Source organism: Acartia tonsa, chromosome 12, assembly GCF_053477335.1.
Source record: "Acartia tonsa isolate MP-2025a chromosome 12, ASM5347733v1, whole genome shotgun sequence".
Classification (NCBI taxonomy): domain Eukaryota; kingdom Metazoa; phylum Arthropoda; class Copepoda; order Calanoida; family Acartiidae; genus Acartia; species Acartia tonsa.
The window spans coordinates 34,530,784-34,602,872 of record NC_137271.1 but is presented as its reverse complement, the minus strand read 5'-3'; the positions used below and the strand labels follow the sequence as shown (position 1 = coordinate 34,602,872).

General features: G+C 32.8%; 4 protein-coding genes across 4 annotated transcripts; 3 read left to right on the top strand and 1 right to left on the bottom strand.

Moving 5' to 3' along the window:
• The first annotated feature begins 25,431 nt into the window (after positions 1-25,431).
• On the top strand, positions 25,432-30,108 carry LOC145333655 (uncharacterized). Its single transcript, XM_080178825.1, has 14 exons — positions 25,432-25,588; positions 25,986-26,056; positions 26,451-26,558; positions 26,893-26,964; positions 27,100-27,193; positions 27,317-27,375; positions 27,454-27,598; positions 27,676-27,761; positions 27,834-27,977; positions 28,054-28,347; positions 28,419-28,585; positions 28,702-28,792; positions 29,511-29,600; positions 29,935-30,108. The coding sequence occupies exons 1-14, from the start codon at positions 25,532-25,534 to the stop codon at positions 29,999-30,001; spliced, it is 1,545 nt and encodes a 514-aa protein (XP_080034951.1). The 5' UTR covers positions 25,432-25,531; the 3' UTR covers positions 30,002-30,108.
• On the bottom strand, positions 30,027-61,548 carry LOC145333656 (uncharacterized). The gene is made up of 16 exons (XM_080178826.1): positions 61,511-61,548; positions 60,680-60,753; positions 55,071-55,148; positions 54,392-54,476; positions 53,292-53,355; positions 52,789-52,828; positions 52,253-52,284; positions 42,055-42,125; positions 41,327-41,400; positions 40,684-40,746; positions 40,212-40,324; positions 39,338-39,391; positions 35,749-35,852; positions 31,895-31,959; positions 30,892-30,945; positions 30,027-30,522 (listed from the first exon to the last, which is right to left on the bottom strand). The coding sequence occupies exons 2-16, from the start codon at positions 60,704-60,706 to the stop codon at positions 30,373-30,375; spliced, it is 1,074 nt and encodes a 357-aa protein (XP_080034952.1). The 5' UTR covers positions 60,707-60,753; positions 61,511-61,548; the 3' UTR covers positions 30,027-30,372.
• Positions 43,577-46,486, top strand: LOC145334392 (uncharacterized). The gene is made up of 6 exons (XM_080179846.1): positions 43,577-43,750; positions 44,288-44,347; positions 44,921-44,957; positions 45,153-45,818; positions 46,010-46,072; positions 46,416-46,486. Exons 1-6 carry the CDS (start codon positions 43,583-43,585, stop codon positions 46,484-46,486), a joined length of 1,065 nt encoding a protein of 354 aa, XP_080035972.1. The 5' UTR covers positions 43,577-43,582.
• LOC145334795 (uncharacterized) lies at positions 48,622-52,012 on the top strand. Its single transcript, XM_080180403.1, has 5 exons — positions 48,622-48,808; positions 48,891-49,018; positions 49,681-49,757; positions 51,244-51,348; positions 51,706-52,012. Exons 1-5 carry the CDS (start codon positions 48,709-48,711, stop codon positions 51,809-51,811), a joined length of 516 nt encoding a protein of 171 aa, XP_080036529.1. The 5' UTR covers positions 48,622-48,708; the 3' UTR covers positions 51,812-52,012.
• Positions 61,549-72,089: the final 10,541 nt, after the last annotated feature.

Sequence of the window (72,089 nt, the reverse complement as noted above, 5' to 3'; positions counted from 1 at the left end):
TATTTAATCTTGATTTAATAAACAAAAAATATACATTCATAATGTAGAAAATCTAAGAAAACTCTGTTTGAAAAGAATTCGATTGTGGCGACACTTCCATAGTGTTCAAATATTAAAACTAAAATTTCAATCATGTTTCGGAACGCAATGCCTAGCCGTTCTCGAAATCTTATCTCGAAGCCTCCCGAATGATCAACATAGTGAAGTTTACGAATGTGTATTTATTACCATGAAAACAGTAAGTCTAAAACAAAAATATAAGAATTAATTACATAAAATTAATTGTTATTATTTTTTTAGCATCAAGGTTGCGTGATTTTAATTTAATAAAAAATATGAATTTTCTAAAAAACTTAAAATTGGCACAAATCATATTAAATCGCATCAGAAATTGATAATTTTAGAATAAAATAATCAACATTATAAAAGTAAATATTCGTATATCAAAACTTAGGAGTTAAATGGTCTATTTGTTGAAAAATTAACGATTTAAATTTCTTCATAAAATTGTACCATTCTATGCTTATTTTCAAGAATTAAAAGATAAATTCTTACCACATATGATGTCAAACTAAGCAGGAAGGCTTATTTGAGATCTTCCACATATCAGAGCGCATGTATATTCAAGCAATACATTATTTTCATTCACGTAGCTCCTCACATGGGAAATATCAAAGGAAAAGTGCGCGTCTCTTTTGTTTGTTTACAAGCCACGCGCGGAGATAGTCAGGAATGCCACGTAACACACTCATTCTCTGGGGAATTCTGGTGTAAGGAAAAAGGGATTAATGGGTTCGAACTTGCCGGGGAATACAAGAAATACATACCGACACACACCCGTCTATTCACTGGGAATCAAACACAATACCTCATCTTTGCAACATGCGTGCAGATAGTGTCCACGAAATCACAATCTCATGACGCATAAATCACAAGAGTTTGAAATGTCATGGCCATAAGGCCTAAAATTGGTTATGGAAACTTACGTATACCACACCGACTCAAACTGCCTCAGTTACCACATAAGGACAGGAATAAGGGAATGGAAAAAGCATTCAACATTCATGAATTGCACATTTACCACTCACACATCTCATTATATCATGGCCTCATAATCTCAATAAAATTAGAATTACAGACCATGTAATTGCGAATACATGAATTAATATCATTAGTACCTAAACTTCAATTAGGTACCTACATAATAAAATAGGTAAATGATTTTTATACTAAAAATCGCATCGATAATTAAATAATCAACTCAAACTTTTTTCATCAAAAGAAAGAAAGATTAAATAATAACATTTCTTCTACTAAATCTTTTTGCTAGAAAAGAAAAGTAAAATTGCATAAAAACTTCTCAATAATTAGAATTTTTCTCCGACAGAAAAATATTTATGCTTACATCTAAACATTCTTCAGATAAGATAAGTAAGATCCTTAAATCTAAACATGTTTTAATAAAATAGATACTTAAATCTAAATAAAATATGACTGTAAAAAAATCATCAAACATCGGAAAATTAAAATTTCATAATTTTAAATCTTCGTGAATCAAAATTGCGTAAAATTAAAATTGCAATTGAAATATGCAAATTAAATTTACTAAAATAAAACAAAAGCTCAATGTAAGAAAAGAACTTTTCTAAAATGCTGAATCTTCAATTTCTCTCTGTTTTAAGAAGAAAGCAACATATACATATTCATACAGTCATAATTAAAGGCAATCTGGGCCTCAGTTAGAATGAATCCCTCAAGATACAAACTAACAATGTCCATTAAATAATAATAAATGCCTTGTGCCAGCTATCCTGTTGGACGTTATGACTTTCCATCACATCTTTTGATACTGCATAATTTCTAACAGGATTTCTGGCGCAGGGCTGCATCAACTGAAACAAACATAATTAGTGATGTTTAATTCAACACAAAAATAAAAAGAATCATGAAATAATTCTAAGAAACTTTTAAATTCATCAATCAAAGCAAATCAAATCAAAAATAAAATATTTTAAGCTTTAGTTTTGCCGTTTTGCGTCGGGCCTGGCCGAGGAAACAGAGCTTAGGTACATCGTAAAGCGGTCTTATTAAGCTAAATTCTACGAAAATCAAAGAATCTACTTAATTCATCGCAAAAAAAATCTGCATTTTTTCTTTAGGTACATCAGTTCAAAGGTAAATGGTAATAATTTTAATATGCATGTAATATTAAATTATTTATGTGATTGTAATAAAATTCATAAAGAAATATTTAAATGATGTATAAACTCTCATTTTGTTAATTTCTTATCATATCAAATTTCAATCCAACAAGGATAAAAATGTTTATATCTGCATAGGTACCTAGGAAATTTTCCTCGAAAAAAATCCCAGGTCTCGGAAAGACTTAAATCATTGAAAGAACTTGCGAAAATGTATAAAAACTTAAGTTTGCATTTCAAATGAAAAAAAATCTTGCATCGATTTGAAAGTTTAAACGAAATTGTATCAAAAATTGCGTTTTTTGTCTTTCGAAAAAAATCTGATAAATCTACCGAAAAAATAGAAATCAAAGTTAAACAAGAACGATACTTATACTAAACTTTGGGTAGATTGATCTTCAGTAGTCGTCTTGCGGAAATCTCGTTATCTGTGGCGGCGGCGTCGTCTGATAACTTGTATCTGGCAACCACGGTCCTTCCACCTGGGCGCACTTCTTGAACTCGTCCCAATTTAAATTTCTTCATCAAACTTGTGCTGTCATCAACAAGCACCACATCTCCTGGCTCAAGCAGCACCTCGTTGCGACGCCACTTGATGGACTTCAACAGCTCGGGCATGAGCTGCTCCTTGTACACCTGATGGAACTGCCTGGTCAACTCCTCCAAGTTCTCCAACCTCTTGGTAATCTTGTCCTTGCAATCGGTTTCAAACATACAGATTGCATCATTTGTCCTGCCTCCAAGCAAATCAGCAGGTGAAATAATTCTCCAGGTGTTGACATCTTCGTCAGCAGTGGCATAAGTCAACGGTTTAGAATTCAGCACTCTAGCTGTCTCAGCACACAACAACAGTAAATCATTGAAGGTTACAGTGGCTCCGGCCAACTTCTTGTTCAACACTCGCTTGACCAGCCCAACCTGTCTCTCCACAGTGCCAACAAATGAATGTGCAGCTGTGGGCACAAGATGCCACTCAAAATGCATCCTTGTATCCTTCAAAAGTTCATCCAGAATGCGTTTAGTACCTGCGAAATTGGTACCACGATCAGTTGTGACTCTTCTTGGCATGTTGTAAAACGCCTGAAGTTTTCTCAAGCCGACCAGCACGGCTTCAGTTGAATAATCTGTCAAAACATCAATAAACACAGCCTGTGTAAATCTACAAGCTACTATCAACAACCAGACTTTGTACTTTGTCTTGGTTTTCCTGGTGCCAACGCCAGGTTTCACAACTTCTATGGGTCCAGCAAGATCCATATGGACATGGTGAAAAGGCACCGACGGCTCCACACGATCAGGCAGGATATTAGCCATTGCGGGACTCGAACGCTTGGCATACTCAATGGAACATGCAGCACAATTCTTGACCACTTTCATAGCCTCCATGCGGCCATGTGTGATCCAAGCATACCTTCGGCTTTGAGCCAAAGTCTTCCTGTGGCCTCCATGGCCCAGCTCATCATGAGCTTGTTGTAGTATCAGCTTGGCCAGCCTGTTGTGGCGGCTAAGCAAGACAACACCTGGGCTGTCCTTCATAACTTTCCTTGGGCCTCCAGCTGCGGCCTCAAGAGCTTCGTCACCTCTGGCGGCCATTTTAAGTATTGTAAATGTCCGAAGAGGAAAACATCCATCGTGACCCACTATGGGCCAACAAACCTGGACTTTGTGATGATACGGCTGAAGAGAATCGAACTTCCCCTCGGCGTCCATGGTCATTTCCTTCTCTTGGTTGAAGGATGTCAAAAACAGGTCACAAACAGAATCCAAATAAGTGTTTGTGAAAGTATAGTTCTCATAATACCTAGAACTATCATTGTTGCTACCACCATCCTCATTTGTTGCAACACCACGTTTCTTGACAAGTAACAATTTGAATAGGTTAGCAGCCTTAAGAACTGCGGCTACAGTCCTTCTTGCCTGCTTGTAGGTCCTCCTTGCCAGCGACCTCCAGAAATCATTGTCCACCATTTGTGTGAACATGCACTTGAGCTTCGCCATCTTTGGATTAAGCTCACTCTCAGGAATAGATGCGTTAACCTCACCCGCCGTTTTAACGGGCCACTGGTCCTGTTCCAGGCGCAACCAGCTTGGACCTTCCTGGTAAGTAGATCCAGGTTGTACATCCTCAATTGTACACAAACCTCGCGTAGCTAAATCCGCGATGTTGTGTTGGGTAGGTACCCATCTCCAATCTTCAGGGCTCGTCAACTGTTGTATTTCAGAAACACGATGACTGTTGAAGACATTTAGCATAACACTGTCACTAGATAATTGTGCTAGGGCGCAGCTGCTATCACTAAAAAATACTTTGCCAGAGATGTCAAATGGTAGGGCTCTGACAACTGTATCCACAAGCCTTGCCAAGATTAGACAAGACAACATTTCTAACCTCGGTATAGACTTCATCTTAACTGGTGCGACACGTGACTTGGCGCAACACAAAACTACATCAAATCCTCCAGCAGTTGGCCACCTCAGGTAAATAATGGCTGCATAGGCTGAGCTTGATGCATCACAGAAACCAATTACCATTGGAAGCCCCAATGGCTTATCAGGAACCATCGAACGTCTGAACGACACATTTCCAAGTGCCGCCCTGTCCTGGAGGCTGCTCACAAACTCAGACCTCAACTCTCCAGGTATGGAATCATCCCAGTCACATCCATGTATGCAAACTGAGCGTAGACATAGCTTGGATTTAAGCAACAATGGTGAAGCTAAACCCAACGGGTCGTACAATTGTTGTACAATTCTCCAAACTTCTCGTTTAGTTATCGTTTCAGGTAGACTTCTCCAGAGATCCTCCAAGTCCAGGTCCTCCAGCAACTTTCTACCTTTAATCTTCGCGCCGTGGTTGGCTCTAACAGGCAAAAACAATACATCCTGTTTTGGGTCCCAAACAATGCCCAAAACTTTTGCTCTGTCAACATCATCTCCAGAATAAATAACAGATTTAAATCTGAAATTTCCAGGTTCAATCATCTGCTCCAGCTCTCGGACCAGCTGAACAGCTTCAGGTTTACTGTTATGACCGCTTAAGTGGTCATCTACGTAAGTACAAGTCTCCAATTTTACAGAAGGAGGATCTTGATACAACACAAATTCAGATCTGAGCGGCTGCTGAACATCTCTCCACACATCTTGATTGGCTACAACATCAGAACCTTTAATCTTCTCAGATCCATAAACATCATGAACATCCTGCAGGGATCTTCCACCAAAAATACGACCAGTGAGTCTGAGGGCGGTCACGGCCATATCGCCTGCGAGGGCCTCACCAAAATAAACAGTTTTGGTGAGGTAAACCTCCGGCTCTCCATCAACTGTATCAGCAAAAAATACGCGTTTCAGCTGAGAATCTTCATAGGTAGCTAACAAACTATTATAAAACTTCTGGATATCAGCCACAAGCGCACACTTGTAGCTTCTGAACCGAATAAGATTATGCATCAGGGAATATAATGGAATTGGCCCATCCATCATAATACTGTTGAGACTCATCCCCTTGCAACAGAGGCTGCTGTTGGCGCATATCCTCAACGGCGTAGAAATACTTTCTTTATAAGCACACACCAGGCTCGAATAATAAACAGGCCCAGTATAAGACAGATCTTCTGGCGATGCTTTAATGTAAACACCACGAGAAACAGCTTCATTAAACACTTGGCAGAAAGTATTGTATTCACCTTTCTTGACCATTCGCTGCCGGTCACGCAGCGCAATCTTGTACGCCTGCTCCGAATTATCAAACAACACACTTGGCGGCGTCTTATAAGAGTATGAAGCCGTCCAGATACGGCTCTCAAGATCCAGCGTCAAACCTTCTTCAATCAGCTGCCGCTTGCGCACGTCCAAGGCGGACTGCCCGGCGGCAATAGCAGCGCAATGGCGGCAGTTCCTACAGCCGCTGCACATTGATGGCGGCTGTATCCCCAAACTCTCCGTGGAAAGGAACTCCATCTTGCTGACCTCTAGCTTAGTAGCTTTACAAGCGACAGGATTAGCAACAGTCCTGCCGTCTGCAGACACAACTAGATAACCTGTACCAAATAAGCTTCTGTACAGTCTAGAATCACCAACCATTTTATCTGCACACGGGAACATAGCTGGTGTCAGGTGCCCAATAAGAACATCTATCTTACCATCAACCATAGAGAAATTATCAGGCTTCATATCGAAAATTTCGGCGGCGGCTGCAGGATCAATAGAACGTAACCCTTCGTTAGTACCAATGCTGGGCACTACCGCCGCCTCCAGAATATGGCAATTCCGGTTGCGGTCAACCAAGCAGATTTTAATCGTAGGACATGCTTGGCTCTTTCCATCCGCCAAAGAAATAGTAGCTGTGCGACCAGTTGATGGCAACTCTAACTTCTTGGCGATATTTCTAGAAATTAGTGTGAGATTTGCTCCAGAATCCCACATCGCGTTGACGGTGACTTGGCGTTTGTCAGCCGCCACGGCTGGGAGCTGCTGCAACATCAGCATATAATTGTTCTTGCTGAACAACTGTGATTCATAAACTGCCGCAACTTGTCCACCAGCAACAGATTCGTGTAACAATGAATTATGAGGCTGGTTGCAGCTGTCTATGGTACAGCTGCCAAGTCTTTTGGCCTTAGGACAATCAGCAACCCTGTGTCCCCTTTGAAGGCAAAGCAGACAGGCGCCGATCTTCTTGATAAAGTTTTTACGTTCAGGAACAGACAGATCCCTAAACTTAGAACACTTAAACAACAAGTGTTCAGAACTGCAACCTTCCAACGGGCAAGGCTGTTTCTTCTTGGTCTTTGCTGGAGACCCAGGTTTACCTACGGCTGTAGCTGCTGCCGCAGGATTACCCTTCTTCTTAGAGGGGGTGTCCATATCAGTCGAGCACCGCATTAAAATAGCGCCCCTCTGCTCTTCGATAATCTGCATCAACTTTGGCACATTTGGGGTGTCCATGGAGCCCAATGCCAAATTAAGCTTGTCTTGAAAGTCTCGAGGAAGTTTCTTGGATAACATCTCCAGGAGGATCACGGTCAACCACTGGCTGGTGGTAACCTCATCATCTTCATCATCTTTAGTCAGCTGCTCCAGCTGGCTAACTGCACCACCGAACTCTGCTAACACAGTCACAATCTGGTTGGAGTCCGACGGCTTAGACTTTTTCTCCCATTGGTTGAAAAGGCAGAGCATTTGACGTGTCTTAGACTTGAAACGCGAGTCAAGGTAAGCCCACTGAGATTCATGCGATTGAATCTGAGTTAATTGGAGTCTCAGCTCTTTATTTTTACAGACCTTCTCACTGCTCAACAATAACTGCAAATACGACGGGTCCTGTCCTACAGTAAGCTTTTTAAAATTGTCCTTAAAACTTACGTAAGATGCTTCCTGGCCGTCGAATGAGGGGAGAAGCCGCTCGTCAACACGATTCATATATCCTGGCGTGAACATAGAACCGGTGGCGAACTGTGGTGTGCCAAACGGTGACACAAATGGCGATGCTGCTGGGGCACCCGCCGTCGTCGTGGGTGGCTTCACAGGTTCAAGCTTAACCTCAGCCAATTGTTTCATCAATGCAGACAAAGTGTTTATAATTGGATCGGGCAAGGGAAAATATGACCCTTTAATAACTTTCACGATCTTCAAGCATCGATCATATAGTTCAGCCTGATGGTTAGGCAAATTATCACCAACTAAATCAACAACACTTTGAATGTCATTAACCTCTTCTATAGCATCAAGAGCATCCTTCAAGGCACTATAGTCTTTTTGCACAGTAACTATATCAGAATAAATGTCACTAAACTCATCAAGCTCTTGGATTCTCAAACCAAGCTTGCTAAAACCGTCCATGATGCTGTCGAACGTTTCGAACTTGTAGTGGACAAGGATTGATTCCTTAGTGAGATGTCTAACATCAAGTTCTGAAGTATCACTGACCAACTTCATCACTCTACTTAGCTCACTGGTTAGGGCATCAACGGCTGGGCGCAGCCGCTTTCTCAATTGATCACCTTTATTCTTTTTAGGACCCATGATTGTCACTAAAGTTAACTGTACTGATTATGACTATAATAATGTGTGGTAAGGTATCACAACCAACACATTCACAAAACTTCACAGATTCTTCTTAGCTGCATCTGTTCTGTCTTGTTTTCATTGTTTCGGAACGCAATGCCTAGCCGTTCTTGAAATCTTATCTCGAAGCCTCCCGAATGATCAACATAGTGAAGTTTACGAATGTGTATTTATTACCATGAAAACAGTAAGTCTAAAACAAAAATATAAGAATTAATTACATAAAATTAATTGTTATTATTTTTTTAGCATCAAGGTTGCGTGATTTTAATTTAATAAAAAATATGAATTTTCTAAAAAACTTCAAATTGGCACGAATCATATTAAATCGCATCAGAAATTGATAATTTTAGAATAAAATAATCAACATTATAAAAGTAAATATTCGTATATCAAAACTTAGCAGTTAAATGGTCTATTTGTTGAAAAATTAACGATTTAAATTTCTTCATAAAATTGTACCATTCTATGCTTATTTTCAAGAATTAAAAGATAAATTCTTACCACATATGATGTCAAACTAAGCAGGAAGGCTTATTTGAGATCTTCCACATATCAGAGCGCATGTATATTCAAGCAATACATTATTTTCATTCACGTAGCTCCTCACATGGGAAATATCAAAGGAAAAGTGCGCGTCTCTTTTGTTTGTTTACAAGCCACGCGCGGAGATAGTTAGGAATGCCACGTAACACACTCATTCTCTGGGGAATTCTGGTGTAAGGAAAAAGGGATTAATGGGTTCGAACTTGCCGGGGAATACAAGAAATACATACCGACACAAATCATATTAACCCTTTGGTGATGGTAATTTAAATCAAAAATATAATTGAAGAAATCTTTTTAAAATCATTTAAAATATTAAATATTTATATTTTTCTTTTAGATAGTAATGGCAAGGGAGGAAACTTGAGATAGATAAATAGATATGTACTCATAGAAAACTAGCCAATAGTGAGTTATATCGAGCCAACTCTAGTGCAATATATTTGTGAAAATGAACCTACACCAAAATCAATAAATATGTTCACCAATTATCTATTAAAATCTTTTTATAGATAATCATATAGTAATAATATTAGATCATCAAAATCGTGTTAAAGGATAAGTTGTTATTATATCAACATTAAACCCTTTCTGTTGCGTCATTGGTTACTAACTCAGTAATCAGGAAGGAAGAAGACATTGGAATGTAAATTATACTGGTGCCCAAAGTTTTATAACTCAATCTCTCATTCGTTGGCTTACAAACTTGTTTTTGTACTTGTGTGGCTTTGAAACTGATTAATATCCTCTGGATTAGAACTTTTGCTGGCCTAAAAACTGTTGTTATTTTTATGAATTTTTGATGGGGTTGAGCAACCTTTAGTGACCAAAATTTCCACAGTGATTATCGCAATTATCGCAAAAATGTATTTAACGTCTATAGTCTTATCCATTGAATACAGGAAATAGTTTTCCTGCGCTATTAATTAATACATTTATCCTCGTTGATTCTAAATTAGTATAATTAAACCAATTAATATTTAATTGTAGGTCGACGATTTTTTATTTGTAAAAAGTAAAATTTATGTATTCTGAGGTAAATTCTTAAAAAAACTTTTTCCCCACTAAAATTTTAGTGAGGCAAAATTATCCCCTCTAAATTTTTAGTTTGCCTCACTGATTTTAGTGGGGCAAACTGATTTTAGTGGGGCAAAAGTTTTTTAAGAATTCACCTCTGTTATGTGACGAAGCTTTCTTAAAATCAGGGGTTCACCATACGATCGTGGGTGTGGAGGTATGTTATCCTATCATAAAAATAGCAAGGTTATTCTAATGTTGGTTAAGATATCGCCAACCACTAAACCCGCATTATAAGAAAGCTTCATAAAAGTACCGGGATTGTTTTCGGCTTAGGTAAAATTAGGTCTTAGGATGGTTTTAGGCTATTTCACTGCCTTCCTTACCCTAGTTGCTACAGATATTCTACAAAGTCAGTCGCTTTTCTCTTAAATGTAAACAAATAAAGATTTTCTTAAAAGAAATTAATTGCGACGAAGCTATAATTTGATAAAGTTATATACATGCGGAAATAAATTCACACCCACATATATTTTATTTTATGTTTGTTCTTTTTTATGGTAAATGTGGTATAATCAGGGAGGGGGTGGACAATGGACGGTAAATTATTCTGTCCCAAAGTTTTTTTTGCACAATATTGATTATTTTTTAACTTAAAAACTTTAAGGACTTTTATTGAATTTAATTTGGATTGTATAAACCAGCATTGCACCTGCAGGTATTTTTACCTATGATTTTATCCTACAGAATATTACATTTGGAAGTTATTTTTATTTTAGTACATAGATTTAACGTCAATAGCACTACCCCTAGATCCTTGGGCTTAATTGATCAATTAATTTTGGTTTTATATATGCGGTTTCAGGGACATAGGGGTGGGTGGAAATTAGTTTTTCATTGAATGAAAGGAATAATGAAACTTTCTTTTAAAACTGTTGGACTCGGATGCAATAACCTGAGAATCAGTTGGCTTGGGCTTATTTATATGTAGACAGCTGAGGGTAGCCAAGGCTGATTGGGGCTTCCGCTGATTGCAGCTGAATGTGACATCAGCTAAGGGTGGTTTATTCTGATTCTAAGCTGTTCAGCTTTCCTTAATCCTTGAAGTTATTTGCTGCCCATACTTCAGACTTGTCTAGACTGTTTTATTGAGTATTTCAGCGGGTAAAGCAGCTTCGAACAGCTGAGTCTTCGAGTGGCTAAATTTGGTGTGTGAAGTTTCCAGTGGCTGATGGTTCGAGTGGCTTACTATTTATGATTCTAATCAAAACCAAATCAACATCCATTAACATTAACATTAGACAGACAGACAGTCAAAAGGAAAGAAAGACACAAAAAGTAAAGAGTTGGGTTAGGGACTGCCCAGTCACTAACCCCTATAACCCTTATTTTTTAGATTTATTGAAAAAATGGAGAAGAGCTGTTTTTTTGTTTATTCATAACTTTAGTTCATGTTAGGTAGTTATATTTGATTTTAGATAGTCCCACTTTATAAGGCACTTCAGGTACAGGTTCCATAGGGGTTGAGTATAGGAAAAAAATCTCCCTTCCCTAACTTTAATCTATTTCAAATAAAAGGTAAAGAAAGGTAGGTTTAGTGCACGAAAGGCACTTTGAGGTTTAAGCATTTAATTAATCATTACCCAAACTTTGGTTCACTTGCTTATTAATTAATTAACAATATTTTAATTATTTTTTATTCTGCGCTATTCATGGACAAAATAAAACATGTAACCAAATAATCATTAATAATTTTGATAATATAGGCATTACGAAAAGCAAATACAAAATTAGAGCAAAAATACAATTAATTATTATCAGGGTGAAAGGTCTTAAAAACTTAAACTAAATCTTGATTGGTTAATTCAAATTTTCAGTATCTAAACTTTATCAATAACAATAAGATGGTCATTTTTATGGACAAGGTTTATTCCTTTTTAGATAATCTAATTAATGTATTACATTTACATTTCACCTTTATGTTCAATGTTTAGACCGTAAGCTGTCGAATTTTAAGTTTCCATACATGATAAATATGTTTGGGGTAATTATACTTTATTTGCAAATCCTTTAAACTAAAAGAAACACCCTAAATGTATAAAAGCTTTTCTTTAAGATAAATAAGCAAAATACCAAATTAATAATAAAGGATTAAATGAAATATTTTCCCATGCCCATATCTCCATATCTCGTGCGACATTTACATTTTTTATATTTAGAAGAACATGAATAATTATTCTATTAAACAATTCTGAAATAAATTTATGTAAGCCTGTCGCAAAGTTGCTTCAAAACAAAGATAGTTTTTAATTTTTGTTAAAATTAAAAGGAATAAGTTACAATTATATCCAGAGTTACATTTTTATAGAATTATTAATATGATTAGATTTTGATTCTTTTCAAATCCATGAATAAAAATGAAGTTTTCTTTCAATCATACTTTTCAAAAATCTTAACATTATATTAAATAATACAGTTTTCGTTTAATTGGGTGAGGATGTGTTTCACAGGGATAAAGCCCCATACATGTCTCTTATCCGTGTGAAATACTTACAATATTTTGACAAATTATTCCAGCGGTCATCTTATACAAACAGATTAAATAATTGATATAGATTTTATGTCCCAATCTATTCTATCCCTGTAAAACATTATAGTTGTAATTATATCGACACATTCTTAACAGGGGGGAAAGGAAATTGGCTTGTAAATTATACTGGTACCCAAAATTTAAAACCACTTTAATTGATTTGTGATTGGTTGGTTCCAAACTACCATGTTCAAACATTTTAATCAACCGTTTTAATCTAAGAAGACTACAGGGATCTTAAACCAAAGGGATAAGTCAATAAATGATGAATTAATGTACATACCCAATGGTTTTTACCCCTTCTAAAAATTAAAAGTTACAAACCATTAAGATTTTTAAAAAATACTCAAAGTTTTAAGCCAACAAATAATTTGACTACAGGGGTGATGCATCGGGGATATCCATTATCTTTTCCCCTTAGTTTCCTGTAATGATTATGTACGTCAATGTTTTACTTACCTGTCTAGCAGGGAATATTGTGTAACACGATGACAAATTATTTGAGCGGTCATCTTAAACAAATAGATTATCCAAATGATACAAAATCACCTGCTGGGCGAGTACCATTAAGCGACAGGGATACAGGGATATGATAATGGAAGAAAAAATTCTCCCTTTACAAAGTAAAGTAATTGATATTTAAAATACGAGGATATATTCATAAAATTTGTCGTCTTGCTTACATGAACCTAATTTATTGGTAAGTTTGTTTAACCAGTAGAAGGAAAGGAGGTGGATGGTCTGTATCGTTATTTCAGCCTGCTTCGATTATACTTCAATATACTGTATGAAAATCTGGTGAAACATCCAAGTAAAAATATATCGATTTTACTAGCAGCTGTGCCCCTAACATCTATGGAAGGAAGGACAGTAAAAAGCCTTTAGTAATAATACTTTTTATAGACAGAATAGCTTAAAACCATCAAGGGGCCTAGCTAAGTAAAGTTCCCCAAATAGAGACATAACCGGTTCAAAGGTTAACTAGTTTTAAGTTTGGTTAGTTTGGACAAACTAACGAAAACCCTACTACATTATATAATAGGATACAAGTTTAGATATTCTTTCTCAGAATGTATAATATTTTGTCAACAATTTACTTATCCGCTTTTCCGTGAAAAAAATCGTACAATTCGCGCATAGGATTAAGATTGCATTCGTGTAATTCAAAGGTTTTAAAGAGATACTCTTTCTTGCTGCGCCACTTATGGCCATAATTGTCCATAATAGTTTAATTTGAAATATATTTCAACTTCTATTTCTTGATGGATCTTTTTTAGGATAAGACATTGAACGATAAATCCATAACTACAAATAAAAATTGCTCGTTATGAAGATAAAATCATTGATTGAAAAGTTAGGACATGGCTAGTTTAATAAAAGTAACCATAATTTATAAGAAGAGCATGTTCAATTTATAAAACTTTGGATACCAGTTTAATTTACAGTCAAATATCCCCTTTCATCCTGTTATCATTTAGCCTAAAAACCATAAGGTAGCGTCCCTTTAAATCCCATATTCAATTTGAAACCATTTTATGAATATTTGTGCTTAAGTCTTTTGACAGTAAGGATTAGTTGATCATAAGAAATGCAAATATTTTTTTTAAAACTTTCTTTCCCACGGCAAATTTTAATAGTTTTGGATGCTTGGGATGCTTTGAATTATCTAACTGATCCCCTGTAATAAAATATTTATGAAAATCTTATAAATCTGGTCAAGGGGGGGGGGGGGGGTTGAGAATAACCCGCAAGTCTACAATTTTAAAAAAATCTTTTTATATCATACATGAAATTACAATAGCTTCTCTTGCAATGGAGGGCTTTTTAACTACGTTTGTTTTCTTATAGCTTTTTAAAAAATTTGGGTACTTTAATTAAACTTTTATTGTTTGGTTCCAAATAAGTAGTTCACAAACTTTTCAACAAATAATTTAATCAATAGAAGGGGTTGTTTTTTTATCATCATCGGGGATTATAACAATTTATAATACATTATCTTATCCCTTAAGATCCCTTGAATGGGGAGGTAACCCACCACATAACAACGCCCTCTGGTTCAATTAATAAGGAGGGTCAAAATGAATTAGCTAACAATTACATTTTCTATTGTATTTGTATCAGAATGAAAGAAAAATTTTAGATACTCAATAGGATTCTTTAAGGGATAAGACAATGGACAATAAATTAAATATAATGGTTGAAAAGTTTGGACACTGACGACTTTTACAACCTAATAAAGATTTACTAGAAGTTGTCAAAGTTTTTCAGTTAACAAATAAGAGATCGTATTTATAAAATTTTGGTACTCTTGGTACTCAAACATTTATATTTGTTAGATTATATGAACATTGTATTCCTATTATTATTCTATTAATAGAGTGAAATTTGAACACCTAAATGGACATTCATAGTTAGGATACAATATTCTTTTACAGAGTGAGCTCAAAAAAAGGGGAAAAAAAGGAAAAATGTTTTGAAATCCTATTTTTTGGTAGGTTCCCTCAAAGCTACTATTAAAACACAGAACCCTCTCTCTTATTCTAAATAGATTGAAAATAAGGGTGGGGTGGGGTGGGGGGTTAAGCCTGGAGTTTGTGTTATTGGTCTACCTCAGGCTTGATTTGGTTAGGTCATATTTGGTAATTGGTAGCTCCGCAGGGTTAGAGCAGTTCGCAAGGGTATGGCAAATAATAGTTATTTCTTTCATCGTATTATTAACCGCTTTCCGCGGATATAGAATGTACATTTCTATATTCGTAGAAAGCTTGATATAATACGATGCTAGACATAGTTTTTTCGTATGGATCAGAACCGGTTCCTATCCACCGGATTCGAATGAATACGAGAATAAAATCTACCACACTTTCTCTATTTTCATCTTGTTTATGTGAAGAAAAACTTTACTGCCAATCAAAAAAATAGACCCTTTAATGCAAAATGTTATTCTATTGAAAACCAAAGAAAACCATTTAAAAATATGGTTTTTATTTTTATGATATCAAAATTTAATCATTAACAAATTTGTATGAAAAATAAAACATTATTGTAGGCAAATTTACTGTGTTATTGAAATTAAAGATCTAGGACACCCTATAAAAAAGAAGAAGGTTTAAAAGTATAAAAGGTCCGAAAATCTAAATTGTCCTAAAATGAAGTGAGACCCCATTAACCACCCAAATTCAAAAGAATCTTCCAAGCATTTTCAAATTTTGTATAATTCCAGTACAACTTCTGACTGTTGATCTGAATGTATGATGGTGTAATAGTAAGTTAATATAATGTCGTTTGGATCGGCCTTAAGCCTAAAATATATTGCTTTTTTCTCCAGCTATAAAGGAATTGGAGATAAGCTAAAAAAATATATTTGATTGTTCATTTTTTTACAATATAAAGAATGAGTGGGATACCCCTAGGAGGCCCAGGGCACCTTATATTCAAATGAAAGGGTTTACCACCTAAAATTGTAGTTTGAGAAAAAGTTTTTGGGGGGTTTGGGAGTGTTGAGAATTCTTTCCTTTGGGCGATTTTATTTAGGTGGGTGGAGGAAATAAATTCTTCATGGGACAATAAAAAGCTTTCCTGAAAAGGAAAGCTATAATGGTCAAGATGTTAGCGAGATCTTTGGGTTCAGACAAACATTCTGATTCTATATAATAAGCAATTGATTAGAATTGACTAATATTTCCATATGGGATAAGTCTTATTAAAATGCATATGAAAAATTCATGAACAATTTTTATTATACACGTTTCTCTTTATCCCTGAACTATTTACAATAGATTTGGATTGTGCATAAAGTATTGCTTTATAATGGCCAACTCAAAATATAACCATCCCTATTTAGCAAAATCTCTTATAGGACCTTTTGATACGATGATTCACCTACCCCCAATTAATTTTTCTAGTAGTGCAGACACTCTCTATAAAAATTCCCCGCTTTCCTTACAATAGTAAAGAATCTTAAAAGGGCATAAGCCCAACCATCCCCCTCCCCCTCACAAAAAAATGAACCTATTACCCTCTAGGTTAAGCTCCTTCTAAGTCGACAATATGTAAATAAAGATGGTCGTGGATGACATATTTTCGACTAATATATATTCATATACATACTTATGATTTTGTAAAAGCTACACTATAAAGTCAATATGAGAATAAATAAAAGTGGTCGTGACTTACACCAAATTTTGACGGAAATGGGGAGAGGGGTGATCCAATGGCGATATAATTGAATGTTTCTCTCCTTTGTCAAAGAAGATTTAAGGAAGCGTTTCTTAAAGATCACATTAAGTAGACACCTACCCTTTGTGTATAGGAACGTAGCTCATCTATAACTATGATTGGATGTATAATACTAACTATTAATTGACGGATTTTTTTAAGGTTAACTCTCAAACAAAACTTGAATTTTACACATTTATTTCGATATAACAATGGACATTTGACAACTGAATTTTTATTTTAGATTTAAAAGAAAAAGTAAAACAAACTTTTTTTATAGTGGTAGGGGAAGTCAACCACATCCCATTTTCAATTTTATTTTAGATGTAGTATTCTTTCTATGTGCGATTTCTCTTGGGAAGGTGATGGAAAACTCCTCCAAAATAAATATAAACCTTAACATGACCTGTGAGAAGCTACCCTGTAAAGGAGAACCATATCGGTTCTGCGGTTAGCGAGATCCGTCGTTCCTGTTACTTTTATATACGGATAATATGCTTTTTAAAAATTACACAAAAACAAAACAATGCATATGACTATAAGCATTTTTACACAACTGTTGTTTTTATATAATTTATTTCGAGTTAAACATGAAACAAACTATGAATTTATGTATTTTTAAATGTTTATAATAGATAAATTACGAATTACGGAATATAAATCATGTACATTTGAAGTATGAGATATTATTATTTTGTTTTAATAGAAACTCAAGAAAATCATTAAGAAAATCAGAATTTAGACCCATATTATTTAAAATTGATAAAGCAGATTTTACAACAAACAATGATTGAGAGAAACAGTTTAAAATGGTCCATCTTGATAAACATTCATCTTTACTAATTTTTAATGAGCGATCTTTGGCAATTAGAATTAGCAATGATAGTTGAAAAAATATTTCATTTTTAGCAAATATAGGGTACCAAACATTAAAAAGATAAAAATTTTCTTTGAGATAAATGAATTCAGGGGTGTCATTATTAAAATAATAGTCTAAATATAAAGCAAGTGCATGTATAAAGAATTTTAGGTAAAGGCAAAAAAATAATAAATGTTCTATACTACACAACTATGAGAATTCAAACAAGGACGCCATGAAATATGCGAAGCAAGGCATAAAAAGTTATCACAAAACTCAACACTCAGACAGACATATGGAAGTGTAGAGTAGCTTTACTTGTATACAGTTTAGAGATTTTTCTTTCATAAGTACACTAAATAAACATTATCAGGGAGGAAAGGGACTTTGGGTTGTTTTTTATATTAGTCCCCAAAGTTTTGTGATAACGTTTTCTTGTTGTTGGCTCAAGAACTTTGGGGACTTTTGTTGATTTTTTTAGTTAGTTAATATAGTTGAGTGTCCATATGATTCAACAATTAATTGCAATCTACAGAAAGAGTAATTTTGTGTAGCATCATTTGGGATGTACATTTATTTGCCATTGTCTTATCCCTTTATATCCCTGAAACAGTATAGTTTTTAAAAGTGAAGCTTTTCTATAATTAGGGTCGGTCCGATTCCTAGAAAAACAAAGTACAATGTTTTAAGCAAAGCATCTCTATAAGTCCTACATGTTGTCCTACATTATCCTGTATTTCAGCAGTTTTTCAACAAATTTACTTACAATTTTGTTTCGACTTTTATACATTTTATTTTGATTATTCAGTTCAGAACACTCTACAATTGTTAATGTTCGTTTGTCCTAACTTTGCAGAGCTTCGCTTATATGGACATTGTTAACCTTGTTATAAAGAAAATAAACACATTTTTATCAATACGGGTAAATTCTTAAAGAAAATATAAGTAAATAAGTAAAACAGCTTATTTAAAAAAATTCCTTTAGAAGCGCAGCTCATCAATTATAATAGCATACCTGTACGTTCCTATATCACTCCACCCAATTATAATAAACATATAATGATAAATTACCCCTCCTGTAGATTATGTTTGTTGGTTGAAAAGTTTGGACATTTCTGGTAGAAACCAACCAATCGGGATTTAATATAAGTAACCAAAATCAACTAAGTCAACAAAGCGCGTGCTTGTAAAAGATTGGGTACTAGCATAATTTATGTTCCAACTTTTCATGATTCACAATCATTAAGAAAGTCAAATTCCTTCTCTTTTCTTTCTTTGTTTCTATTCTTTAATTGTCTCTTCCCCATTCTATTTATATATAAGTTAATGTAAATGCTTTGCTTCTTGGAATAGTAATTGTTCTTGTTTCATATAAAAAGAAGAAAAATGTAAGTAATCGATATATGATGTTGCACATAATTTCAAGTACTCTAAAATGTGATACTCACATCTAGCTAAAAAAGCCATCCACCCCCTTTAGCTCATTCCATCCCCTCCAATTGTATGAAGGAACTGATCAGTAAATGAGGTCCATTCTAGCTACATAAATTGAATACAAAAGTTGCCCTATAAAATTTGTCCACGTATACTTTATTCATTTATTTATTAGTAATCACCAGGGATAAAGGATAGGAAACCTGGCCATTAATTAGGTCCCAGCCTAGATTTGAAAAGGATATTGCAACTTTTACAATTCCTAATTATGTGAAGTCACTGGCGGACGCTCCAAAGTAGCTGCTATTCCTCTAAACCAATAAGAATTGGCTTGTTTTGTATCACCAATAAACAATTGGCGGATAAATATATAAAAACACAGCATATGAAATTGAAGAATAAAATTTACCTTGTCTGCTTCTAAATGAAAATAAGAAATAAGAAAAAAGGGTGTTTGATATGATCATATCAGCTTAATTATTAAATCTGCCCAGAGTTTTACATTAAAAAATACCATATATAAAAATAGAAAATAGAGGGATTACTTTTTAGAAAGTTGGTAGCTACGAATTATTCATTTGGTAGTTTATAAATAAAATGTTGTATTTAAAATTTTAAAATTTTATTCGGAATTGATTAAAACACCTCAAAAGTACAAAAAACAATATTCTTTTAACATGAAACAATAAGAGTTGCTAGAGTGTTACTTAATTGCTTATTTACTTGTACAAAATTTATTTATTTATTTAGAATTTTAATAAGTAATGATAAAATAATATTTTCAAATAAAATTTTTACTCTTTGATAAACACATCCTTAAATCTGTTTTTTTTTTACTATTACTAGCTACCTGAATTTTATTCTATACTTTATCTACACACACACATCTATTTCATTAGCGTTTAGGACGAATCACTGCGCCATCCCATAATTGTTTTTTTAGGCCTAGGCTTGAAATAGGCCTGAAATAATATTTTCCTACCTTTCCCATCCCTTAACCCTGGTAATAACTAACCAAGAAAAAAATAGGGTAAATTATAGATACCCAGGGTTTTTATAAAATCAATTTTTATCCTTTATCCTAAATATTTACCCAGTACTGTTAATAAATATTGATGCATTGCATGGTTCAAACTTGTGTCTAAACTTTTAACCAATCTACTAAAGATTCAATAAGTCCAGCATAATTGGGGATGTACATTAATTCATCTTTAATTGTCTTATCCCCTAAGGTCTCTGTCACTATTTGTTAACTTTATCAAATGATATTAACAGATAAACTGCCAGATTTTTTTTCTATTTGTAACTATTCTGTGTGTAATGTTTTATTACAGAAAATGTGTTTCTATTGTATGTAAATAAACATAGATTAATTGATAACAAAAAAGAAAATTTCCTTTTATGATAATTTTTTAGATGATGGAAAAAAACATTGTGAAGCAGAAAACAATATAGAAAATTCGTGGATATTATGACATGGGAGAATTGTTGTTAATTTAGGTTACCTAAATGGACATCACTTATTGGTAAGTTCTTTTATCCAATAGGAGGGGAGGGGATGGAGTAAAGGGGGTGGATGGATGGGGACCGTTATTTTAGCCAACTACAAGTTTCACTTTATTAGAGTACATATGATAATCTGGTGTAAGATACATTTAATAATAAATCTATTACTGTATCATTGAATCTTTCTTATTTTTCTAACGTGATACTGGCCCCCCTAGGAAGCTCTAAAGCCTTCGGGGCTCTTCTTGATCTCACTGAACCTAACCTTAAATAGGCATCAACATACTTTTTTAAGCTAATTTCAAAACATAGCATGACAAGGTTGACAGCATCCATAAGTAGAGGTGCACAAAAATCATAGATAAACAGATAAAGTGAACGAATTTTTAACAAAGAAAAGAAAGATTTTATACAAAAATCAAAGAAAATCATGAAACCTTTAAAAATTTAGCTAATTGTGTCCTTTGAAGGCTGAACGACAATCTGTACATACTAGATAATTTAAGTAGTATTCCAGCCGTTTTTGATTGATTTGACAGCCGACCGATGTAAAACTTGGCGGCTGCCGCTATGATTCAGTAATTTGTTTTGAGACGTAGTTTTTAGGATTTCAAAAAGTCCGTACATGACAATTTATAATCATTTTAGGTAATCAATTTGTCCTTGAATTAAATTAAAATGTATAATTAGATTATTGTTTTATTTTAGACTTAGTGTTTCACAAACCTATAAAAAGAAAGGTACTTAAAATGCTACCTATAAAAAGCTTACCGAAATAGTTCTTAAGATAAACAAGGATGACAACATCCATAAGTAGCAAAGCACTAAAATTGTGGATGGGAATACATAGAAGTAGATTTAAAGTTTATTTATTAAAATCAATAATAGATTTATTGGAGAAAATAAACATGAAACCTTGTTTTATTTTGTATGATGAAGATGGTTAAAGTAAATTACATACTAGATGCACATAACAATGGGAAAAAATATTTTGAAACTGTTAATGCAAAAAAGTTTTAAAATTGGACCAAAAATGCCAAAGATATGGGGAAATATATCAACATATAAAAATAGCCAAAAACCTGCCGCCATTGTTTCTTTTCTTAAAACGCCAGAAATTTATTTTTAATATCTTTAACTGAAAAATGTATGAAAATTGGACACCAAAGATATGGGTAAAAATGTGAAAAATATAAAAATAGCCAAAAACCTGCAAAAGGCAGTCTGACCGTCATTGTTGTTTTCTTCAAATGACGGGAAATTTATTTTGATAACTTTAACTGAAAAAATTTTGAAAATCGGACCATAAACACCAAAGATATGAGGAAAAGTTGGAAAATATAAAAATAGCCTAAAACCTGCAAAAAGGCAGTCTGACTGTCATTGTTGTTTTCTTCAAACGACAGGAAATTTAATTTTGATATCTTTAACTGAAAAAATTTTGAAAATCGGACCATAAACACCAAAGATATGGGGGGAAATGTGAAAAATATAAAAATAGCCAAAAACCTGCAAAAAGGCAGTCTGACCGTCATCGTTGTTTTCTTTAAATGACGGGAAATTTAATTTTGATATCTTTAACTGAAAAAATTTCGAAAATCGGACCATAAACACCAAAGATATGAGGAAAATTTAAAAAATATAAAAAATAGCCTAAAACTTGCTAAAAAGCAGTCTGACCACCATTGATGTTTAATAGTTAATTGTGCTCCTTAATGATGGGAATGCTGTCAAAAAATTTCAGCTCTCTATCTTTTATAGGAGCCGAGAAAATCACGTTTCCCCCAATTCATTAATTACGGACGGACAGACGGACGGACATTGTGAATTATAGAGTAGCTTCGCTACTAAAAAAAATATTCTCTCCATAAGTAGTGTAGTAAGAACATAATAAAAAAAGATATTTTAAGCTTTTGGAAACAGTTCTTAAGTGTATAAATGCCTTTACACCTTTTTTTACTTGCATACATTATAAATTTTATGAGAACTATCGTTTTTTATGAATTAAGCGTAACAAATGGACGGACAGTTAAACTAATTCTAAAGTAGTTGCACTTCTATTAATTAAAATATTGAAATTTGTATTTTTGAAAATGTTTATTTTTTAAACAGATTTTTTCGAAAACAATATCATTAAATAAAACAATAGGTATTATTACAATATGTATACGTAAAAAGATAATCCCTAGCTTATAATGCAATAAATTTTATTTTAATGAATTAGAGTAGGATTCCATAAAAGCGAAGATCTAAAATCAGAAGGAAGGACAAATGAACAATACGTTCAGAACTTAATAAGCAGAACACTCATGTGTTGAAATTAAGTCTTAACAAAATTGTACATAAATTTGCTGCAGGATAGGATTTGATTACAGAGATGCCTCGATTTTAATATTGTACTTTGTTGTCCTATTGATATCATTAATCCAAAAATCAGATTAAATACTTAAATAAATAACGTTTTTGTTAAAAAAAGTTATAATCAGCATGTTTTAAAAGGACTTTCTGATAACGATTATAGATTTTTAAATTGTACCTAAATGTTATATTAATCATCATATAAAGTTTGTAATCGATTGGACGATTCTAACATGCCTATTAACGATAAATTATAGAAAAAGCTTCGCTTGTAACACAAAGACGATAACGTTCTCTAGCAGCTAAGTTTTATGAAATAACAAGGATGACAACATCCATAAAAGCGAAGCACTGAAACGGTAGGACAAACGGACATTAACACTTGTATAGTGTCATAACTGAATAATCATAATATAAATGTATTAGAGTCAAAGCAAAATTGTAAGTAAATTTGTTGAAAAACTGCTTGATTCAGGATAATGTTTATGGACATACTTACATTTTTAGGACTTGATTATAGAGTTGCTTCGCTTATTAAATTATACTTTGTTGTCCCAGGAAAAAATATGCCAAAAATCAGATCAATCGGATGATTAGATCACATAAAATTTTTTTGTTAAAAAATGAACATGTTTAAAATGGACGTACGGACATTTTGGTGATGATTATAGAGTTGCTACGCTTTCTAAATCGTACCTAACTACTAAAGGAATCACCATGCAAAATTTGAAATCGATAGGACAATTCTAACATGCCAAAATTAACGAAAAAAGCTATCCGTTACGGACGTACGCACGGACGGACCGACCCTAATTATAGAAAAGCTTCGCTTTTAAAAAGCTAAATATTAGGCTTTACGTTGTATATTAATTATTTTTGATGTTCACTGTTTTCAACACTTGCGGCTGCGCCAATACTATCTGTATTCGAAGGGAGAAAATTTGACCGAAACAATCCTAAGAAAAAACCCTAACAATCTATAGCAATCTCTTTTCTCTTTTATGAAGGGATACTTTTACTCATGAATATGAACTACAAAAAAAACCTTCCCTAATTTTCAATTTTGATGAGAAAATATTTTTTTAAAAGTTGGTTTATGTTCTATATACGTTTTTACAAGCTACACAACACTATACTTTTTCTGTTTTTCAATAACTAATAATACCAGCGACGAAATTTTTCGATAGTATGATTTCCTGAAAGCCAGCTCTATCCAAACAAAATGAACTCTTCATAGCTGACTTATAATATATGAGCAAAGAAATTTTTTTCACGATATAAATTAACCTGGCAAAGCTTTTTTCTAAGTAATGCGACTATCAAATTTATAGCTGACTTATTATTTGAATGAAATAAAATCTCTACAATTTCTAACCAACAGTATAACCGGGTTGTTCCTGCACTGTTTTCTATTGGCTGATCTAGAGTGTGGCTCTAGATTATCTCTATTTAATTTATTTATTTAACAACAGCTTTGCTATTTTTGAACAAATTTATTCTCGTTTATAATACTATTGTTTTCGAATAACAGATGTAGGTTGACATTAAATAATATGTTTAGATATTATTCAAAAATATAATTATATAAAAATTATATTTTATATTCAAACTAGAGGCGGCAACCCTAGAATCTTTGAAAGGGAAAGGGGTAGAAATAAGCCACAAACCATTCCTAGAACTATAAGAAAACTTACTTTTTACAAAATAGGGTATAAGATTTGTACTTTTCATACGGAAAATTGTGCTTTAGCTTTCCTGCCTAAAGATTTTTGTCTTGCTTTTTCATAGGTATAATTGGAGAAACAAGTTGCCAAAACTTCTTAAATTTTTGTTGTTAACCTTACATGGGCCTCCCCCCTCTTTGTATTCAGCATTAGAAAAAGTAGAGAGAAAGAGACTGAGTAAGTAAAAAAAGAAAGAGAGAGAAGAAAATAGAAAAATAGAGAAAACTTACTAAATACTTATGATACATTAAGTGTTACAGCATTCGGACAGACGGACAAATCGACAGACATTACAGTGTTGCTTTGCTATAAAGATCATTAAATGGTAAATTAGAAATTACTTGGTTGAAATTGAAAGACAATTTTTAAAAATATGCCTAAAATAGGCAAATCTTCTTTTCCTCAAAACAAATTTTAAAAAACAATAAGTAGGTTAAATTTTAATCTTCATATTCTGAATCATTTAGAGTGAAATATTTTAGTTATAATCCTTTGTTCATTTTTTTCTTTGTGTTTATATTAGATAAAATCATAGAATAATTGAGAAAAATTTTAAACATATAAATATTAAAAGTAGGCCAAAAAATGCAATGTTTATTTTTAGAAATGTATTGCTTATAACTGAACTATCAGCGAAATCACACTACAAGTGTTTGAGCAGTTTAATTCTGACTCTTTATTATTACTTAGTTTGCTTATAATTTTTAATAAATATCATTAGATAATTTTCAATTTCAATACAGATTTAGAGTTTAGTTTTTAATTCAATCTTAAAATTGCTACATTAATGATTATCTTTATGAGCATAATTGTCATTTATATCAATACTTGATTGCAATTCTAATTAGATTCTGAGATTTTATTTGTTTAGGTACATAATAAAAGACATGAAAGGTTTATTGTTAATAAAGTAAATAAATCTCTGACAAAAAACATCTGTTGAATAAAACTAAACAGATTTTCAATTTATTTAAAAAGTAGCATGATATTGTATTGTCACTATTGATCAGAGATGTGGTCTAAGGCACACACCTTTGTTATCTTTGCTCTTGTTGGCATTTCCAGACAGGTATAATCTACTTTTTTTCATTCTTATTAATTTTTAGAAATACATTTTCGTCTGCCTTCATAAAAAGCAGTTTTATTAAATATTTTGTATTTTCTTTATAGCTAAATACTACAACCTAATATTGTAACTAACTTGCATAAACAAGACATTCTGTATTATCATTGATCAATATCATTATTGGAAGGCAAAAGATTAGTTGCAAATTATTCTTAAATGGAATATCTTAACTAGATTTGTCCTTGATCAAATAGATTTGTTAAAAATCTATAAGATCAAATTTTTCACATTTCAAATCCTATTTTTTTTTATTAAAATCCATTTAATTATTTTTGACTCACTCCAATCTAAAAACTTAACATACACTTAGTTCAATGGTTATCAAAATATATTTTTACAGAGTGCTCTGTTTGAACTGCAAGATGCTGATGTTTCTGAAATCAAACCTTGCAAATCAAAAGATGTGAAAAGGTAATTTTTAGTTACTTATTCTTACATTGGTGGCTGCGCCTTTAGCAGCTATGTATTAAAAGGTGTAAGAAGATGGTATAAAAATAGCCAATTACCATAATCAAGGCTGAAATCTAATATAAATAGCATAAAACCATCCTATAATCTACGTGAAGCTTCCCTGAAGTTTAATTAGTTCAGTAGATATTGAAATCTTAGGCTTCAGGCAAAATACAAACTTCTTTATAATTATTAACTAAATTTAAATCTTTTGGTAAATTGTTTATTTCCTTGGGCATGAAATTTTCATGTATTCAGAAAAATTTAGTTTTGAAATATCCAATTATAATTTATAAGTTTTTTTTCATACAAAGAGCATTAACTTTTTAACACAAATGCACATTTATTATTTCAGCTGCACAGTTGCCAAGGTTGATCTTGATGCTCTTGATGAAGATGTTATTACTATTCCTGAATGTGGAGATTTGGTTGAGAAGAATCTTATCCAAGAATCATACTCAAGGTGCATATTGATAGGTTAAAGTATTTAAAGGTTAGATATAATGATCTTATATATATGTAAATTCAAGCTGAAGAGAGGTTTTTTAATTAAAACTATAATATCAATTGTAAACCTATGAACTATGATAAACACTAGTTTGAAATATTTAATGAATCATTTTAGAATTTATCTATATCTGTTTTTTTTTAAATAACACCTGATTTGAAACTAATAAATCATAATATATGTCACACACTATAACATTTATCATTTTATATTGTATCAGCAAATCTACTTTTAATCTAATATAGATATTTTTTAAAAAATTAAATAAGGTTATATTTTATTTCAATAGAGCTGGATTTGTTGATGTAGCAGAATCTGTTGCTTTTGAAAATGAGAAGTGTGAAGCAGTTTTCAGCTTCAGGTAACTTTTTACATTGTCAGTGTCTTACCACCTAACAATTAACAAATTAGATGATACATATATAAGAAGTATTTTTTTGTCTTATGTGTACTTAGGGTCATTAAACATTAAACTTATACTATACTTATTTACTAGAGGAGGCAAGGTATTTGGAAATGTTGATGTCTTTGATGGAAGAGACTTTATTCTTGAGCCTTGTGCTGCTTTTGAAGGTTGTCATGTCTGGAAGGTAAAACTTATATAATTTATGTTAAATATTTTAAATTGCATTGATTTTATATACAAAAACCAAAAAGAAAGTGTAAGGTTTTATGGCTTCTTTGATGGATTTTAAGTCATTATAATTTATCAGGAGGAAGACACAGAACAGTTTGTTGATGGAGATTCTGAACCTGTGGCACCTACTGAAAGGTAGTCAATCAAAAATATAGAGCAGAGAAAAATATATTTAGTCAGTAAAATTAATTAACCACTTCTAAATTTGTTTAGACAAATCTTCAGCAACAGAGATGCCAATGCTCTGAGACAGCAAGGTATTGATGATCCTGATACCATTGTCACCTTCAGTGTCAAGTACTACTACACTAGACAGTTTGCTGAAGTTACTGATGATATTGAGCTGTACATGGACCAGGCAAGAATCATTAATAGATAATGTTTACCATTTCCCAGAAAAAAATATGACAGAAATTGAAAATATATATTGTTTAGGTCACTGCTGAGACCAATCAGGGTTATATCAACAGTTTGATTCCAGTCAGAATTAAGATCCACTGCATCGAGCCTGCTGAACTTGAGTAAGTAACATTTTATTCTTTCACATTAAAAATTAATTGCTTCCACAAACTGCATAATTAATTACTTCCTAGTGACTTGAATGGTGGAAGTGAAATGCTTACAGCTTTCAAAAACTACAAAGGAACTGTTGAAGAACTAAGAGGTGGGGCTGATGCTGCTGCTCTTATCTTAGGAGACTTTGCTTACTGTGGTATTGGTTATCTTGACTCTTGGAGGTAATTTCAAATTTAGTGCTAAATAAATATTCTAGTTAAGTTTCATATCATATTTTACATTTGTTTTCTATTGAAGAACGGGAAACACTGTCACAGCCCAACAAAAATCCTGTGCATTGGGTTACTACACCATGGGTCATGAGCTTGGTCACAACTTTGGTTGCCATCATGACAGATTAGTTGCAAGCAATGCTCCTTATGATTATGGTTATGGTGCAAACATTGTTGAACCCTACAGAACTTGCATGGCTTACAGCAATGGTAATTTCAACAGGAAGGCAAACATCTACAGCTCACCAGTTGCTACCTTCCAAGGAGTTATCACTGGATCTGCTACTGAGGACAATGCTAGAGTTATCAGAGAAAACAGGTCAGGATCATATTGATAGGTTTTTCTTTATTTCTTATATATATTGAAATAGCTAATTGTTGAATTACAAGGTTTGGTATGGCTGCTGTAGGTGATGAATCTGGCACCTGTGATTGGCAATTCTCTTCCACTGCTGCCCCAACCACTGGAAACCCCACCACAACTGATTCCCCAACTGACAACCCAGGAACAACTGATGTCCCCACAACAACTGATCTCCCCACAACAACTGGTCCAGGTTAGATATGAAAAGAACAGGAAATAGAAAATTACTGTCATTTCAAACATTAAACATTTAAATATCTCAAAATATAACAAAACTCAATTCATATTGAACATTCTTGTAATTTAAAGGAGGATGTAGAGAAAATGATGTTGAGTATACTGGCGCCCCTGCTGCTAAGAGAACAAGAAAATCCAGAACTGCTAATGCATGTGAAGCAAGGTATCTATAATACTAAGTAGCTTGATGTCTGTCCATCCGTCTGTCTGTCTGTCCGTCCGTCTGAAGCTTAAGATCTTGGTAACCACTAAACCAATTGGATTCTACTCTTCAGGGTATATACCTATCGCTCCTGTGGTGGTTTTAAGCTAACCCCCCAAACCCCCCCAAAAATGAAAATTTCCCCCTAAAAAAAATTTTCGTATTTTTTTCTAATTTTAATGTTTTTAAGTTTTTATATAATTTTATATATGTTTTAGATTTTTTATATCTTTTTATATTTTTAATTTTTTTTCTTCTTTTTAAATTTCTTTTCTTCTTTTAAACTTTGTTTTTTCAAATTCAAAAAGATTGTGAAACCTTCCTTCTCCTGTAGGGGCGAAGCCCCAAAAAGGCTAATGGCAAAGAAATTTTAAAAACATGAAAAAAGAGAAAAAATTCGAATGGTTTAGAAAATATAAATTAATATAAATAAATATAAACAGTTATAACAAGTTATAAAGAGTTATAAAATGTTATAAAGAGTTATAAAAAGTTATAAAAAGCAGAAAATATCTAAAAAATTGTAAAAAAAAAAATTTTTGTTCTCCCCTGAACCTTTAGGGAAAAAGCCCCTAGAGGCTAGGGGCGAAGCCGCTAGTTATCTTATATAATACCTTAATCTTTAATATTCTCAAAACCTTTTAAAGAATCTGTTTACAATATATTGATGACATTTTAGATGTTTGAATAACAGAAGATGCAAGTATTGGACATGGAATGGTAAGAACAGGGCCTTCCCAAGAGCAGAAAGAAAATTGTGCAAGTTATTGTAAGTATTTGCAAATATTTTTACAAATGCTCCTAAGTCCTTAATTCTACATAAATCAAAAGAAATCCAGAACCCAGTTCACAAAAGACAAAGGCCGACCTCTGGAAATTTTTGGTCGACCTATAGAAGCTTTAGGTTGGCCAATTTTATATAGGTATTTGTGGGTTGTACTTGTTTAGATTGACCTACAGAAAAAAATCAGTCGACCTTTAAAAGTTATTTGTAAAGAAGGGATTTTTTAGATTAATTCAAGTATTGGGGTAAATTCCAAAGTCCCAAAAGGGTAAAATTGAAGCTAATAATGATATAGTATACAATGTTTTTATTTTTCTAGTAAAACCAAGGAAGGATCATTCAAATCAGTTTCTGGAGTTGTATCTGGAACACCTGCCCTCTGCTAAATATCTGATCAGAATTGCGAATATATTTTTCTATAAGATGAACATCTATTTATTTAAAACAATAAAAATTTGTGCATCACAATTTTTAAAATAAATTGCAAAATTAATTTGTCTTGTTTAATTTTATGTTCAACATATATTTTGCACTTTAAAACCTCTTTAATGATATAGAAGCTAGACTAAGACTTAAAAGTTAAAACCTTAACTTACTTAATTTTGTTATTTTCACATAAATATAAGATTCGAGAAAAATGCGAATGAAAAAAATGTTTATGTTTATTGAATTAATAACATGCAATTAAACATTTAATACTCAAATACTCAAACCAAAGACTATAAGATATCTAGTACCTAACTAAAGTAAAGTTTCTTTAAAATCTTCCAAAATATGGAAATTTTTGCAAAATCTCTTCTGGTAGGCTCAGTATGCTTGGGATGGAGGCTCCAAGGAACAGTCCAATATAACCTCCAATTTCAGCCAACATTGTAAGGAATTGGTAGGGAATTGTTGATGCTGAAACCTTGACAATAAAAATCCTGCATATATCCTTAAATTATTTATAATTCAAAGTAGAATAAGCTCAAGATCTTGTTAACCACAGAATCAATTGTGCAATTGTTTTAAAGTAATATACATAGAATGGTTTAATTAACTTTCTTCTTTAAAAAAATAGCACAAATCCAAGGGGCAAAGCTCCCTTAGAATAAAAATGATCACAAAAATCCACTAGAATAACATACAACAGACATTACTTATTTACAGTGCAGATTAAATTATTAGTTGTTAAATAAGTACTACTGACAACATGAACAAATACATAATGAGTTATTGAAAGATGGCAATATAATAGAAAATATTTTTAAAAACAAAATTAATTCAATATATTTACCTTTACTCCTTGTTTAAGACTGATAGACAAGTATGCTGACTTATAATTAGGTGCCTGAAACAAAATAGAAATAAATAATAATTATTTTTCGCATTGCATAATAGACAGCTTTCTGCGGATATTAAATAATAAGAATAAAACCAGTTTTGGTGGCCCAGAGAAACAGAAGGAATGTCTAACAAAACTGATATTTATTTTATGACTTTTAATTTAATATTAGTGGAGAATTGTTTGTTATTCAATGTCATACATGATTTTTCAGTATAATCAAAATTTGGTAAACATAATTGCTATTAATGATATGAATACTGTTGACAACATTCATAAGTAGATAAAATCATAATATAAAAAAAAGAACATATAAGTATATGGAAGGAAAAGTGATCATAACAGTCAGACAGACGACACAATGAAATGTATAGCAGATGTTCAGTGGCCATATTTACACAAAATTTCTAATGCTGAAAAAAATCAGCCTATACCAACCACGAAATTAATTTAAGATAAAAATCACGAAACCTAAAAGTGATTTTAAGCTCTCATTTGAGGGCAACACTTATTAAAAATGACGACCTTTTATCTGCAGCCCCCACCCCCCTCCTCCCCATTAAATATTTTATATTTATTTCGCTTGTTAGCTATATCCTATTCCTGGGAAAAAAGCACAGTAGAAATTTAATGTATTTCAGTTCTGTATTAATAAACCGACGACAAGCATGATGTACAAATTGGGTAATAAATCGTCTTAAAAAATCAGTCATTTATCTCAAATAGTAAAGATTTAAAATAAATTGAAAAAAAGTAGTGGTGGGGTAGTTTTTTTCTTATGCCTAACCCCTGTGGTGCCCTGCAGGCAATCCAGTACCCAATGTAATCCAACCTTACCTGACCTTAGGTTATAAATAAACAAATTGTGCCCCATCCCCCTATTTAGGGGGGGGGGGAGGTATTAATGCTCAAGATGGAACTTTATGTGATAATCCTGTAATGATAAGGTAAACACCTCGTAGGAGAAGCGAGATGAGAACAAGAACTCAGTTGTCTGACAAGGAGATCCACATATTGTATCTGCAAACATTTTAGATAAATTAACATGTTTTTGATTAATTAAAACATTTGGTTTGGTGCTGTTCATCAAGGTGCCTAGCAACCACAGAACGACCCTCCCCCCCTCCACTCTCCTCATTTAAATTTTTTTTTAAATGTAAGGTTTTCTTGTTGCATAATCACTGCACATTGGGGCAAATCAACCAAAAAGGGGATTTAATTATTTAGTACCCTTAAAATTCATCTCACAAAAATTTTATACTTTTTTGTAGGTAATTTAACAACAAACAAATTTGCTTTTATGTTTTTTTCTGTCATTTGAAAGGAACATGGAGATAAAGGTCATTTTATGAAGGTAGATAGAAAATTACCAGATTAACCCCTCCCGAAAATAACCCCTCCCGAAAATAGCCCCCCCTTACCCTATCCATCTATCTATCCATCAATCTATCCATCTATCTATCCATATATCTATTCATCTGTCTATCCATCTATCTATCCATCTATCTATCCATCTATCTATCCATCTATCTATCCATCTATCTATCCATCTATCTATCCATCTATCTATCCATCTATCTATCCATCTATCTATCCATCTATCTATCCATCTATCTATCGATCCATCTATCTATCCATCTATCTATCCATCTATCTATACATCTATCTATCCATCTATCTATCCATCTATCTATCCATCTATCTATCCATCTATCTATCCATCTATATATCGATCCATCTATCTATCCATCAACTATTCATCTCTTTATCCATCAACTATCAATTTATCCATCCATCAATCTATCCCTCTATCTATCCATCCATCTGTCTATCCATTTACTTATCCATCTATCTATCCATATATCTATTCATCTACCTATCCATCTATCTATCCATCTATCTATCCATCAACTATCTTGAATTTCGTGTTTAAAATGTCTAATTAGGGGTTTTGGTTATCAGAGCAATATGAGAATTTTTTAGTAGCGCAGCTACCCTATCACTAGCTTTTTGGGCCCTTTAAAGTGTAACTAGGTTAATTGTAGTCCGATTTTAGTGTTCAAAGTGTCAAATTTGGGGTCATGGAATTCATTTCAGTAGGAGGGGAGGGGATGGTGTAAATGGGGGTGGATGGGGATCCTTATTTTAGCAAGCTACAAGTTTCACTATATTTTCATGTTTAATAAATCCATTATAAATGTGGGCATGATTAACATAAATTTTTATTAACTAATATCTATATTTATAATGATATTATGATTCTTGTTTACTGTTTATATGTATACTAGCGGCTTCGCCCCTAGCCTCTAGGGGACTTGCCCCAAGAGGTAATTAAACAAGGATGACAACATCCATGAAAGAAGCGAAGCTCTGAAATGGAAGGACAAACGAACATTAACACTTGTGAAGTGTCAGAACTGAATATTAATGCATGTCTATACAAAATTGTAATTAAAACTGATTAAATACATGTTACTGTTTAAGGACATACTGACGTTTTTAGGACTTGATTATAGAGATGCTTCGCCTATAACAATAGACGTTATTGAAATAGGAATCAGTATTCAAAAAATCAGATGAATAGGATATTTTTAACATTCAAAACCATTATTTGTTGTCAAAAAAGTAAAAATCAGCTTGTTATAAATGGATGTACGGACTTTCTGGTAACGAGTATAGAGTTGCTGTGCTTTCTAAGTCGTACTTAACTGTTGTAGAAATCAGCATGAAAAGTTTGAGATCGATAGGACAATTCTAGCCTGTTTAAGTTAAGTAAGAGAGCTAACTGTACCAGACGTACAGACGTATATTCCCTGAAGAGTAGAATTCAATCAGTTTAGTGGTTAGCGAGATCTTAAGGGATGGGCGGACAGACAAACAGACATCAAGATACTTTGTATTATATATTAACACCTAGGGATCTAAGGAACAAAACAATAACCGATTAATATGTACATCCCCAATATTGATACATATTTAATAAATTATATTACAAAATTATTTGTCTGTAGATGACAATTAGTGGTTGAAAAGTTTTGACACTCATCTTAATGAACCAACCAATAAAAAATCAATTAAATTTCCTGAAGTTCTTATGCTAACGAATATAAAAACGTTATTATAAAACTTTGAAGTTTGGGGACTATTGTAATTAACAGTCCCCTCCCTTTCTAAATAAAACTGCTGACTTTAAACATGAATACCCTGTAACTACATAATTTAAAAACAAAGCATTAGACAGACAGATAGACTACTTGCTAATTCAAATTTAGAATGATTATAAGAACCTCACGTTATTTGCATATTAACTTTACCTTTTCGCAGTGAGGTAGGGGACATTGGGCTGTTTATAACACTAGTCCCCAAAGTTTTACAGTTGTGTGTTCAAACAATTTAACTACTAACTTTAATCTACAAAAGGGGTAATTTTGTGTTTTATCATTGGGGATGTACAACAATTTATTGACCTTTGTCTTATCCCTTTAGATCCCTGATATTTGTAATAATCTATAGAAACGATTATTTAGTTACATTAAAACATCAAACATAAAGAGGTTTAGATTTAGGTTTAGCCCCCCCCCCCCCCCTCCTCCACATCATTTAGTGCTATAGAACTTGAAAATATTTATTATTAACTTTAATTCTAAGTCAGAATAAATATTTCCCAATATGTCTAGGTTTCTGTGTCTTTTATTTATTTGAATTATATCTTAAGTTTAGACTTTAAAAGCGCATTTAAACGCCTTTTCTTACAAGCTTTTCGTGCACCAATGTTCAGAAAACGGGCTAAAAACCCCTAAGGGGGCACGGGGGGGTAAATGAAACCAGTACTGGCGATTAAAATATGTCTTTGGGTAATCAAATATCGTTTTTTTAGCCGGCGACACCCGGCGAAAACATGTTTCCTCTTACTATCTTCTTAAATGTTGATTAAAAAACAAACAAATAAAAACTAAAATCTTGACTTCAACTAGAATTATTTAAGACTAATTTCTTCAATTTGTGTTTTTTTCTTTTATACTGTCAAAATATATTTTAATGCATGACTCATCAGAAGTTATTTTGTCTAATTACGTTAATTCTAAGAGATTTTATAATACTTTTAAAATTGTTGGTGAAACACAAAAAGTAGGCCTTTTTCTGTAAGAAAATTTTTGCATATCTTGACTTCCATGCATTAGAATGCTTACTTAAAAAGCGTATTTTTATGATTCCTTTGAAATCTGATGTACATTGGGTATGATAATACTCATAGAATGTTTAAAACTTAATTTGGGGGTGGTGAATTGTTGCCCCTTGTTGCCCCTATGTGCACTGTGAGAAATTTTGCAAGCTATTAGGTACACAAATAACCTCATCTCCCCCGCAACCCCTAATTTTCAATTGTTTTCAAAAAAAATGACAAAAGGGGGGGGGGGAGAATTCTAAGCTCAATTTTAGGGAAACCTCCAATCAGTTTACTCAATAGTAGCTTCGCCCCTAGCCTTAAGAGCTAAAAGGGGTGGTGTCAAGAAAATTATAAAGCTTTCCCTGTAAGAAAACCAGCAATTTCCGAGATATTTAGCTTCAGACAAAAAATCTTTCAATTTTAAGGGCCACTTGAGTTGGGAGAGGAGGGCGGGTACGGGTGGTTGTTTAAGTCGACAATCTGCACCATTTTTTAATCATAAAAAGATTAAGGAAAGCGGTTAGCGAGATCTTTCGGAACACACAGACAGACATTATCTTTCTTTTGTGTAAGAATAACTGTCCTATTTGAAGAATGTAGAATATGGAATAAGTATATTTGTATTATTAAAAAATCCTTACCATTAAATCCATTTACAAAGTTATCAACAATCTGAAACACCCTCTTAGTCTTCTGAGGATCTTTGCACACCAAATCTGGTCCTCCCAAACTTTTCACCCAGGGACTAAAAGTATATTATATCATGAATCTAAAGGGATAAGACAATGGCCGATAAATTTATGTACATCCCCAATGATGATGTACAAAATTACCCCTTCTGTAGATTAGAATTACAGGTTGAAACGTTTGAACACTTAAATTAATGAATCAATTAATTAAAATTCACTAAAGTCCCCAAAGTTGTTCAGCCAACTAATAAGAAAACCTCATTGAAAACTTTGGGGGCTTGTGTAATAAAAAGCCCATTGTCTCCACTCTCACTGAATTATATACATAAGAAGTTAACTCACATATAAATATCATATATATTCAGACATTACAAATTCTTTCGAGCATGTTTGGTCTCTTCAGAAGTTAATGTAAAACCAAGTTAAAGATTAAAATTTGATTTAAAGGATTTTTACAAATATTTTAGAAGATTTTTTTGCTAGGTATATATTTCTTTTTTGGTGTTTACCCTCAAAATGCCTATTACGCATAGAATACCACCCCCCCCCCCCCCTAGATATACCACACTTTTCTGGGATCTTGCCAAGTCAAGTATCAACTGTTGGGAATATCAAAGGATGACTCCATGCAAAATTTGAGCCGGATCCGGCCAAAACCGGCCGTGAATTTTATGAAAAACCGGTTTTTTCCGGTTTTTAGGGGGTATCTGTAAATCGATTCAGCTGGAGCAAAACCGGTTAGAGGTTTAAAAAATTTTACTTCACATGAAATTTAGCCAATGCAATTGCCTACAAAAATGTACTTCATCACCAACTTGATTGGACAACTCTTTCCCCTCCTAAATGTCCATTAAAACCTCGGAAACGGCAAAAATCGCCAAAAATCACGCCTTCGGCGGCAAATAACGGCTAAACGGTCAGCCAAAGGCGAATGAAACATAAATAAAGAAATGTCTGCCTCAAAAAGTTGTTCAACATCAAAGAGATGCTTGAAGTCTCTAAAACGACTCCTTCCCCTCCTTTAAGGGGAAAAACTGAAAAAACGTGATTTTCAAAAGTATGCCCACTTCGTGGGTGTGGGGGGCACTGAACCCGTCACCCCAGGGTCACCAAATATAAAGTCTAGGCGGCCCACAATGCTGAATTTTCACCAAGTGAAAGTCTTGTGTCATTATCTCTTATGAGAAAAAAGTTACACAAAATTTCTAATGCTGAAAAAAATCAGCCTATACCAACCACGAAATTAATTTAAGATAAAAATCACGAAACCTAAAAGTGATTTTAAGCTCTCATTTGAGGGCAACACTTATTAAAAATGACGACCTTTTATCTGCAGCCCCCCCCCCCCTCCTCCCCATTAAATATTTTATATTTGAGATAATCTCACGGGACCTTTTGCCCGACCTTAGCCTGGTTATTAGTAAGGTCTAAGAAAAAAAAATCCCGGATTGGATGAAGCACGACGTCGCTGCGCGCTGTCAAAAATCGCTGGTCGGCTCATTTTGCCCCCTCAAACCCTCACCTCGTGCCATTTTTCTGTGTAAAGATTATAATTATAATCTTTTGCGTAAGTCTGTTTTTTTTTCCTAGACCTCACAAATAACCAGACTTAGGTTGGGCAAAAGGTCCCGTGAGATTATCTCAAACCGTTTGGGCGTGACGGCCCAAAAACAGCAAAAAATGGCCTAAAAATTGACCGGCCTGTCATTTCATCAAAGAAATCCATCAAAAAATCACAATTTGAAATTTTAATTAATTAATAACTTTTTTCTCATAAGAGATAATGACACAAGACTTTCACTTGGTGAAAATTCAGCATTGTGGGCCGCCTAGACTTTATATTTGGTGACCCTGGGGTGACGGGTTCAGTGCCCCCCACACCCACGAAGTGGGCATACTTTTGAAAATCACGTTTTTTCAGTTTTTCCCCTTAAAGGAGGGGAAGGAGTCGTTTTAGAGACTTCAAGCATCTCTTTGATGTTGAACAACTTTTTGAGGCAGACATTTCTTTATTTATGTTTCATTCGCCTCCGGCTGACCGTTTAGCCGTTATTTGCCGCCGAAGGCGTGATTTTTGGCGATTTTTGCCGTTTCCGAGGTTTTAATGGACATTTAGGAGGGGAAAGAGTTGTCCAATCAAGTTGGTGATGAAGTACATTTTTCTAGGCAATTGCATTGGCTAAATTTCATGTGAAGTAAAATTTTTTGTACCTCTAACCGGTTTTGCTCCAGCTGAATCGATTTACAGATACCCCCTAAAAACCGGAAAAAACCGGTTTTTCATAAAATTCACGGCCGGTTTTGGCCAGATCCGGCTCAAATTTTGCATGGAGTCATCCTTTGATATTCCCAACAGTTGATACTTGACTTGGCAAGATCCCAGAAAAGTGTGGTATATCTACCCCCCCCCCTCCCCCCTCTTATTTTTAAGAATAGAAAATAAGTGAGTTAAGTAGCTATTGTCTTAATTCGTAACCCTAACCTTGAAAAACCTACACCTTGTTCCCAATGTAACCTAACTTAACCGAGCCTAAGATTAATCCCAAAGAAAGGGGTTAGGTGCTTGTCTAGGCACTTTGAGGGAAAACGCCGTTACAAAATCTTTTATACAGTGTGTTTTTTTTTATGAGAACTTTTTTGAAAGCAATTTTACCCCACGTATAGTTATCTTAATTAATTAATGGCTTATTTTCTTCGTTTTGTAAGAGAAATTATGAAACAACCAAAAAAATTACAGTTCTTGTTGAAAAAGTACAGTAAAGTTGAAAATTAAAAACTTAGGTGTCAACATCTAAAAATGGTTTTAGCGCATTTTTCTTATGTTCAAATATTCTACCTTTTGCAAGAATGGCTGCAAAACGCTTCAAAGTTGAGATATAGAGCTATAAATTTATACAGACACTATTGGGGACATGTACTAGAATAGGTCAAAGTTTGAAGGCCATATCTCAATCAGGGAGAAAGTACTGGCCCCCCAAAGTCGACTACTGAAAATCCAATTTTGAGCATAAGAAAAATGCGCTAAAACCATTTTTAGATGTTGTCACCTAAGTTTTTAATTTTCAACTTTACTGTACTTTTTCAACAAAAACTGTAATTTTTTTTGGTTGTTTCATAATTTCCCTTAAAAAACGAAGAAAATAAGCCATTAATCATTAAATTCTGATAACTATAAGTGGGGTAAAATTGCTTTCAAAAAAGTTCTCATAAAAAAAAACACACTGTATATATTGGTCTTCTGGCTGTGGTTCTTCTCAAATCAAAGATCGAGATTTTGAAAACTACTGAACTGATTGAGTTCTCTATTTCATGGAAGTTTCTTAAAGGTCTTTGGATGGTTTTAGGCTATTTTATTTTATATCTTGGCTTTAGGTTATTTTCCTACTTTCCATATTCCTTCGAATGCAGAGCTCCTAGATGCTATAAACACAGCCGCTTGTATTTATATGTATTGTCAATAAAAAGTTTTTTTCTGTTTCCAAGATCCTACTGGTCGCACAAACATCCAAATACTTTAACATATTTATTAAAGAACTTTTACCTAATACACCCTTCTGTCTTCATCAAATATTCGTACAGCCACTTGTTATTACAACTAAATAAAAATCAGGTATCTTAAGTGATAAGACAATGCACGATAAATTGATATACATAACCTGTACTGATCAGCGAAATTTCCCATTATATAGATTTAATTGTTGGTTGAAAAGTTTGGACATTGCAAGTTTAGAACTAATTAATAAAAATTTAATGAAAATGCCCAAAGTAAAACTTTGGGTACCAGTTTTATTAAAAGTCCAATGTCCTTTCTTTCCGTGATAAAGATATCAAATATAATTTGACAATAGTAAAGATGTAAACAAAGCTAAATTGTAAAGCATATATTAAGTGCTTCTAGCGAATACGTCCCTAGAGGCCTCTAGTGGCACTTTAAATGTTTTTTTATATTTCAAATATATGTTGTGTTGAACTCTCTACGTAAATTTTTTTGTGATTTCTCTTGGGAGGGTGATGGTACCCTCCCCCAAAATAATTATAAACCTTCCAGGGACCTATGAGAAGCTACCCTGTTAAGGAGAACCCGATCGGTTCTGCGGTTAGCGAGTTCCTTCGGTACCGACAGACACACAGACAAACACACATCCTGTTACTTTATTATAAGGATAAAGCATAAATATTACCTAAATAAAATCACAAAACCTTTTTATATAGAATTTGTCTTTTGTAGCATGACTTACAGACTGACGGACTAAGTAAATGTATGCTAGATGCTTATTAATAAAGGGAAGCTACACAAAAAACTTTCTGTCGTCTATCGTTAGCAAGAGCTTAGAAATTCATGTTTACAGACAGAAAGAGGGATGGATTTTTCTGATTATAGAGTAGAGTTGCTACTACCAATGAAACTGACTTACTCATCCAGAGTTGTATCAAGCTCGGGTTTACAGTTGACACCAAAAACTCTTTTCTTCTCATAATGTTGTTGGTCCAGATTTAGATAATTCTTGGTTCCAACATTCACATACAACTATCAACATTCAGTCTACATTAGACTATAAATGTTGGACATACTAACGTTTTAAGATTTTATCATAGAGAAATATCGCTGAAATATACTTCTTGGAATCCATATTAAATAGGATGATAATATTATATAAAAATTTTGTTTTTGAAAAATCTAAAATAATATCAAGTCTAAAACGAACGGACTCTCTTAAGCAGTAATTACTGGGTTTCTATACATTCTGACTTGTGCCTAGCTCCTAGGGGAATCTTCAAGCAAAGTTTAATATCAATAGTACAATTCTAACATGCCTAAATTAACAAATTACGGACGTGTAGACCATTATTGTAGAGAAGTTTGTTCTTTTAAAAAAGTAAATTTACCCTGTCATTAGAATCAAGACCAGAAAACTGTCCAATGTGCCCAAAACCAATCAAAGTATTTTTCTAAATATGAAATCCTATGATATAAAGTAGTAAGTTTTTTTGTCTGATGCTTATGATCTACTAAACTGATTGGGTTCTCTATTTTAAATAAGCTTCACTTTCAGGGGTTCTGTGGTAGTTTTAGGCTATTTGATTTTCAGATTTTAGTCTTGGGATGTGTTTAAGCTCTTTTCCTAACCTCTCTTCGCCCCTTCAAATAAGGAGCCCCTAAATGCTAGGGGCATAACCGATAGTTTAATGAATAGAGTTCTTTTTAAGAAAATTTATCATAACTTTTTGTATTGTATGAAAGTCATAACAATAGGAATGGTTTCCTGGCGTCCTGTTGCAGTAATTTTATTATATAAAGTAGAAAGTTTTTTTGTCTGTAGATTGAGATTTAGATAAATACTGAACCGATTGAGTTCTCCATTAAATGGAAGCTTCTTCTAGATGCCTTATGGTTTTGGTCTCTTTTCCTACTTTACTTGCACCTTCGAACAAAGAGCTCCTAGATGCTAGGGGCGCAACCGCTGGTAATTAATAAACTATACAAATGTAAAAATGTGAGCTTACTTCTTGTGAATATACTAGATCTCACCTTGGTGTAAATCATGATCCTTGAGATGGTTCTTTTCCACAGAAAATCAGGAACTTGGAAAAAGTAACAAATTCCTGCATTTTTAATTTGGATTAATGGTGTTATGTCTAATATTATTGCAGTAATATTTACTATACTTCAGTTAGGTTAGGTTATATTGGGCACTAGGTAATGGTAGCCACACATGGACTGTCACAATGGTCATACAAAGGGAAAAAATACCCCTCCTAATTTTCAATATATTTTAGACTAATCAAGGAAGGGGGGGGGAGAAGGGATGGATGTTCAGCACTGACAGACAGGCACTTTTGGGGAAAGCACCGAAAATATCCTATTCTAATGGGCCGGATTCACAGGCCACCAATTTCAATTTCTAAAAAAACTTTTTAACTTTTTTGAGGAGCTTTTAACCTTTACTTTTAAGTGTACAGGGAGGAGGTGGACAAAAACGCCAATTAAAACAAACCCATCATCCGATTTTAGAAAATACAATGGAATTATTTTCTCTTCCTGAGGTGGATTCTTAAAAAAAATTTGCCCCACTAATCACTTAATAGAGCAAAATTGTTTTCGTGAAAAATCCTCCAAAATCACATAAAAAAAACTACAAAAATTAAATAAAATCTTATGTTAATAACCCTTCTATGATTTTGTTAAATTTTTGTAGATTTTTGATGTGATTTTGGTGGATTTTTTTTACGAAAACAATGTTAATGATATAATAATACCTGATTGATGGTCCTTCTTTTCTAGCATTGGACTTGTATAGTTGGCATCAGGTCCTTCATAATAGTATTTCCTAAATCAGAAAAAAAATCTGCTAAAAAAATACAAAAAAATCAACACAAATATTATTGGTCAATTTAAAAAAAAAATGGTGATAAATTTAGAAGGTCAGTAATCCTATTACATGAGTTCTACTTGTGGGGAAGATTCACATAGGTCTTAGGATTGTTTTATGCTACTTTTTAGATTTATGTCTTGGGTTGGTTTTAAACTATTTTCTGTCGCTATACTATCCCTCCTCTTAAGCACAGCCGCTACTAGTTTTAAAAGAAGCAAGGATGGCAACATCCAAAGCGCAGCAAATAAAATATTGGACGGACATATGAAAAATTAAGTTAAAGAAACATTTACAAGAAACTTCTGCCATATTAATTATCATCTAAGAAAAACAAATTTCCTCCATAAAAACATCTCATGTGCTCCAAGGCATAATAGGGTTACCAAAGGACCAAGTGTGTTATAAAAATTGTCAGAGGAATCTACACAGAAAAAAGGTGGCACCTTGTTCATAGGCGTCCAAGAGGGGGGGGGGGGGGTAAATACCCCCCCAAAATAAAAAATCTCTAATAAAAAAAAATTTTGCGCGCTTCGTTCGCATTTTTAATACTATATATTTAATAAAATTTAAATTACCCCCCCCCAAAAATTTTACCCCGAGGGTAAATTTTGGGGGGGGTAAACTAAATATACCCCTGCCAACAGATTTCAGGGGGGGTAATTACCCCCCCCCCCAAGGAAATTTTACCCCCGGGGTAAAAATTTTGGGGGGGTAAAAAAAATTTGCGGCGCGCTTCGCGCGCCATTTTACCCCCCCTTCAAAAATTTTTACCCCCCCCAAAATAAAAAGCTTGGACGCCCCTGACCTTGTTTATTACATGCCAAGAAAATTACATTTTCCCAAAAACGTGACAAAAGGAGATTTTCCCATATTCAACATACAATGCTAAGATTTTTTATATAAAATATTCTAATACAAAATGAAATGCAGCAAATGGATATTTTGCATATTCTATTTATTGCTTCTGTCTGTAAGTTATGATCTAGATTTTTTTTGTTAAAACTTGAGTTAAACACTTGTTTTTCTAATTATCATTTATACACAATTTAAAAAGTGAATTAATTTGCCTAAATTTTTACATTAGACCATTATTCAAATAACTTTATCATATTTTGAGTAAAAAGTTTTATAATTTATTGGTTAATTAATTGTAAGAATATTTTTGAAAGTTGGATTTTTAACCACTTTAGGAAAATTGAAACTAGAATTTTCAAGTGATCCTCCTCCTAAAATGCACCACAAAAATTCATTAAAGAAATATTTTAAAATTGCATATTTTCAATTTTTCATGTTACAATTTTTTGGCAGTGTTGATTTTGTGTTTGCAAAATTTTAAATTTTAAATTTTTTATTCTTTTCTTTGCTTAATTAGTAAAAGTAAAAAGGTTTATATATTAGTTAGTTTAGGAACAATGAAACAAGTGAAATCAGGCAGAAACATTCTGCATTCTTCTTTTACAAGCAGTTTTTATAAATCAAAACTTATTTTGTTTTGTTTGATATTTGTGAATCTGTTTGCATGTGATGAGAGTGTTGTAACATGTCCAGATTGTTTCACCTTGACTGGGGATCCTAATGAGGAAAGATAAACTAGATTTAATATATTTGAAAGCAAACAATTTAATTGTTGTGTTAAATAACACAGTATCTAAAAAGAAAGTAATCTATTTGTGTCTTATGTTTTGAATGGAACCTATGTCTGATCTAAGGCTCAAGATGCTCGAAAAAATTTTTACCTTTAGAATCTAAACATATTGGATCATATATATCATATGAAAATTTAATGACCAAATACATAAAGTAAATTTAAACTGAAATATCAAAATTTTTCCCTTTAAGAGATTGTTTAACTATCTCTTCTAATTATTACTTATTTATTGTTAGCAAATAAACATAATAATAATACAATGTTAAACATTTAAGATTTAACTGTTGTATGATTAAATGAAAAATACAAAAAGTCTTAAATTTAATTTATCTTTGATTGTGTATTGTCATTTTTCAAAACAAACCAAAAAAATTTCATACCCTAATCACATCTTTTTCTTGATTCTTTCACCTAATAAGAGAGAAAAAAAAAGTGGTGTTTAAGGTGAAATTTGTTTATCTAAAAGTAGTATACCCTAATTGGAGAAGGTACAGTTCAGTATGATCAGTGTGACTGTGTCTACTCTCAGGTAATCTTTTAATATTAGCTTCTATGTTAGGTAGAAGTCTAATAATAATTTTGTAAACATTCATTTCATTCTTTAGTGTAGTCAAGTCATAAGCAGTTTCTATCATTGTGTGCATCTCTTTTAGACTAGCCATAATTCTAATTTGGTTTGGACACTCATCCTGAATTAAGTATAAGATATTTGTTCATTTGTCTATTTTGAAAAGATTCCAAAACTGCTAGATCTATTGTTCTTCATTTTTTAGGGTAGTTTTACTTTGGTCTAGATAAGTTTTAGGCTATTTTTATGAGGGTCCCAAGAAAATAACCCATCCCCTCCCCCACATACAAAATGAAGGGAGTAGAAGTAACACAAGTTTTTTTTTAAATTAAAGAAAATGACCTTATTCATAAGCTTTAAGTTCAATCCAGCACTTATATTATTTGTTGTTTTATTGTTATTCTACATGTTTAAAACTCCTTACTATTTAACCTCTAATTATCTAAACTGTAAAATTAAAAAAGAACACTTGAAACTGTAATTATTTGAATAAAAAAATCTTTATTTTTTAAATGAAATTTTTTTTATAATTAGGAAATAACTCAATATCTATTCTGTTTCACTCAACCAGGTAAGTAATATTTGATTTATTAGAAGCAAAGCTTCTCTTTGACCATAAGTGTTAATTCCTAGGCCTTCTTTCTGTCAATAGTTTATTTTCTTATTTTACTTAAATTTTTCTTTAAATTTTGATTTAAAAAATATTAGAAAAAGAAGAAATTAATGTTTAAAATTTGTATCAAATATGGATTGATAATAAGTTTAGGTTTTACACAGCTTAATAGTTGCATACCTTCTACAACAACCACTTCTCCAAGTACTACAACTACTACTACAACAACTACCACCACCACAACAACTACAACCACTTCTTCTACAACAACCACAACAACTACTACCACAACAACTACCACCACATCAACTACTACTACAACAACAACTACCACAACTACTTCCACAACTACTACCACATCAACTACTACCACAACTTCTACTACAACTACTACTTCTACAACAACAACCACATCTACTACAACTACCACATCTACAACTACTACCACAACTTCTACTACAACTACTACCACAACTACAACTACTACTACTATAACAACTACTACTACTACAACAACTTCAACTACAACTACAACTTCAACTACTACAACCACAACCACAACTACAACTACAACTACTACCACAACTACAACTACTTCTACTACAACAACCACAACCACAACTACAACTACAACAACCACAACTACAACTACAACAACCACAACTACAACTACTACAACAACAATAGTGACAAGAGATTACTTCTTGTTTGGAGCTGGAATAAATGCAGACTCCTCATTGAGTTCTGTTATAATTTATGACAAGGATCTTAATACAACAAGTCTTCCAGATCTTCCTATTGCTGGTGGCTCAATTACAGGTAACATTGTCCGTGATCTGTTTTTTTCAGTGAGTTTTTTGCTTGATCAATTTGTTATTTTTTTACAGAATTTCTATTATGCCTTTGGGTTATGTATTTTATATGTTCCAAAAAGAGGGCTAAAATCTCTTCAAAGTCAAGAGTTATTTAGTAAAAGATGAAATTGTTTATCAAATTGATAATTATTACAGGTGGAATTACTGGGAACAGGATACTACTCTGCTCATCATCTGCTTGCTATGCTTGGAGCAAAGGATATTATTCTTTGAAAAAGAAATAATACAAGAATCTTATTAACCATTTGTGAGGCAAGCTTACTCCATACCAATAGCTTTAATAAATAATAAGGGGGTGTTGGTGGAAAATCTACCTGGTAGGAAATAAATTAAAGGGTATTGTACAAGAGTTTGATGACACTCTTTATTTTCATGTTTATGTTTTAAGGTAGGTCAGGAGAAAAATTCCATTTTTCAATAATATAAGACAGTTTTATTTTCAAGGAGGAATAGTATTTATCTAATATCTAATATCTATGGTGAAAGAAAATAAATGATTCTTTTCAATCATCTGTAAATTTTCAAAAGAATAAATAAATAGATTCTCCAGCTTCATGGACTTTACAAACTCCTCCAAAATCTTATTTCCTTCGATCAGGAACATTTACTTAAATAACAAATTGATTGCAAATCACTTTTCCTTAAAATAAAGTGTAAATTTGAAAGAAACAAATTGTGATATAATTTAGTTTTAAATCTAAGTAATTATTGTAATTCAAAGGTGTAACAACAAATATGGGAGTATGGTTTACAGGAAAACATGATTATTATTTTTAATCTTTCAGCTTTAAAATGATAAAATCTTTAGAAACAAGTATTTCCTGCCAATTCAACAATCCCTGTTATGTTAATACAGACAGTTGTCTTTAGATAAAAAAAAATTAAAGGATATATTCCTTTTTTATTTTCTCCAAAGGATCAGGTAAGCAAAATGAATTTTTCCCCAATTTTTTTGCATACAATTTTTTAAGCTGTTTTTTATATAGAATTTAATTTAAATCAATATCATGTGAAAACTTGTAGGAGGTTTTATTGCTGTTGGGTCATCAGTAGATGCTTTGCATACCCATCTCTACAGTATTGATAGCTCTACAGGTTTCAAAACTTAAATCCTTACCTGTGTTTTTATCTGTGTTGTGAGTGTTTTGTATAAAGCAAAGTATTTATGGTATGATTAATTTAATGGATTTTTGCATCTCATAAAATCTTAATTCATGTCTAGTGTTGATTTTGATATTTTTTTACAAAGACCCATAGACACAGACATAATAATATTTTTTCTGAAGCTGCCAGCTTGTCCTGCTTTTTAGAGAAACTTTCACATGGTGGTTTAAACATTTTTTTCTGGGAAAAATTCAAAGGAGCATAATCACTCAGACAAAAAAAAAATTGTTTTCCTTTCTTAACCTAAAATGCTCCACTCAACTTTTTTATATGTATGCAAATTCAATTTAATTTAATTTAGTTATTAAATATTATTGTATTGTTAAGGTGTCTCAGGCTATACAAGATCAAGTATGGATCTTACACAATCCAGATACAATCATTGTCCTATAGGAACATTATCATTTCAGTTGAAAGGGGACTATGCACGAATAAGAGCAACAGATTTTATGCACCTTCCAGCAGTGAACCTGAGTATTTTTTTAGATAATATACTAGGTTATGTTTAACCCTTTACAGTCGGGCCCCTTGCCGCACCTTAATCAGTCGGGGGGGGGGGGCGTTCAACGCCCCCCCCCTATTATCTCAGTTCCTATTAGAGCTAGAGGGCTAAAATTTTTTGTGCAAGTCCCCTGTGTTATGATGAATTTTCGACCTAAAGTAAGTCAAGGTCAATTTTCGCTTCCTTCACCCTTTTATTTAACAACCTTTGTTTTTAGGTCCTTTTTTACTTAAAAATTTCAAACGGCTGTAATTTTTTTTATTTTTGAAGCTAGAAGAAAATTTTTTTTGCAGAAAATGTTTATTTTTATGTAAATTTTATGTTTGAAATATCAAAACATAAATTTCAGCGGCCGCAGCTGTACTTGGCAGCTGCCAGCCGCCGCAGTCGGCGGTCGGCGGGAAAACGGCGGCGGATCTTTATGAAATTTTAATACATTATGTAGACATGTAAGAAAAGCTTAAGTTTAAAATTTGAAGTCTCTAAGTCAAAAATTGCGGCCACAGGAGCCTTTTAAAGATTTCTGGAGACCTGGAGGATCAGGACCTGCAGGATCATACCTAGAACCTGAAATTGACTTGAACACCTGTATTTAATATGAGGATGTACTACTAGAGGATATTTTAGTATTTTGGTAAGATAAAATGCTTTGTTTAAGTCAAAAAATATTTTTGATCTTTACCTGGATGACCCTGCCAGGTTTGCTGGCATCCTGTGCCCGCCAGGATGGAGATATTCAAAAAATTCCAACTCTCAGTTATGTGTCATACCCAAACTTAAAAAGTCAAGCAGTTTGGGCTCTTTATCTTTCACACACAGAAAATGAGATAGAAAAAACCGGATGGGGGGGCGTTCAACGCCCCCCCCCCCCCCGACCGTTAAGGGTTAATATAGTTTTTTCAACTGAATAAAAAATAAGTTTCACCATGGTTCTAATAGAAAATAAAACTATATTAAGCATAAACCTTGTATATTCACCTGTTGGAAGGTGCTTAAAATCACTTGCTCTTATTTGTGCATAGTCCCTTTTACAGTTTTTTGTTTTGTTTTTAATGATCTGTTACCTATGCATGTGTTTAATACTTATTATTTTGACCAAAATTGAGTTTCAAAGAATAATATCACTACAATCTATTCAATTTATTGTTTATTTCTTGCATCAAATAAAATGATAATGGAACCAGAAAACGGAAACTCTCCCATTCTTACTGGTGGTACCTCTGCTCAACAAGTATTTGATATTGTTGAGAAATACAACTTGGATTCAGGTTTAAAATCATTGAAATATATTTTTTAGTAGATTGATTCATTGATTTATCCTAAATTTCATCTATTATTGCTACTTTGTAGGTACTGTAGAGACACTGCCAAGTCTGAATGTGGCCCGTAGCTCCCATGGTTGTCAGAAGTTTCTCAGGAATCCAGGTGATACTGATTGGACCCTAATTGTAGCTGGAGGATGGGATTCTCTTACCCAGGTAAGTTAATGCCACTTCAATTTTTTGTATTTCAAACCTACCCCATTCATCTGATTTTTGAAATACTGATATCTATTACAACAAGGTACAATATCATAAGCGAGGCATCTCTTTAATCAAGTTCTAAAAATGTAAGTATATTCTTAAACAGTATCCTGGCGGAATGAGAAACTGTCCCAATTTTGTATAACTTTTACGGAACAAGTTCCAATTACGTCATATTTTTCTTTCCCGAAAAAGAGAAGGGGGAAAGAAAAAAAAGGGAAGGGGGGAAGAAAAAAGAGATGGGAGAAAAGGGGGTTTTCCCCATCTCTTTTGAAGAGATTTTCTTCCCCACCTCCCTTTTTCGGGAAAGAAAAATATGACGTAATTGGAACTTGTTCCGTAATAGTTATACAAAATTGGGACAGTTTCTCACTCCTCAGTATCCTGTACTTAAGAAGTTTTCAAAAAAAATCTATCCCTGAAAAAATCTCTAACAATTTTGTCTAGACTTATGCATGAATATTCTGTTTATTCAGTTCTGACACTCTACAAGTGTTAACGTTCGTTTGTCCTACCGTTCCAGGGCTTAGCTTTTATAGATGTTGTCATCCTTGTTTGACTGTGAAAACAGCTTGATCCTATTCCTATAACAATACTTCATAAATTTGAAATTGAAGGTGTACACTACCAAAGTGGAAGTGTTGTACCCTGGAGCAACAGCCTGGACCTATGTTCAGGATCTGGCTGAACAAAGGTAATTTTTTCAAACAGGGAATACTAAAACTAATAAATGTATTACCCTAGATGGTCAATCCAACCCAATAATCAGTAAAAAGTAATTTCTACTAACAGAAAAGGAGTTTGTTTATATTTAGTCCTATATAAATAATTCAATCTAATAACAAGAGCAAGGATAATTTTGGATGATATAATTTTGTACAGATGAAATGAAAAAAAAGGTACCAAAATGTGTAAACTGTTTAACCAATAATTGTTCAAGTTTTGCCTACACAGTCTTCTTTTTGGTCCACATAAGGATTTGGGTATCTACAATTTATTACCAAACTTGCATAAAATTGCCTGTATACCAATTCAACCCTAATATCTAATTTACCATATATTCTTTATTCTTTTTGAATTTCTCATGGTCACATGGTCACAACCATACATAAATAACGAGCATCATTACCAATTTAATTAGCTAGAAAGCCATCAACCTCTTTATTTTACTTTTTAACCCTTTACAGTCGGGCCTCTTGCCGCACCTTAATCAGTCGTGGGGGGGGGGGCGTTCAACGCCCCCCCCCCCTATTATCTCAGTTCCTATTATAGCTAGAGGGCTAAAAAATTTTGTGCAAGTCCCCTGTTTGATAATGAATTTCCGACCTTAAGTGAGTCAAAGTCAATTTTCGCTTCCTTCGCCTCTTTATTTAACAACCTTTGTTTTTAGGTTCTTTTTTACTGAAAAATTTCAAACGGCTGTAATTTTCTTATTTTTGAAGCTAGAAGAACAATGTTTTTACAGAAAATGTTTATCTTTATGTTAATTTTATATTAGAAATATCAAAACATAAATTTCAGCGGCTGCAGCTGTACTTGGCAGCTGCCAGCCGCGGTCGGCAGGAAAACATGTTGACATATAAGGAAAGCTTAAGTTTAAAATTTGAAGTCTCTAAGTCAAAAATTGCGGTCACAGGTGCCTTTTAAAGATTTCTGGAGACCTGGAGGATCAGGACCTGCAGGATCATACCTGGAACCTGAAATTGACTTTAAAACCTGTATTTCATATAAAAATGTACTACTAGAGGATATTTTAGTATTTTAGTAAGATAAAATGCTTTGTTTAAGTCAAAAAAATATTTTTGCTCTTTACCTGGATCACCCTGCCAGGTTTGCTGGCATCCTGTGCCCGCCAGGATAAAGATATTCAAAAAATTCCAACTCTCAGTTATGTGTCATACCCATACTTAAAAAGTCACGCAGTTTGGGCTCTTTATCTTTCACACACAGAAAATGAGAAAGAAAAAACCGGATTGGGGGGCGTTCAACGCCCCCCCCCCTCCCCCCGACCGTTAAGGATTAATGTTGCTTAGAAATCACAAAATAAACCTTTTTAAAACATCTTTTTTATATGAATCCTATCTTTAATACCTATTCTTTTAAAATGTAAAAGAAAGCTAACAGGTTGTAAAATGACTGCTGATAACAAAAATGCTGCGAAACATTAATCTTTAATTTAGAATTTTTCTTTCTATGCCAATTTTGGAGAACACTGTATACATGTTTGGAGGGGGTAAATCTACTGGAGTTATTACCCCTACTTGGAGCTACTATACAAATGTCAGGTTACGCTTAAACATAATTTAACTGTATGCTTGTCATTCGAATCTCGGCCCTAAACTACGGTAAAAGTTGTACCTTCTGCTCCTATGTCAGATTCACAACATTATTAGTAAAAATAGGGGGATCAGAATGCCTTGACCGACCCATAACAGACTTGCAGACAAAGGTCATGCAATTAATACCATAAACTTCATGAGCTTATTTTTAGGAGTGACTCTAAGGATGATAAGAAAAAATCTTAGAGGCTAAATATCTCAATAATTTAGAGGAGTTTTGAGGGGCTCAGCATCGATTTTTTCCAATTTTAAAAGTTCTTTCTTTCTATGTTTGTTTGTATCTAACAGATTTTCATATTGTAGAGTGTATGACGACTCGGATGGTTCTATGAACAACCTAGGTCTAGATATCACACCAGCCAGAAGATACCCAGCTACTTTTAGTATTCCAACACCCATTTTATTCTAGATTTTTAAGCAGATTGGTTGAAAAGTTAGGGGCCAAAAATTTTCCACGATACCATTTTTATTTTCCTTATTAATAGCTCTAGTCAATTATTTTTGATAAGTTGTTATTTAAAAATATATAGATAAAAACATCACTGTAATTATTTTCAAATTATTCTAAATTCTCAAAAGATATAAATAAACAGTAAATGACTGTAAATGATGGATGAAATAAACATAATTCTTTTTTAGATTGTTTTATTTGTTTTAAACCTAAACATCACAAAAAATATTTGTTTTTTTTATTCATTTTAAGTTGTGTGACTCACCACAAAAACATAATGTGGTCGAATTGTTCCTACACTGTTTACCTATTTGTTTATTAGTATATTTATTAGTATATAGTGATTGGTAATCTATACTATATCTATTACTCTAGGTTTAAAAGTTCAAAAATACTCACGTTTTAGAGTTGGGGGGTCTGTAAAATCCACCCTATAATATAAAATTATTTCACAACAAAAAATCACGAAACCTTTTATTTAAAAAGCTTCGATTTAGAAGCATGAAAATTTGTATAAAGTTAAAGTAGTTTTGTTATATAAATTTTAGTCAGAAAGTTGAACAGGGATACGCAAAAATACCTTATTTTATGCCTGTACTTTAAATATATTAAATTGAAAGATATAAAATAAGACAATCTATATATTATTATTGATATTTGTTGCTTTCCCAAAGTGTTTATCGAGCAGAGACCCCCTCACCCGCCTTTTATTTTGAAATAAATAAAGGAAAATTATTTTTGTTTTACCAATAAGGGGGGGCCCAAAATCTTTTCCAGACCCAATATAACCTAACCTAATCTGACCTTAAGTTACAAACAAAATAACTCCCATCACCACTCCACTATTTTAAATTTATTTAAAATAAGGACTGGGGTTTTTCTGTGCTCGATAAGGTACATAGGGGAAATTGCCTATGAGGTTAATTTTTACTTACATCGATAAAGAATTCCCACAATTCACCTCCAGATTGAACTCTGAAAAAATGAATATTGTTTTATTTGGCTCATCACGTAACCTATACAATTTAATTAAAACGCCTGAGCACCAAAAAAATAAAACTGAATAGAAACACATTTTCTTAGCACCTTTAGCTATACTATTCAACCAAATAAGTCCACAAGCTGATTTTTTACTTTTTGACAAAAAAATTTTAATGTTAAAATTATCCTATTCGTCTGATTTTTGACATATTGATTCCAATTACAACAAGGTACAATGTTTTAAGAGAATCATCTTTATAATTTAGTCCTAAAACTGTCATTATATCCTTATTTAGCAGTTTTACAGCATATTTACTTCCAATTTTGTATTGACTTATGCATTAATATTCTGCTAACTCAGTTCTGACACTCTACAAGTATTAATTTTTGTTTGTCCTTCCATTTCAAGGCTTCGCTTTTATGGATTTTGTCATCCTTGTTATTTTTTTCATCTTACCTTATGGCAGCATCAGTTCCAAACAAATCTTTTCTTGATATTGTTATGTTGTCTAATATCTCATCTAAATAAAACACATTAAATCATAGAAAGAAAACAAAGTAGTGGGTTTCGTCGTATTTTTACAGTAGCTTTTCTCCTATTTCTAGCTCCTGTGGGGGGCTCTAACCCTACACTGGGTCAATTTCCTAACTCTGCGGAGCAATCATTAACATATACCTAACCTACCCTAAAATAATCCCCGCAACTTTATTTACTTTCCATTATCCAATACAATTATTTAATATTAAGAAAATATGAAGTGTCATTTTGTTGTCTTTTAGGATCCCTCCAAGAAAAAAGATAATCACTTTTTAAGAATGGCATGAATTCGATACATTTCCGCTGGTTCAAAGCGGGTTCTAAGTCATAAAGAAATTGTCTATGAAATAAAAAAGTTACAGTATAGTATAATGCCTGATTTGTTGGCCCTCTGCCCTTTGGGGAAACAAAAAAAGAACATAATCTATAATACAAAGTAGAACGATGTCTGTCTGTCTGACTGTTTGTTTGATTGTTTGTACCGAAGGATCTCGCTAACCACTGAACCGATCGGGTTCTCCTTAACAGGATAGCTTCTCATAGGCCCCGGAAAGGATTTATAACTATTTTGGGAGAGGGTACCACCACCTTTCAAAGAAAATTCCCCCCACAAAAAAAATATAAATCTAAAATTGGGTTGGATTGGTAGGTGGGGGGGGGGGAAGAAACACCCTAACCCCCCTCCCAAAAAAAAAATTTTAATTTTTTTTTTTTAAATCATATTTAAAAAAAAAACGGTTTTGGGATTTCTCCATCCTCCGCTAGTAAATACTGTATACAGTAAAGAAAAAAATGTAATAGATTATTTGGATTATCGTGTAATCTAATAAAAAGAAACTTGTAGCGCTCTAAAATAACTATCCCACCAACTCCCCTAACCATTAACCTCATCAATAAATGACAAGGTAAATAACAACCTAAATTAACGATAATTTTTCCCAGGTCATAATATCCACGTATATGATACATTCAGTCAGAAAGTTGACATTTTTTCATGCAAAATTTGTGAAGAACAGTACCTGCGGTCATGCCTGTAGTGTTTCCAAACCAGTTTTTATCCTCATAGTAGTATTTCTCTAATCCATAAAGGCGCATCATTTCAGTCTAGAAATAGCAGCGACCTTAGCTGACAAAAAATGGACGACAAATTTATGTTTACTCCCAATTAGAATGAACAAATTTTCCTGGTATTTAGATTAAAATCATATGTGGAAAAGTTTAGATCCTCTTAGAGGCTAGATGGCGAACATGGTAAAAGTTCAGACCCTGCTGTTTAGAACTGACCAATCAAGATTTTGATTTTTTAAGCCAATGGAGGAGTTAACATGTGTTAATAGATTTTTGGGTACCAGTATAATCTACAGTACAACGTCCCCTCCCTCCCTGAATATTAGTAAAATTCATCATTTTAAATCTCTTTTTTTAGTTTCCATTCTTCAACTCCAACCCCAAAAAAATATACGAGAAGGTGTGTAATTCAACCCCCTCCCCCTAACTCCCGGAATAATGCGCATGCCTCCCCAATGGACTTATTAAAAGCTTCGTAAACTGTCATGTTTGACCTCATAAAAATACGTCTAAAAGGAAGGGATGAGAGGAGAAGTGGGAAAAAAGAAACCCCTTAAAAATAGATTGATAATTGACGTATTTTTATGTCGTCACACATGACACTTTCCATGCAGCGCTTCGACTTGTTACCTCGTTTATATAAGCATAAGATCTGTCTGGACATATGTTAATCACTATTGCAGATGTTTCATTTACTCGGTCAAACTCCTAAATCATAAAATAAAGTTTCAGGGATCTAAAGGGATAAGGTAATGGCCAATAAACTGATGTACATTCCAAATGATGATACACAAAGTTATCCCTTCTGTACATTACAATTAGTGGTTAAAATGTTTGGACATATAACCTAAATCTATTCCAGAATCTATTTTCCGGGGGAGGGGAGTGTAATGACATATTAAAATTATGTAAGAATAGACTTTAAGACTAGAATTCACTAGACTATTAGGGTTTCAAACTTTAGACTTAGAGGTACCAAAATAAAGCACATGAAAGATTTATCTTTTTTCTTGTGGGAATAGGGGGGGGGGGGGGGTATATTAAATTAATCATATGAGAATTATAAAGAATTAGTAAGATTATATAATTGATTATTGAGTAGCTTAGTTATACAAATATTAGACTTTTTGGTACCAAATATTTAGGGGGGTGTAAAGGTGGTTGATGTTTTTTGATATTTTCGGGAAGGGGGAGTAAAATTTGATAATGTGGGAGGAGTTTTAATTAATTGTGTAAGAATTAAAAAAGAATTAGGCAAGATTAAGCATTGTCTTAAGGTGTACTAATGCAAATATTAGACTTTCTGGAACCAAATTATGTCAACATTGTCTGCAGGAATTAACATATTGAGGATTAAAGCTATAATAAGCTTCGGTAATAACGAGGGAATGAAAATTTGATTGGTGCGTAGCAAAATATACAATAATTAAATTAATAACTAAGGATAACACAGTTAAAATATCCATAAAGTAATTAATCATAATGTTATTAGAATATATGTCAATATGAAAATTTTCAAGACCACTTTTATGTGCAGGTACAGTAAAGGTTTATAGCTATTTTGGGGGATGGTAACTTCACCCTCTAAAAAGAATCCATCAGAGGAAAATCTTTTTAATCTTTTCATTTAAAACTTAAAATCGAAAGTGAATGGTCGACTCGCAGCAACCCCAGCCCCCCCCCCCCCCCCCCTTTTCTCAAAATACCCTTGGGGTGTAGCCTCTATTCTTAGCGAGATATAAACAGTTTTTTTTTTCTGAAGGTTGGTTTGATTTTGTGGCTTATGATATAACCCCCACCAAACAATTTTAAGAATTAATGATTGTGTTTCTTAATTTTTTCATTAATAGACTAATAGGGGCCAACGATGAAATAGTATTTCCCTTGGTAAGAAAAATGGTTATTAACAAAAATGGAAGTTGGGAAGTAAGCTAGAAAATGAGACTAAACGGAACCATAGTGTTAGGTCTAAAATTTGGCGAGAAAAGGGGCACTATTAAGCCGTATGAGGATAAAAAAAATATAGACCAAGTGGGGCCAAAAATAGGACATTTAGGGGGGGGGGTGGTAAATTATTCTTTTACAAATGGGGGAAGGGGGGCTAATTTAATACATAAGTATTATGAGGATATAAGTAAGATTAAAACTCACACCTTACTAATAAGGAAATAAAAAAATGGAGTGGGTTTCTCATAGCAAAATCATTTTATTTTATACATACTACTGTAGTCTTGGTTGCATAATGAATTACTGCCATTTTTTCAAATTTAGGTTGATAACAGAAATGTCAGGGTGTGGATGTAAATACTAGGCTTTTTAAACATGTAAATCAATAATATGTCAGTCAAGACTACTTATGAAAATTATTCTTTATTCGATAAAAGCAGTTGAAATTTGGGGATCTGAAGGGATGTGATAATGGACGATAAACAATTTGCACTTTGCATAACCAACAACAAAATTACACTATGTCTAGTTTTTAAATTAGATGTTAAAAAATTACAGTCCAATGTCCCCTCCCTCCCTGTTGATGTTAGATGCCGATACGATGCATTTTGTTAACGTTAACACACACCTCTTTGGAAACAGTATAACTATATTAGGAAAGGGATATAATACCTAGTCGATGACATAAAAATGGGCGGAGTTATATGAAAAGGTGTTAAAATTAGTAAACTAGTAGTAGATTATTATATAAGAGGGTTTAAACCTTCAAACAGCTATATTTCCCCCCTAGGTATTAAATGCGCTAATATAAAAATAAAATATTTTAATTATTTTTTTGTAATCAAGTAGTATATTCATAAATTCGTTTTGAATAAATATTTATTTAAAATCTGCTAACATGAAAAAATTATTTAGTTGAAACAAGGAAACATGTTAAAGGATTAAACTAATTTTTTGCCACCAAGGAAAGAACTTTTTAAGCATGTGTTGTCGACAAAATGTCTAACATCATTACCAGAAAAAAAGGGTTGTTCTAACCCTGCGGGGCTTTTTAACCTATCCCATATTCATAGTGTTATGTCAATAAGTTATGGACCCCAAATTATCATAAACAAAATTAATCCTTATATATATTTTGAAATAAATAGATGAAAAATTATGACATTGCTACTTTGAAACATCAAATAAAGTTATCATAAGAGTACCCAAAGTTTTAAAGCCACTAATGAGATAAATATTAGGTCTAATGTCCCATCCCTCCCTGATTTATAACCTTATGTAGTTCTGTATCAAAGGAAGGAAGGAAAGGATTTTCAAAAAGAGGATCGGATATTTCATATTCTTCAGCGAAACCTTTCTAAAAATTTACCCGCCCGAAAATCACAGATGTTTATGTTTGTGCTGGTTTCTTTAAGTTTGGTAGTGGCTTTTCAACATGTAGATTTTTTAAAATTTTGAAATTAATGTTTAAGGTGATGTAGTTATCCTATTACAATGATTTGTAAATTGGTGATTCCGATGACAATTAAGCATTAAGTGTTAAGCAAAACATTTAATCTATAATCAAGCCAAAAAGCATTAGCTCTTTACTATTGATATTCAGTTGCTTTAATATTAAAATTGTAGTCACTCTATGTTTTTTAATCGTTTATCCAATAGAGTTGTTAAGCTTCGCTTTATAGATGTTTTCATTCTTGATTTAGATCTTGAGGCTGTATTCAATAGTGACGTAAAGACATGCCCTATTTATAGAGTAGCTGTTCAATACTAACAATACCAATCTGTCTACCAATAACTAATTATGCAAAATTGGGCGGAGTAATTACATTTTTATTTATAAAAGCAAGGCAGATTTTTCTAATTTAAAGGTGTTCACACAAAAATACACAAATAGAATGAACATAAAGATTTGACTTGTTAGGGCTCTATTTATTAACTTGCTATTACTAAGATCATAAAATATTTTTCGGCTGCTAGATTGGGACAGTTAATTTTTTTGTGATTTCTCTTTTGAGGGCGGTGGTACCCTCCCCCAAAATAGCTATAAACCTTCCCAGGACATATGTTAAGCTACACTGTAAAGGAGAACCACATCGGTTCATTGATTAGTGAGATCCTTTGGTACACACAGACAGACAGAGATCCTTTTCCTTTATTATAAGGATTATTGTACAACCCATTTTTGGCTTCTTTGTGTAAATTTAAATTACACACCAACTACTTTCGTGCAAAAGGAATATTTTGTATTAATACAGAAACTCCACTAAAACAAAGATATAATTCAAACACTAAACATATAGGTGTTGGGCAGTGTGGGTTTAACAATAACACCTGCCATATGAATGGTGTTTCATCAGTTAAGCAAACTTCAGTTTGAAAAGCGAAGCTTTTATACATATAGGGTTGGCCCCTCCGTCCATTTATTTATTTTTGATTTTTGGTATAGATTTGTAAAGATTTTTCAATCGAAATTCTTAAAAATGTTAAATTCCAAATGCATTGTTACTCTATACCTATTTTTTGTTCGTGTGTTTGACTATTAAATTTGTTTAGTTTTCTGAATGGATGTTGTCATCTTGTAAGATTAAATTAATAACCTGTTAGGATGTGAAGGGTTTGTTGTCTATCTTAGGCAGTGTTGCGAAGCCGGAGCCGGGAGCCGTGGAGCTGCCATATTTTGCTGGAAACGGAGCTGGAGCCGTAATTTTCGTTAAAAAACGGCTCCGGCTCCAGACTAGATAAATCATATTTTTTATAAATCATAATTTGGTAACTCTGTTTTGTCATGTGCAAATGAACCTTTTAAGTTTTTAAAGTCCATTTTTATCAAAAATTGAACTTTTAAAACCTTCAAAAGTCAAAAATATAAGTGGGGAAAAATAAGTCGAGTTTTCTTGATTTTAGGTCGTAGCTGGAGCCAAATCTGGAGCCGGCGCCGCCATCATCACAGACGGCTCCGCGGAGCCAGAGCCGGAACAGGAGCCGCACCAAAATCAAATGGCTCCGCAACGCTGATCTTAGGTCAAAGCAAAAAATTAATAACTATATTTATTATTTTGCTATTCTGATAGCTTTTGTCTGATTTATTATTTGCTAATATAAAACAGGCTTATTTGCGGATTTAACACCTCTGCCTACCTATATTACATACATCATCACAGCACCTGGATTTTCTAGCATTAAAGTAAAAGAATAGAGTTGGAAGGGATTAAAAAGATTTCTGTCCCCACCCCGACTTCCAATTGGATCTTATAAGCAAATTGCGTCAGAAATATTAACACAGCAAAGTCGCTACAAAAGAGCAGAAAGCAATTTGTTAGCAGACGAAAAAAGTGTGGATTATACATCTATACTTATGCATTTATTTTTGTAGATAGATATGTATAGAAAAGGGTAAATCAACAAGATAGGCGAATAGTTATTTCTTTCATCGTATTATAAACGGCTTCCTGTGGATATAGAATGCACAATTATAAGATTAAAACTAGTTTTTTTAGCCCCGAGTTGCCGAAGGCACGGGCCAAATAAACTGGTTTTAATCTTATGATTGTATATTTCTATATTCGCAGAAAGCTAGATATAATAGGATGATAGACATAGTTTTTTCGTATGGATGAGAACCGGTTCCTATCCACCGGATTCGAATGAATACGAGAAGTGTTATATTGAGATTTAATCAGGTATCTTAAGGGATAAGACAATGTATGATAAATGTATGTAATACCCAATGATCAAAGATAAAGTTAACAATTCTGGTTGAAAAAATTGGTAGGTAAAAATATTGAAACCAACCAATCAATTTGACAAAACAAATAAGAAAATAAGAGAACTTCTTTATATACCTTTGGTTATCAGTTTAATTTACAGTCTAAAGTCCCCATCCTTAATGGATTTAATTAAAAGAGATGGGGGAGGAGGGGGGGAGGGGCTCAAAGGTTCTAAGAAAAAAAAGTAGACTATTAGGAACCAGAAAATTGAAATTTTAAATCTTTTTATTTGTAAAGTCAGACTTTAGGGAACCAAAAAGTTAAGTCTCTTTTACAGACTTGTTGGTTCCAACAGGAAAGAAAAAAACAACTTTGGGGACTTTTATTTATACATTTTCATCAAGTTGAGTGTCCAAACGTTTCAACCACTAATTGTTATCTACAAAAGTGTTAATTTTGTTTATAATCATTGGGAATTTACATCAATTAATCGGCCATTGTCTTATCCCTTTAGATCACTGCGTTATTGTTCTTTTGTATGCATCGAGGCTATTCTATAAATAGTTTTAATGATGTTAATCTTACCTGACTCGTAACAATTTCATCTCTCATAAACTTTTGTATACAGGTTATTGTTTGCAAAACTGACAGAACAATTCCTTAAAAACAATATTTTTTTTATTTTCATTAAGAAATTCTGTTTCTGTGTGTTTAAGATTAGATACTGGTCTGTAGTGATTCAATAAGACAAATGAGGGATATCTATAATACAAAGTAGAACGATGTCTGTCTGTGTGTTTGTCTGTTTGTAACGAAGGATCTCGCTAACCGCTGAACCGATCGGGTTCTCCCTAACAGGGTAGCTTCTCATAGGTCTCGGGAAGGTTTATAACTATTTTCTTGGGGGGTGGGACACCCCCAACCCCTACTAAAAATGAAAAATCCCCCCCCCAAAAAAAATAAAAAATTTTGAATTTTTTTTAACTAAAATTAAAAATGAGGGGGGGGGCAACCCCCCCCTCCAAAAAAAAAAAGTTTTTTCGCTCCCCCCCCCCCCAATTTTTTTTTACTTTTTCTTTTAAAATCTAAAATAAGAAATTTAATTATTAAATTCGACTCTCTCCTCAAGTCCCCCTAGAGGCCTCTAGGGGCGTAGCCGCTAGTATATTATAAACCATTGAGCCGATATGGTCTCCTATAAAGGGTAACTTCTCAAATGTCCTGGGAAGGTTTATGACTATTTTGAGGAAGGTACCACCCCCCTCCCAAGAGAAATCATCCCTAGAAAAAAATAACCTTCCCCGAAAAGTGTTAATATACAACTACAATTGAAAGTAGGTGGTGAACTCTAGCCTAAAGACTAACGGATATATCTAGTTAAAAGGTAGCCGCGCTATATAAGATTTATTGTTATACCTGCTATAATCCAGGTTATTTTCACTTGCCTCAAAAATTGAACTAAATTAATTAAATTGTTAAATCCTTGTATAAAAGACTACAGTGAAGCTTCCAGGGAATGCTCATAAAGAGTTGTTGGAAGATTGGTCTCTTCTTAAAACTAAAATTGATAGCGGATGGTTTACTTTATTCCCACCCCTGGCCCCAAGTGTCTTTACAGGACTATAGGGGCGTAGCCAATTGTGCATTATAAATTAGGATAGGGAGCCTCAGCTTTCTGAGGATATTTTGAAAAGTAACTGACTAAAACCTGATAAAGACCTTTACAAAGCTTTTCTAAAAAATGAATTTGGTGTTTTCACTTTAAGTTCCTATCGAGCACTAAACCACCATTAAGGGTCTGGTAGTTTCATTCCTATGTCCAACCATGGCGGAAGGCACTAACCCTATGAGGCTAGTACCCAATATAACTTAACCTAGCCTAAAGTAAGGAGCAAGCAAACTAAAAATAAAAAGCGATGGGTTCTATGATCGATTAGGCATTTAGAGGGAAACCTCGCAGGCATCTTTAAGAAAAAGACAAACATCCTGTTACTTTGTATTTAGATATATCATGCCTGGATAATGAAAGTTTAATTCACTTTTCTTATGAACTTTTTCTGAACTCATTTTTTATCATTTATCTTAAATTTCTTGTTGATTGGAAATTTCAATATCATAGATGGTTTCTTAAAAAACTTTTAAAAGATAGCTGCGAGGGTAGCTAGTTTTTTAAGAACACGCCTCTGAACACTTCCATAAAACTCTAAGAAAGCTTGGGGCTTTTTTCTTTCAGGGCTACTCAACACCCTCCCACCCCCCCTCCCATATATTTTCTCCTCTTTTAGCCTTAGAAACTTATTGGAAAATAGACAATTAAATGACGTCAATCCCCAATTTTGATAAACTAAATAACCCCTTTAAAACAAAAAAGTTACAAGTTGAAACGTAAAGACTATGCCATTTTGAACCAAGCCTTTAGTTTTAATTTATTTAAACTTACGGGACCTATAACAATTGTTTCGAAATATTGCTTATAAATCGGATTCACTGTTTAAGAGATTTTAATAAACACATACATACATACTAGGGTGGGTTCATATCGGAATTAGACAAAGCGGGGATATGCAACAGATAAAATTAACCTAAAAAACATTTCTGACCGAAAAAGAATTTTAAAAAATTGAGTTTTAGAACACGACCACTTAAAAATATAATTCATTACTTATTAGTATGTAAAGACGACATTCAAAAAATTTTTTGAATCAGAACTATGGCTTCATGGTGCTCCCTGGAAAGGCCTTGAGGAGCTGAATCAGGAACTTTTGTCCGTTTCAAAATATCTTGTTCCTAGCCTTAGAAATCACTAAAAAAACAAAATTTTTTAAGGTTTATTAAGAATTGTCAAATTTGTAGAGGTTTTTTAGATTTTCTCAGGCTAGGAACGAGATTTTTTGAAACGGACAAAAGTTCCTGACTCAGCTCCTCAAGGCATTTCCAGGGAGCACAATGAAGCCATAGTTCTGATTCAATAAATTTTTGACTCCCATTTACAAATAGCTTTACAATTGAATGTCTGGTCGTCAGCGGTTTTAAGACTTAGGAAAAATTTTAAATCATCCAGAGGTGTATTATATCTATATAAATTGAGTGCAGATCCCCGCTTTGGCCTCAGAAAAAAAATGTCCAAAATCGACCCACCCTAATACATACATATTAAAAATGAGAAATGTTTTACTGTAATAAATAAGTAAATAAATACGTAATTGTCCATGCTTTATTATCAACTAACCCATCCAAAGAAAAGAAAAAGGAATAAAAAACAAATTATCATATTAACATACATATTAAAAACAAAATAATCTATAAACAAGGCAAAATATGTCCATAGCTCATATTGTAATGAAATAAAAAGTTATTATTAATAACCTAACATGTCAATATAAGACATTGATTATAAAGGCATATTTTCCAGTATGGCTACAAATAAGACTTGTTTCTCCTGGATTAAAACCGGTTCTAAAGTATACTGAAATGAAAAATTTATATCATGTTTATTAATCTTCTTTAGCTATGTCATATGCTTGACATTGATAGCTAGCTAAATGTCTTTTCTGTAAATTTCTGGGATCTAAAGGGATGAGACATGATAAAATGATGACACTCAAAATTACCCCTTCTGTAGGTTAAAATTTGTGGTTGAAACGTTTGAACACTCAACTTAATGAATCAACCAATAAAAATTCACCAGAGTTTCCAAAGTTGTTATGCCAACGTATAAGAAAACATTATTATATAAATTTGGGGACTATTGAAATAAACACCCATTGGCCCCTCTCTGTAAATGCTTACACAGTGAGGGAAGCAAAACATATAAGAACTAAATTTGCGTGATTTAAATACGCACGTATTTTATTACAGGTTAAAAAAATTTGTCGTTTTACCGTACAGTGTCACTGTTGAGAACTGAAAATTTCCCACACCCCCCATATTTTTGAAAAAAAAATTAAATCAAGGGGGGGGGGAGGTTATTCAGGTTAGGATAGGTTATAATTTTTACAAGAAATTTAAGTTAAAAGAGTTCGCGAACATCTTTAAAGTTAAAAACAAAAAAATTCATGATTTCACGAAAATAATAAGTTTCAAAGTTTAGCATAATTGAATATTAACAATGAATATTTTCAGATTCTTTTATTAGAAACCTTTAGTTTGTAAATGTATTATGATAGAATCGTGTTCTCCGTTTTAGAGAAGCTTCCTATAGGTCCAAATATGGTTTTAGGCTACCTAATTTTATATTTAAATCGTGAGATGGCTTAGGTTACTTTTCTGCCCCCTTCTTGCCCCTAAATATAAGTTCTTGAATATAAAGCCCCTAAATGCCAAGGACACAGCCGCTAGTTGTATTAAAAAGTAAGACCAGCTAAAACCGAAATATAGACATTTCTAATATTTGCATTAAAAACAAAATAAACTAAATTTATGCGGCATAATTAGGTCATAATTCTATTTATCACTAAATAGATTTTGGACGTACATACCGGCCCTAACTGAACTCTAGCTACGCTACAAGAGTAAGACTAACCAAGACAGACTAACAAGATATTTAAAGATTTGTAAAAGGAAAAAATACATACATCTATGCTCATTAAACAGATTTTAGACGTACATACCGGCCCTAATTGTACTATAGCTTAGCTACAATAGCTAATGACTAATCAAGACCATAAAAAGATATTTAAACATTTGTAATAAAAGGAACAATATATAAATATTTCTATAATTATTACTCAAATTTTGGACGTACATACAGACCCTAACTATATTACAGCTTCGCTACAAAATTAAGACTAACTTAGACAGTAAAAAAGACATATTGAACTTTTGTTCAATACAATATCTGAAGAACAATTAAGTATTCAACGCAAAATAATGAATAATAAAATTATAATATATACAAAATAATGGAAAAGTAAAATAACCATAAAAATTAAGATTATGTATAACATTTTTAGAAACTTAGGTGGCTAGGTTTTACTTTAGAATCTAAAATAGTCCCTAATGCCTCTGTTATGTTAGGTGCATGAAAATTCTATTGAATAAAACAGTAAGCCTTATTTGTCTGTGTGTTAAGATCTCACTTATTATTGAACCGATTGAGCTTTTTACTTTAAGGAATGTTTACATTGTTTATTGGTGGATAGTTTTAGGCTTTTTCATTAATCCTTTCAAACCAATTGTTGAGCTATGATCAAACATCATCATATTAGAGACGTTAAATAAGTTGAACAATACTGCAATATCAGACACTTAAAATAATACAAGCAGAGTAATATAGAGTCCTATAGGGGCACTTTAGGGTAGAGGGGGGAGGAAGAATAACTTTACCCTCAACTTTCCATTATAAGTTGTAAGAAAGGAGGGGGCGGGGAGATTTTTTCCAGGGTGTTTTTTTCTTTAAAAGTTGCAGTTGTCCTCCCTAAAAGAGTCTATACCATATTTGCCAAGCAGTTAGTGAGATCTTAAGCTACAGACTGATATAAAGACATGTTACTATAAGACAAATGTCGTGAAAAGGCCTTTCGTCTATCAATTTCTAAGACGTTTAAGTAACTCATATGAATGAAAATATTTATTTTTGTTTTTTTATATTACTTTAACCCTGTAAAAAATGGTTTTTCCCCTCCCTAAAATAAAACAGGGATAAGACTTTGAAAGAAAGAATGTAACAGAATTAAGAATAAACAGGTAAGTTAATTTATATCTAAATAAAATCAAGAAAGTAGTAAAACCTTATATGTTATCTATAATACAAAGTAGCTTGATGTCTATCTGTCTGTCTGTCCGTCTGTCTGTCTGTCCGTCCGTCCCTTAAGATCTTGGTAACCACTGAACCGATCGGATTCTACTCTTCAGGGAATTTACCTACTGGTCCTGTGGTGGTTTTAGGCTATTTTCTTGGGGGGGTGGGACACCCTCAACCCCCAAAAAAACAAAACAATCCCCCCCCCCATTTTTTTCTTTTTTTCTTGGTCCTTTTTTTTGCTGAAGACTACCTTGGTCCTTTTACGAATTTTGCCTAAATTTTTTTTTGATCACCTCTTGGGGCAAAGCCGCTAGTATATATAAAAGTAACAGGATCTGTGTGTGTGTGTGTGTGTGTGTGTTTTTGTATCTGTCAATATCGAAGGATCTCGCTAATCGCTAAACCGATAGTGTTCTCCTTCTACTGGGAAGGTTTTTAGCTATTTTGGGAGGGTACCACCACCCTCGTAGCCTTTAGTTTCAATTAAAATTTCATCAATACGGGATGGCACTAATTCCTTAAATACTCTCTAAATAGTAGTATAGTTTTACTATATTTAATATATTTAATGTTCCCTTCACAGATCAGAACCAGTTTTCATTCAGTTGAAACTAATTGAACTAAGAGTCGCAAAATTTATTTTGGAAAACTTTTCTGTTTCTTAAATTATCACTTTGTTTTCGCATGTTTTAAAAAGATAATGAGTTGTTTTTTTTGTGTTATCTGTGAACTTTTTTAGACTTTGTACATTTTTATTTGAAAACCACTTTATAAAGTTTCTTGTAAACGTGCAAATATTCCAAAAATTGCCAACTTTACGTCTAATAATCATTATATGATAATATCTACATATATGTCAATTAAATGCCTTAAAAGTATAAAAAAAACAATTAATTAGATAATACTGAATTTAAAAGACAAGATAGTTTCAGTCATGTGAAACTAGCGGTTACGCCCCTAGCATATAAGTGCACTGTATTCAAAATAGCTTAAAACCACCCTTACTCTTAAATATAAAAAAAATAGCCTAAAACCATCTCAGGACCTGGTCCTTTGAAAAGCTTTGCTAAAATAGAGAACCCATTCTTTAAATTAATTATTGAGATCTTAAGCTGCAGACATAAAAAAAACCTTACTACTTTATATCTCTACTTTCGGTTGGCTATAATTTTAAATAATTTATACCATTATTAATCTTAAGAAAGTTTGACACTTGCGTTAACAAATTATCACAATTAACAAGGATCTTAAGGGATAAGACAATGGAGGATAAATTAACCCAATGATAATAGATAAATTCACCCCTCTATAGATAAAACTAGCAGTTACGTCCCTAGAAGCCTCTAAGGGCACTGGTAGGAGGGGGGAAAGTCGACCTCATCCAATTTTAAATTTGAGTTTCAAAAGAGTTTTTGGGGGAGGGAGGTGTAGACACCCTCTCCAAAAATAGTTTAAAACCTTCCCAGGACCTATAAGAAGCATCATAGTAAAGGAGAACAATATCGGTTCAGCAGTTAGCGAGATCCTTTGGGACAGACCAAAACGCTTATTACTTTATATAATAGGATTATTGGGCAAAAAAATTGAACACTGCAAGTTTAAAACCAATCAATTACAATTCAATAAGAGTGCACAAAACTTTGGATACCATAAGTGATCTAAAGGGATAAGACAATGTCAGATAAATTGTTGTAATTCCCCAGTAATAGTACACATAACTCTTCTGTAGATTACAATGAGAAGTTGAAATATTTGGGCATTCAACATAGTAAAATAATCATTCAAAATTTAATAAAAGTCCTCAAAGTTGGTAAGCCAACGAATAAGAAAACATTCTTATAAAACCTTTGGGACTAGTAAAATAAACAGCCCAATGTCCCCTCCTTCTCCCCGGGATACCATTGTCGTTTAAATTCTAATGTCCTATCTCTCCTTCACAAATATAGAGCATTATACGCTTCTGCAGTTAATGATTATATTCAGGAGGAGGGATAAGGCAACATGGGAAAAAAAAATATATTTTCCTCTCTCTTTTGCTTAGGATAAATAATTAAAATCTATCCCATAATGCTTGGTTAATAACTCAGTGGATGGCTGATTAAACGTATGGATGCACAGACCCCAATAATAGAAAAGCTTTGCTTTTAAAAAGATTAATAAACAATGATACAGTACTGATACGTTCACACTTACAGGTATTAGATGTGCTAAATATAAATAACATGGAAAAAGTGTCATAAAATAATTATTTTGTGATCAACTTTGAATTTTTGAAGCCATTCCCTTTTAAAAGGCCTATTTTATAGACTATATGTTACTCACTAACAGCATATGCACTTACATAATCTATTAATAAAAGTACTATTTAGTGGCAGGTAAAATAACCTAGTAATAGTATGTAACTAAAGTAAAAGAATAGAAAGTGCACGAGCTATATGTAACTCTACCCTGGGGATGGAGACCCTGTGCCAACTTTTATTTAGGTTTTTGAATATCAGCCAATAGTGTAGGAAATATAAACACAGAAAGCATTAAAAGTCCTTACTACTTGGACCAGGCAGTTGTCTGGATTATACATCTATTCTCATATATTTTTTTGTAACTTTGTAGGTCACAACAAATTCTACTTTTTTTAGATTTGAAAATGAACTTCAAATTATTTTTAAAAACCTATAATTCTAAGGAATCTTTTGTCAGTAAAAGAATGATTTATTTAAATTACAACTTGGGAGGCCATCCTTTCCTTTTTTCAACCCCTAAATTCTAACAATACCCTGTGCACGCCACATTGAATAGTATTGGGTGTCAAATATATATATATTTTTTGAATATTTACAAAAATTTTATATTGAAAGACTAGATTTGTATTGTAACCAACTTACTAATGTTGTTTATAACCTAAGATTGTTATTGCTGATCTACTTATGGAAATAATTGTCTTGATTTGTTTTCATTTGAATTTCAAAGATTTTTTAAAAATTGGATTTTTTGAACGCATACAACATAGGGAATCTTTTATAGATTGATTACGTTGGGAATATAAAGAGTTTCTTAAACGCTAATTATCATGCTTTATGAGAGCTTTGTCAGGGAGGTAGGGAACAACGAATACTGAAAAATCATGTATCGTATAACATACTATTTTCTACGAATATTAATACCAGTTTCAATCTTTTAATTTTGATTTAAAAGCTGTCTAGAATGCACTTATTCTCTCATTATAAGGAAGCTAATATGCAGAATTTAACGCAGATAATTTTGTGGCAATAAATTTATCCTTTCTTGACTTATCCCCTGTACCCTGCCTGAAGTTTTACATATGAGGTTAGATTAGAGGAAACTACACTACTAGGGGTTGTTAACAAACTAGTGCCAAACTAAACCACGCGGTGGGGGCGTGATTTAAATGTGTAGTATACTCCTTTTGTTAAACTTAATTTAGGGTTTCTTATATAATTGCAACGTAGTTATAAGACTTTGGGTAGAAATAAAATGAGACGTTGGGTACACCTCTAACTGAAACGATTTTTGATTAGTCAACGGATCTAAATTTGTCTCGGACAGGATATAATTAAAAGCCTAAATCGGACAAGGAATAGCCGAAAACGATATTTTTATACTTAAAATTTAAAATATAGAGCTAAATGAGTGACTGCGTCTTTCTCTTTTTATCGACAGACGCACTTGGATATATTATTTTCATAATGAATGATATGTATTTCCGATTTTAACGTCAGCTCATGTTTAAATTTGGTGAGCTATATTATTGAGTAGCGTTGTTAAGATTGGATGGAAGAATTTTGTAATGAAAGCAAAAGTGGGGAAGGAGGATAAGGGATGGGGTAAACGGGTTATCAAAAAACCAAAATTTCTTGCCAGTGGAACAAATTCCACCCTACTAGGAGAGGGAATTGGAATGGGGGGGGGGGGGGATTTGGGAAATAATAAGCAAGGATAAAATATCAATAATTAGCGCAGCACTATAACTACGAAATATGGTTCAGGGAGATTTTTGGTAGCTTACATATTTTCGACATAACAGTTTATAACATAAAAGTTAGTTTCTCCTTACATTTAAAAATAGTTCTTTTTAAATTGGTTTTGATGTTTTGATTTTATTTTATGATTTCTTAATTATCATAGGTTAATACTAATGTTTGAACCCGACATCTAGCGAATGAATTGCTTCTAGTCAATGGCGTGTACAGGGTTTTGGTAGGGGGTGAGTTTCTTGATAGATTGAGAAAATGGAAAGCTAGGGCTTTTCGATTTTAAAAAAAGGACCCACACTCTTGTCTTATATTTTAGAAAACCATGTTATAGAAATGCTTCGCTACTTTTAAGAATTAGAATTTTATCTAAGGGGATTGTTGTGGGTTAAAGGGGGGGGGGGGAGTATAATTTACTTGAAAACATAATGAAGTCTTTTAGAAATTTTGAGTATGATAATATAATTAACAGTATATCTACTTTATTATATCCTTTTAAATTACAGGGGTGAATAGTTCATAAATTAGACATAATTTATTGTTTTCAAAATTTTAGTTTGTAATATTAAGCAAAGTTGTTATAATTTTTACAAAAATCTTTTAAAGGAAAAGAAAAAAATCTTTCAAAATTTTAAAATTAAATTTAAGGGGGTGTAATTTACCCTGCCATCGGAATACGCCATACCGAGCAACTATCATTAATAATGTTAATGATTTCAAACATTATGGCCGTGAGTTTGAGTCCCAGCCCAATGGACATGCTAATGAATGGATGGACAATAAATGATTATAATTACTTAGAATGCTTAATTAAGGGAAAGGGGGGTTTAAAATCCTTAGAAAATATAAAATTTAATTATTATAAGTTTGTTTTTAAAATAGTAGTCTGCTTCTTTAAGGAAGGGTAAATCTACTACCCAAAGATAAAAGTATCCCTCTTCCCCTATCAAAATGCTGAATTTAAAATAGTTTCAGGTAACCTATGTAATATACAACAAACATCTCTACTAACGGCTTTTTAAAGTTGAATTTAGTTTTTTAGAATAGTTTTGTTCTGGTCCTCATCAGGCGTATTATCAGGGAGGGAGGGGACGATATACTGTAAGTCATTATAGTACACAAAATTTTATAATACCTTTTGTTATAATTGGTATCCTCAAACTTTGGGTATTTTTATTAAAGCCTGTTGGTTTGGTAAAACTAGCAGTGTCCAAACTTTTTAACCAATAATTCAAAACTACAGAAGGAATTATTTGATTCATTATTATTGGGAATATACATCAATTCATAGTCCATTGTCTTATCCCACAAGATCCTTAGATTATTCTTTCGCAGAAAAAAAGGAGTGGGGGGAGGGGGATTAAACCCTGAAGGTGCTCTACGTAGCTCTGTTATTGAAATAGAATAATGTATATTGTTCATATTACCTCTTTATCTCTCTAAAGCTCTCTTTTTTACTATCATCCATTTATCTTTTTATATTCTCTCTTTTTTGTTCATTTTTGTGTAAAATATCCTTTCTTTATTATGTAATTTCTTTTCATGTCATCTTTTATTTTGAATTATTGTTGTTTTATTATCTTTAAATGTATCTATAAATATCTTTCAACTTAGATATTCTTTTTTTGTTTAAATTCGAAAATTTTCTTTTTTTCTTTTTAAATATCTATTTTTCTTTTGTCTCACTGAAATTTAATTTTCTATCTTTTCTCTCTTTTTCTTTCTCTGTTTATCTTTCCTTTATTTATCTCTTTTACTCTCTACATGTCTTCCTATCTTTTTTCTTTCTTTCTCATTCTCAAAGAAGGTAGCCCAAACCCTTCACATTTCAATTCCTAATTTATCAAAAAATCAAACACATCATCTTTGTGACAACCAACTTATAAAGGCACAGTATAAATAAGTCAAATTAACCATATAAAAATCAATTAATTGGAAAAATAATAACATATTGTAGGAACAATCTGACCACTTTATTGGTTAAAAAGTGTACACATTAATTTTTGTACAAAAGGAAAATGCTTCAATTGGGTAAATTGAAAATTTTTTTGTGTTATATATATTTATCCCTGTCAATCTGGTTTTTGGGGTTTTTGTAGTTTTGGTGGGATTAAGTTAGTATGTTGATAGTCAGTTTGGATTTATTTTAGCTAGGTATCCTTCCCCCCCTCCCTGGCTTATTTAAATAAATAAGGAGCTAGTCCAGTAGGCCATCAGTTGATCATATGATTTTATGTGTTATCTATTGATTTTTAATTTTATT

What these genes read in the sequence shown, in the direction of transcription:
- LOC145333655 (XM_080178825.1), top strand. Translation starts at nt 25,532, where the DNA reads ATGTGGTCTAAGGCACACACCTTTGTTATCTTTGCTCTTGTTGGCATT. An exon ending in AAGGTTGTCATGTCTGGAAG is followed by an intron (nt 27,194 to 27,316) that starts GTAAAACTTATA and finishes ATAATTTATCAG; the next exon opens with GAGGAAGACACAGAACAGTT. An exon ending in CCCCACAACAACTGGTCCAG is followed by an intron (nt 28,586 to 28,701) that starts GTTAGATATGAA and finishes TGTAATTTAAAG; the next exon opens with GAGGATGTAGAGAAAATGAT.
- LOC145334392 (XM_080179846.1), top strand. Translation starts at nt 43,583, where the DNA reads ATGAAACAAGTGAAATCAGGCAGAAACATTCTGCATTCTTCTTTTACA. An exon ending in TGACTGGGGATCCTAATGAG is followed by an intron (nt 43,751 to 44,287) that starts GAAAGATAAACT and finishes ATCTAAAAGTAG; the next exon opens with TATACCCTAATTGGAGAAGG. An exon ending in ATTCTGTTTCACTCAACCAG is followed by an intron (nt 44,958 to 45,152) that starts GTAAGTAATATT and finishes TAATAAGTTTAG; the next exon opens with GTTTTACACAGCTTAATAGT.
- LOC145334795 (XM_080180403.1), top strand. Translation starts at nt 48,709, where the DNA reads ATGATAATGGAACCAGAAAACGGAAACTCTCCCATTCTTACTGGTGGT. An exon ending in GAAATACAACTTGGATTCAG is followed by an intron (nt 48,809 to 48,890) that starts GTTTAAAATCAT and finishes GCTACTTTGTAG; the next exon opens with GTACTGTAGAGACACTGCCA. An exon ending in GATGGGATTCTCTTACCCAG is followed by an intron (nt 49,019 to 49,680) that starts GTAAGTTAATGC and finishes TTGAAATTGAAG; the next exon opens with GTGTACACTACCAAAGTGGA.
- LOC145333656 (XM_080178826.1), bottom strand. Translation starts at nt 60,706, where the DNA reads ATGAGAGATGAAATTGTTACGAGTCAG. An exon ending in GGAACTGATGCTGCCATAAG is followed by an intron (nt 52,829 to 53,291) that starts GTAAGATGAAAA and finishes TCATTTTTTCAG; the next exon opens with AGTTCAATCTGGAGGTGAAT. An exon ending in AAGACAGAAGGGTGTATTAG is followed by an intron (nt 35,853 to 39,337) that starts GTAAAAGTTCTT and finishes ATATACTTTTAG; the next exon opens with TCCCTGGGTGAAAAGTTTGG.